Raw genomic sequence first — 72,089 nt, 5'->3', positions numbered from 1 at the left:
GAATATTTATTACGTTAAATTCAAACACCTTTACTGCATATTGTATTTCAATATTAGCACACTGTTTGAAAGTAGTACATTCTTCTGGAAAAATGTTAGAGCACTTTCAAATTCAAGATTTCTAACTAATAATTGTATTTTAAGCTTTTATGCCAAAAATGATATTATTCTTTCTATTCTTTAGATCTTACACAGATTATCCTAGAATATTTTACTCTATAATTTAGGGACTTTATAATGTAAACATATACAGAATTTAAGGTTCAGATATCTTCAAGTTACTTCATATCCAGTGACTTTGGAATCAAGAAAGATTATTCAGGTATAGTTTCATTAGATTTGGGGATGAAGAAAGCATATAGTAAATTTATTCCCTGAAATCCCATTCCCAGAGAAGAGAAAATATTACTCCATTAAGAGAGTAGGAAGGGTGGAGAATTTACACTGACACTTTGTAGTGTAATTGGTGTCAACATTTTTCTCAAAAAGGAGGATGGCATAGACTAAGTAAGTTTCCATTACTCGCTCACCCAGTGAATCTGGCTGATGAGTTTAATCAATGGATTGCAGCATCTTTTTGTCTTAGTCCATTCAGGCTACTATAATAAAATATCATAAGCTAACTAAGTTATAAATAATAGTGACATTTCTCACAATTCTGGTGGTTGGAAAGTCCAAGATTAAGGCATCAGCAGAAACAATGTCTGGTGAGAGCATGTTTCCTAGCTCAAAGATGATACCTTCTCACTGCATCCTCACATGGTGGAGGGTGAAATGCAGCTCTCTGGGGCTTCTTTTATATGAGTATCAATCCCTTTCAAGAGACTCTGCCCTTATGAACTTATTAGTTCCCAAATGCTCCATTTCCTAATACTATCACCTGTGGGGTGAGAATTTCAACATATGAATTTTGAGGAAATAAAAACATTTAATCCATTGCACTTCCTCAGTGAAAAACTACATGGCCTTTGAAATTGTATTAAATATTTTTACTCCTCTTAGCATTTCAAGCAAATAACACCAATCAATAATTTAAATTGGTTTCTATACCAGTTATACCTTATGTTAACTGAATGTAGCAGAATCATCAAATAACAGTGGTTTATTATATCATATAAATGAAATCCAGGTGTAGGCAGGCTAGGGATGTTATGTTGTGTCTACAAAGTACTTAAGACTTAGGATTTATTTAGCTTTCTGTTCTGTGAACCTGAGCACTAAATTCTATATTTAATATCACTTTATGGTTCATGTTTGATTCATCTTGTCAGCATGTAAAAGTTAGGGTTTTATTAGAGGTGCAAAACAACTATAAGGACATAAAGATATTTATTACAGGGATTAGGCCATGTACAACTGTGGGAAATTGTTAAGTCGCCCATGTTGCTGCTATGTCTGATCAGCCAGCAGGGATCACAGTCGAGGATATGGGAAAGCAAGGAAACATTTGAATACATAGGGATAAAGTTGAACCCATGAGGATGCACTGGACACTACATCAGTCTCTCACAAGCCACAAGCATCTGACTTTATTTTGCAGGTCATCTGAGAAGACCTAGAAGACTTTGATACAGATCTGCACAAGGGCCTGAATATGTGCACCAGGATTCACAGACAATAAAGAAGATTCAGCTACTGCCCCACCAGGGACCTCATGGCAGCTGCAGTTTAAACCATCATATCAACATTCTAGCTGGTAATATGGGAAGTGTACTTTTCAACTGAATCGGTTCTTTTTTCTCTCTCTCTCTTACACATTTTTCAGCATATGATACCCTATTGTTAACGATAAGCAAACTTTTACAGTATTTTTATAGAAATTTTATACCTTGCATGAAAAGTTTAATACACAAGGAAAATAAAATCCTCATTTCTCCCTACACTCAGCCTCTGGCAACTACCAATCTACTTTCTCGTTCTATGATTATTCTCTTTCTATTATTATGCCTATTTTTGATACTTCATATAGGTGGAATCATGTAGTGTTTGCTCTTTAGTGGCTGGTTTAATGGAAGTAGCATAACATCTTCAAGGTTCTTCCATGTTGTATCATATGACAGAATTTTCTTCTTTTATTGTTGACTAATATTCCATTGTGTGATGTGTGTGTGTGTGTGTGTGCGCGCGCGCGCGTGTGTGTGTATATATACATATAGCACATTTTAAAATCCATTTGCCCATTTGCCTTAATTTATTTTCTGTTGTTTATAACAGAATATTGAGACTGGGTAATTTATGAAGAAAAATAATTTATTCATTATAGTTGCAGAAGCTGAGAATTCCTAGGTCTTGATGCTGTATTTGGTGAGAGCTTTCCTGCTAGTGGGGGGGGTCTCTACAAAGTCTTGAGGTGGTGTAGGACAACACTTGGCGTAAAGGCTGAGCATGCTAACTCAGGTCTCTCTTCACCTTTGTTTAAAGCCACCAGTTCCACTCCCATCATAACCCATATGTTCATTAACCCATTGGGCCTTCATGGTCCAATCACCTCTTAAAGGGCTTATCTCTCAATGCTGCCACTCTCCAGTCAAACCACAGCACCATTAATCCATCAAAGGACATTTCGATTGTTTTTATCCTCTTGGTTGCTGTGAATAAAGCTGCAGTGGAAATAGAAGTGCAACTATTTCTTTAAAATATGATTTTTATTCTTTTGGATGAATACACAGAAGTGAAATTGCTATATCATATTATCATATGGCAATAGCAGTTTTAGGTTTTTGAGTAAACTCTATGTGTTTTCTACAGCAGCTGCACCATTTTATATTCCCATTAACAGCACACAATGGATCAAATTTCTCCAGAGCCTTGCCTTGCCAACATTTGCTATTGTGTGTGTGTGTGTGTGTGTGTGTGTGTGTGTGTGTGTGTGTGTGTATACTCATTCTAACAGACCTGAGGTGATACCTTATGACTTGCATTTTCCTAATGATTAGTGATTTTAAGGATGTCTTCTTATACTTGGGCTTTTGTATGCCTTCTTTGGAGAAATGTATAGTCAAGTCCTTTGCCTATTTTTGATCAAGTTACTTGTTTCTGTGCTATTGAATTATAGGAGTTCCTTATATATTTTGGAAATTAACTCCTTATCAGATGCATGCTGTATTAGCCTGTTTTCATGTTTCTAATAAAGGCATACCCAAGACTAGATAATTTATAAAGGAAAGAGGTTTAGTTGACTCACAGTTCCACATGGCTGGGGAGGCCTCACAATTATGGCTGAAGGCAAATGAGGAGCAAAGTCACATCTTATGTGGTGGCAAGCAAGAGAGCTTGTGTAGGGGGACTCCCCTTTATAAAGTAATCAGATCTCATGAAACTTATTCAGTATCATGAGAATGGCATGGGGAAGACCCACCCCCACAATTCAATTACCTCCCACTAGATCCCTCCCATGACATGTAGGAATTATGGGAATTATGGTAGCTACAATTCAAGATAAGATTTGGTTGGAGACACTACTAAACCATATCATTACACCCCAGCCCCTCCCAAATCTCATGTCCCAACATTTCAAAACCAATCATGCCTTCCCAACAGTCTCCCAAAGTATTAACTCATTTTAGCATTAACTCAAAAGTCCACAGTCCAAAGTCTCATTTGAGGTAAAGCAAGTCCCTTCCACTTATGAGCCTATGAAATCAAAAGCAAGTTAGTTACTTCTCATATACAATGGGGTACAGGCATTGGGTAAATACAGCAATTCCAAATGGGAGAAGTTGGCCAAAATAAAGGGGCTACAGGATCCAGGTAAGTCTGAAATCCAGAGGCACAGTCAAATTTTCAAGCTCCAAAATTATCTCCTTTGCCTCCATGTCTCACATTCAGGTGATGCTGATGCAAAAGGTGGATTCCTACAGTCTTGGGCAGATCTGCCCCTGTGGCTGTGCAGGGTACAACCCCCCTCCCAGTTGCTTTCATGGGCTGGTGTTGAGTGTCTGCAGCTTTTCTAGGCATATGTTACAAGTTGTCAATGGATCTACCATTCTGGGGTTTGGAGGACTGTGGCTCTCTTCTCACAGCTTTACTAGGCAGTGCCCCAGTGGGGACTCTATGTGGGGGCTCTGACCCCATGTTTCCCTTTTGCACTGCCCTAGCAGAGGTTCTCCATGAGGGACCTGCCCCTGCAGCAAACTTCTGCCTGGACATCTAGGCATTTCCATAACCAATTCTTGGTAACAATTTAGTGCATTTGTTCATTCTCACATTGCTATAAGAACATGCCTGAGACTGAGTAGTTCATAAGGAAAAAGGGTTTAATTGACTCACAGTTTCGCAGAACTGAGGAGGCCTCAGGAAACTTACAATCATGGAAGAAGTGTAAACAAATAGGTCCTTCTTCTCATGGAGGTAGAAAAGGGAATAGTGAGAGCCCAGCAAAGGGGGAGCCTCTTGTAAAATCATCAGATCTTGTGAGAACTTACTCATTATCATGACAATAGCATGGGGGAAACCACCCCTGTGATTCAATTACCTCCCACAGGGTCCCTCTCACAACACATGGGGATTATGGGAACTACAATTCAAGATGAGATTTCTGTGGTGACACATCCAAAACATATCACATGCTTTGCAAATATTTTCATCCATTCAATAGGTTTCCTTTTCACTCTGATTCTGTTTTTTGTTTGTTTGTTTTGTTTTGTTTAACTGATTCAATTTCTTTACTAGAAATAGATCTGTTTAGGTTTATTGATTTTTTCCTTCTGCTTCGTAGAGGCTTTATGGATTGATGTAGTCTCACTTGTCTATCTTTGTTTTCTAGTCTTTGATATATTTAAGGAACTATTGCCAAGACCAGTTTATTGAATGTTTTGTTCTCTATTTTATTCTAACAGCTTTTAACTTTTAGGTCTTAAGTCTTGAATGAATTTTGAGTTGGTTTTTGTGTGTGATGTAAGATAAAGGTCTAATTTTTTTATTTTGCATGTGGCTATCCAGTTTTCCTAGCACCATTGCTTCTTTCTTTCCAACTTGGATCTTTCTGTATCTTTTGTTGCCTAATTTATTTGACTAGTATTTTCAATACTGTGTTGAATAAAAATAGATAGAGTGGAGGCCGGGTGCAGTGGCATATGCCTGTAATCTCAGTATTCTGGGAGGCCAAGGCCGGTGGATCACCTGAAGTCAGGAGTTTCAGACCAGCCTGGCCAATATGGTGAAACCCTGTCTCCAGTATAAATATAAAAATTAGCCAGGCGTGGTGGTATATGCCTGTAATCCCAGCTACTCAGGAGACTGAGACATGAGAATTGCTTGAATCAGGGAGGTGGAGGTTGCAGTGAGCTGAGACTGTGCCACAGCATTCCAGCCTGGGTGACAAAGTGAGACTGTCTCAAAAAAAAAAAAAATAGTGAGAATATCCTTGAGTCATTCCCGATCTTTGATAAAATGTTTTCAGTTTTTCAATGTTTAGCAGGATGTTAGCTGTGAGCTTTTTATATTTGGGTTGTATTATGTTGAGATAATTTTCTATTTCCAGTTCTTGACTGTTTTTATCATGAAACACTCTTTAGTTTTGTCACAGACTTTTTCTTCATCTATTGAGATGATCATTTGATTTTCATACTTCATTCTATTAATCTAGTGTATCACAATGATTTATTTTGGTACGTTAACTCATTATTGCATTCAAGAAACGTAAATTCCATTTGGCCATGGTGTATAATCCTTTCAGATGCTGTTGAATTCTTTTTGGTAGTATTTTGTTGAATATTTTTGCATTTATATTTATCAGGAATATTTGGCTACATATATTTTTTCTTCTAGCACCTTTGTCTGACCTTCATATCAGGGTAATACTGGGATCATAAAATAAATTTAAAATTGTTCCCTCACCTATTTGAGTTTTTTGGAGAAACTTAGAAGGACTGACAGTAATCCTTCTTTAACTAATTCATAGAATTCCACACTGAAGCCATCTGGTCCTAGGCTTTTCTTTTCTGGGAGCTTTTTGATTAATGATTCAATTACTTTATTAGAAATAGATCTGTTTAGATTTTCTATTTCTTTGTTTTAGTCTTGGTAAGGTGTATGTTTCTAGAAAATTATTCATTTCTTCCAAGTTATTCAAGTTGTTGGCAAATAATCGTTCGTAGGAATCTCTTACAATCCTTTTAATTTCTGTGGCATCAGTTATAATGTCACCTCTTTCATTTCTGATTTCATTAATTTGAGTCTTCCCTTTACTATCTAGCCAAAGTTTTGTCAATTTTTTGATCTTTTCAAACCACAAAATTTTAGCTTTATTGATTTTGTATTATTTTTCTATTCTGTATTTTTAAAATTACTTCCTAATCTTTTTTTTTTCCTGCAAATTTTAGGTTTATTGTGTCCTCTTTTTTTCTATTTTTTTGTTTTGTTTTGTTTTTGTTTTTTGTTTTCTGCAAATGTAAAGTTTGGTTTTTGTTTAAGGTCTTTCTTCTTTTTAATATAGATATTATTGTTATACATTTTTGTCTATCTATGTAAGTCTTTCTTTTTCATTTTTAAATATGATTTTGCCAGATGCTGTATTCTTGCTTGGCAAGAACTTTTCTTTCAGCACTTTGAATATCACTCCATTCTCATCTGCAAGATATCTCCTGAGAAATCCACTGTCAGTCTGATGGAAGATCCTTTGAATGTGGTGAGTAACTTTTGATGCTTTCAAAATTCTCTTTATCTTTAACTTTTGACAATTTGATTGTAATGTATCTTTCTGTGGATTTCCTCAAGTTCATTTTACTTGGAGTCCATTAGGTTTCTGAGTCTCTGTCTCCTCCACTTCTTGGATTGATAATGCATATATCTGTTGGCTTAATAATATTCTATAAGTCTTTCAGGCTTTCCTTATTCTTTTTTTATTCTTTTTGTTATTGATGTTGTAACTCTGACAGAATAATTTCAAATGACTTGCTTTAGAGTTCATTGATTCTTTTTTTGTCCTTGATTATGTCTGCTGATGATCTCCTCTAGTGAAATTTTCAGTTCAGTGATTGTGTTCCTCAGCTACAAAATTTCTGTTTGGATTTTTTCTCTCTCTTTCTAACTCTATCTTTGATAGAGATTTCCTATCTTTTAGTTGACATTCTCATTTACCCTGAAGAGCATCCTTATGGAGATTAATTGCAATTCTTTGTCAGATAATTCATGTATCTCTGTTTATTCAAGACTAGTTTCTGAAGACTTATTTTGTTCCTTTATTTGGGCCATGTTTCCCTGTTTCCCCAAGTCTTATAATTTTGTACTATGATGAGCACAATTTGAAAAAAAACAGCCATTCCCAATCTTACATACTGGCTTCATACAGGAGAATACCCTCAGGCTAGTTAGAGATTCTGGGGGCCTCTGAATCCTTTCATGGGAGGTATGCATCCTCTTTGGATGTGTGTGTGCAATTTCTCAATTAGAGGGGCATGTTTTTATCAAGAGCTTGTAATCTCCCACCCCCTCTGGTGTCTTTCTGCATCATTGCATGCTTTTTGGTTCTATAGCAGCATGCCACTCCACTCCCCCTTGTTTTTAGTAGCCATAGGCATCCAAATTATAGAGACTCCTTATCAGCCCACCGAGTCAGGCAAAACAGATACCAGTCCCTTGATTATTCCTCTAAATACCCAGAACACCAGATGCACAATCCACTTCTCACTTTCTCTCAGGGGAGAAATCTCAAGTTGTGTCTTCTCCTGATTTCACTGAGCCATGCTGGCCACATTAAGCCACTCTACTCTTATATGCTCTCAGCAGCCCCCAGGCATCCAAACTATGCCAGTTAAGACAACATTACAATTGAAGTAAGACAGAAACCAGTCCCTTTGGAAGACCTTCTAAAAGCCTGAAGAATTGGACATATATTACCCTTCTCTTTTTTCCCCAGAGGAAGAAATCAGAAACCAGGTCATTCTCTCCTATCACTATGCTCTGCTGGCTTGAAGGAAGAGCTGATGTGGGTAGAGTGAAATCACTCTTCTTACCTATTTAAATAAGGATATCCTCAGCTTTGTTCTCACCCAGGGTACTATAACTTCCTAACTGGATCCAGAAATTCTTACCAAAAGTATTTGGGTCTATATATCGTTATTAAATTGGGGTTTCTGTTGAGGGGACAAGGGTTGAGGCTTTCTATTCCAATGTCTTGCTAACATCATCTCTGAGTCAACACTTTTTAAGCAACCTCTCCAGAAATTCTACCTAACACTTATTGAAAAGTAAACATTTAATGACTTCATCACATGACAAGACTGCCACAAAAGCTGGGAAGTAGTCTTTATGTTTAGCAGCTATTTGCTCAACTAAAACTGCAGTTTCTAGTTTCAAGGAAGAAGGAAATCATAGATATGTTTAACAAAAACTGGCCCCTGCCATAGCACTTCCAAATGAAAAGGGTAGCCTGTTTCCTCAGCAGAATGTATAGAAAACATTTACATATGTTACTATCATAGCACCTACACCTACCTGATGTATCTTGTTTATTGTCAGCCTCTCCTTATAGGATATGTTATTTACTGCTATAAACTCCAAAACCAACAATGGTACCTGAAAAGTATGAATTCCCAATAAAAATTATAGGATTATATTTTTGAATACACTAATAGCTTTTGCCATCCCCTTGCGCATGCCCATGTTTAATTATACCCAAGATGACAGGTCTTTGATACTGCCCAAGATATATCCACAAATCTCAACTATGTATCAGACTGCACTGTTGAAGAGTTTCTAGGAAAAGTTAATTTTAACCAAATTTAGACTGTCTTTCATAGACCTGAAAACTATTCAGTCCAGCTCCTGTGCCTGAACTGACCATATCAGCTTAGGTTCCTCTATTATATAATCTTCTATTACCTTGTCCTCCTTTATAACATATATTGCAATTGGAATCCATTAATTACCTTTATAACTCTACAGTGTTCTGCTAGATGTGAAGACAAAGAACTTGTCAGTTTCATTCATTCTCATGCCTCCATGTTCTATCAGAGCAGGTGCTGAATAAATATTAATTAAATTAACTAATTAATTAAATCTACAGCACCTGCTCTTTTTCTTTAATCTTTACCTGTAACACGTCTTACGGTTTCACAATGAAGAATTTTAGAGTCATGGCAAACCAAGTCATTTCATTACTGAAGAAACATAATTCTGGAGATTACTGGTAAACTGTCTAAGATTAAAATCAATGTGATAATGGCACTAGAACTGGGACCCATGCCTCCATTGTCTCAGCTCAATGCTACTCATTGCACTCTACTGACCTTTATGCTGAGAGTCTTTCAGCAACCCCATCTTCAAAATCATTTTAGGAATCTTGAACTATCAGAACCACATACTTTGTTTTTATGTAGGACTCCTAATTATGTAGAGCTTTGGAAAAACGTAAGAAGAAAACTCTTACTGCTGAAAGTCAGTCATCTAAGGTCACAAGAATGACGCTCCCTTCTTTCAGCTGTCTTGAACTGCAATCCTGTCTTTACTCCTTTCTTACTGGCAAGACTTCTCAATCTTTATTAACTTCACTTCATCTCTCTTTTTAAGTTCTGTTCTCCTCCTATTCTAGATATTTTAGGAGGTCTTGTCCTTTCCCATGGTTTCAGTTATGTTGCATAAGGTGCTGGTCCTAAAATATATGTCTATACAATAATGAATACTGCTAGTGACCTACCCAGATTGACTTGTATCCCTCTGTGTGCTTATCCTCTAGTTTCTGTGTGCTTTGCTGTCAACAGCTCCTACCTATAACTTGTAGAGGATTTCCCATGGCCACTAGAATTGCCTTACTCACATGGAGTGCCAGAAGTACCTTGGAATTTTATGTATTCATTTCTCTACATTCCAGAGTGTAAGACCTAGGTCCTTTGAATTCCTTGGGATGAACTCTTGGGTGTGATTTATACTGTAAAGATCTCTGCATATATGGTAGAAGCTGCATAACAGAAATAACTCTAGTGCTTGGCTTATTTCTTGTCTCTGCCCTGCTTCCTTCACTTCGTTAATAAATCATTTGCATCCAAATTCTTGGCTTACATTGTGTCCTAAAGAGAATTTCACCTATGCCACAAGGTTTATACCTACCTTCTAAACTTCAGACCTATACCTCTAATTGCCTTCTGAGCAACTTCAGTAGGGTAGCTCACAAACCAACTTTACATGCTTACGACTGAACTCATCTCCTTCCTTTCCAAACCTGCTTATCCCCCTGCATTTTTCTATCCTACTGATTACATTATCATCCCTATAGAGCTCAAGGTGTCAACCTGGGATTGCTCTGTTGTCTTGTTCTCTTTCCATCTTACCCTTCAACCCTATTCAACCAATCACTAATTCCTGTTATGCCTGTTGCTGAAGTAACAGAGCTCTTCATAGCTGAAGCCACACGTCTTTCACTTGAATTTTTTCAACAATCACCGAATAAGCCTCCTCAGCTTGAGATACACTGCTGTCCAGATATTTTCCACACTGCAACCAGAGCAATCGTTATAAAAATATAAATCTCATTATAATCCTTGTCTTCTATGTAAAGAAATTGAAACAAATTCTCTCACCCTAAGTCCAGAGGAAACAGTCTGAAAAGTTTACAAAATCTTCAATATCTGGGCCCTTGCTCACCTCCACAGTCTCTGGGCTTCAGCTGTTTGATACATTTTTAGATTATCTGATAAACTGTGCTCGCTCACATTCAGACCCTTACCCCAAAAGCTTTCTCTTTTTGCATGTCTTATTCAACTCTGAATACTGCCTCCATCAACACTACTTTCAACACCTACCTCTAGTATCTTCAAATTTATTTACTCAGTCAACAAATATCATTGAATCTGTATGATGTTCCAGGCACTATTCCAGGTACTGAAGTAGCTAGACCACTAAATTCATAATACTTCAGCATTTGGCTGGAAAGGCAGATATTAATCAGTTAACTACACAAATGTGTAAAACTGCAACTGTGCTAAGAACTACAATGAGATATACACAGAGCTATATATTCCTTTACTATACAGATATTTTTCTAGACATCAAAGTCCTCTCTGAGAAACTGATAATGCTTCAGTTGAGATCTACAAAACGTACATGAAATAAATGAATAAGAGTAAAATAAGTATTCTCAACATAAGGAATAACGTGGAAAAGACCTTGCCATGGGAGAAAACGCAGTGTAAATGAGGTTAAAAATAGGTGGTCATGGTCATAAGGAAGCTGCCTAACCACCCAAACCCCATCTAGGAGATTGGCTCAAGACCCCATCGTCATGCTACTGTGTATGTCTCCCTGTGCAGAACTATATTAGGACATTTACACCATGCAATGTAACTGTTTATTTACATACTCAACACATTGCAATTCCTTTAGGATCAACACTGTATCCCTAGAACACATTGCGAGGATGATATTTTCAAGAAGGAAGGAAGGAAGGAAAGAAGGAAGGAAGGAAGAAAGGAAGGAAGGAAGGAAGGAAGGAAGGAAGGAAGGAAGGAAGGAAGGAAGGAAGGAAGGGGGATGAGAGTTGAAGGAAGGGAGAGAGACAACAATAATTTTTTAATGGTAAATGAAGAGTAACCTAACCTCTTGGGAGGTGTGAGGCAATTCAGGATATACATAGGAAGGATTTATTTTAAAGTGTGAGAGTTGGATGCATGTGTCCATTCGTGGGAACTAATTTTTTTTTTTTATGAGACGGAGTTTCGCTCTGTCACCCAGGCTGGAGTGCAGTGGCATAATCTTGGCTCACTTTAACCTCTGCCTCCTGGGTTCAAGTGATTCTCCTGCCTCAGCCTCTTGAGTAGCTGGGATTACAGGCATGCACCACCATGCCTGGCTAATTTTTGTATTTTTAGTAGAGACAGGATTTCACCATGTTGCCCTGGCTGGCCTAGAACATTGTTTATGGAGAGTACAAAGCAGTAACCTAGGCAAGGTTGTTATGGCTGAAAATTGAACAAAACATTCAAAATGACAGAAGACTTGAGAGAAAGAGGCCATTTAAATTGGCTGGACAATATGAAATTGCCTTTATTGATCTTTTTTTGTATCTACAAAAATTGCAATTTCACATAGCCTAATTTATACTAGGAAAAATGAAAAATAAATGAGCAATAACTTCCTGAATATTTTGGCTATCTCTAACTAATATACTTTTAACATATATTATATTGTCTATGGTAAATAAGTTTCTGTATGTTCACCAAATGATGGCATATATTGATCAGGAAAGGGAGAACAAGTTTCAGAGAAGTATATTCATTTGTTTAACAACCATTTCTTGTTCTCCGACCAGGTAGTAGGCATTGTTGTAGGGCCAGGGCAATTAAAAAAAAAAACGGCTACTAATGTGACACAAAATATTTAACAAATGAGCACAAATATAAATTTTTATTTCTAAACTATAAATGGAATGAGAAGTATAGCACACTATGAGAAGGAACAAGGAGAGCATTATGAGTTGGAATGTATTACCTCAAATCTCATATGTTGTAGTTCTAACTCCCAGTATCTAATAGTCTAATTGTATTTGGGGTTGGCACTTTAAAGAGGTAGTTACGTTAAAATGAAATCATTATAGCGGACCCTAATGTAATGTGATTGATATTCCTACAAAAGGGGAAATGAGTACACAGATATGTACAGAGGGCATGACATGGTTTGGATGTTTGATGAGGTTTGGATGATTGTCCCCCTAAATCTTATGTTATAATGTAATTCCAAATGTTGGAGGTGGACCCTGGGAGGAGGGTGATTGGATCATAGGGGCAGATCCTTCATGAATGGCTTAGCACCATCCCCTTGGTGATGAATGTGTCCTCACTCTGGTAATGCATGCAAGACTTGGTTGTTTAAAAGACTGTGTGTATTAGTTCATTTTCACATTGCTGCTAAAGACATACCTGAGACTGGGCAATTTACAAAAGAAGGAGGTTTAATGGGCTTACAGTTTGACATGGCTGGGGAGGCCTCACAATCATGGTGCAAGGTGAAAGGCATATCTCACATGGTGGCAGACAGGAGAAGAGAGCTTGTGCAGGGAATCTCCCTTTTTAAAACCATCAGCTCTCATGAGACTTATTCACTATCATGAGAACAGCATAGGAAAGGCGCACCACCACGTTTCAATCATCTCCCACTGGATACCTCCCACAACATGTGGGAATTGTGGGAGCTACAAGATGAGATTTTGGTGGGGACAGAGTCAAACCATGTCATTATACTCTGGCCCCTCCCAAATCTCATATCTTCACATTTCCAAACCAATCATGCATTCCCAACAGTCCCACAAGTCTCAGCTCATTTCAGCATTAACTCAAAAGTCCACAGCTCAAAATCTTATCTGAGATGAGACAAGTCCTTTCCACCTATGAGTCAGTAAACTCAAAAGCAAGTTATTTAATTCCTAGCTACAATGGGGATACACACACTGGGTAAACACAGCCACTCCAAATGGGAGAAATTGGCCAAAACAGAGGGGTGACAGGCCCTATGTTAGTTCAAAATCCAGCTGGGAAGCAACATCTTAAAGCTTCAGAATGATCTCCTTTGACTCCATGTCTCACATCCAGGTCATGCTGATGCAAGAGATGGGCTCCCAAACCCTTGGGGAGCTCCAACTCTGTGGCTTTGCAGGGTATAACCCCACTCCTGGCTGCTTTCACAGGCTGGCATTGAGTGTCTGGTCTGTGGCTTTTCCAGGCATATAGTGCAAGCTGTCAGTGGATCTACCATTCTGGGGTCTGGAGGATGGCGACTCTCTTCTCACAACTCCACTAGGTGGAGTCCCAGTAGGGGGCTCTGACCCCAGATTTCCCTTCTGCACTGCACTAGCAGAAGTATTCCATGAGGGCCCCACCTCTAGAGCAAACTTCTGCCTGGGCATCCAGGTATTTCCATACATTTTCTGAAATCTAGCCAGAGGTTCCCAAACCTCAATTCTTGACTTCTGTGCACTTGCAGTCTCAATACCACATGGAAGCTGCCAAGGCCTGAGGCTTGCACCCTCTGAAGCCACAGCCCTAGCTCTACATTGGCCCCTTTCTACTGTGACTGGAGCAGTTGAGATGAAGGACATCAAGTCCCTAGGCTGCACACAGGATGAGGACCCTGGGCCTGGCCAACAAAACCACATTTTCCTCCTAGGACTCCAGGCCTGTGATGGGAGGGGCTGCTGTAAAGTCTCCGACATGCCCTGGAGACAATTTCCCCATTGTCTTGGTGATTAACATTTGGCTCTTTGTTACTTAGGCAAATTTCTGCAGCTGGTTGAATTTCTCCTCAGGAAATGGGATTTTCTTTTCTGTTGCATTGTCAGGCTGTGAATTTTCCTAACTTTTAAGCCCTGTTTTCCTTTTGAAACTGAATGCCTTTAACAGCACCCAAGTCATTTCTTGAATACTTTGATTCTTAGAAATTTCTTCCCGCAGATAACCTGAATCATCTTTCTCAAATTCAAAGTTTTACAAATCTCTAAGGCAGGGACAAATGCCACCAGCCTCTTTGTTAAAACATAACAAAAGTCACCTTTGTTCCAGTTCCCAACAAGTTCCTCATCTCTATCTGTGACCACCTTAGCCTGGATTTCATTGTCCATATTATTATCAGCATTTTAGTCAAAGCCATTCAACAAGTCTCTAGAGAGTTCCAGACTTTCCCATGTTTTCCTATCTTCTTCTGAGCCCTCCAAACTGTTCCACCCTCTGCTTCTTACCCAGTTCCAAAGTTGCTTCCACATTTTTCACTATCTTTTCAGCAACAACCCACTCTACTGGTACCAATGTACTGTATTAGTCCATTTTCACATTGCTGATAGAAACATACCTGAGACTAGGCAATTTACAAAAGAAAAAGGTTTAATGGACTTACAGTTCCACATGGCTAGAGATGCTCCACAATCATGGTGGAAGGGAAAAAGCACATCTCACACAGTGGCAGATGAGAGGAGAAGAGAAGAGAACCTCCTTTTTAAAAAACCATCAGCTCTCATGAGACTTATTCACTATCACAAGAACAGCATGGGAAAGACCCCCTCCCATTAATCTCCCACTGGGTCCCTCCCACAACATGTGGGAATTATGGAAGCTACAAAATGAGATTTGGGTGGGAACACAGAGCCAAACCATATCACTGTGGCACCCACCTTTCTCTTTTGTTGCCACTCTTGACATGTAATATGCCAGTTCCTCCTTTGCCTTCCTCCATGCTCATAAGTTTCCTTAGGCTTTACTGGAAGCCAAGCAGTTTCTGGTGCTATGTTTTCTAAACAGCTTGCAGAACTGTGAGTCACTTAAACCCATTTTCTGTATTAGTTATCTAGCCTCAGTTACATCTTTAGAGTCATGCAAAAAATGGCATAATATAGAAAATAGGTATTGAGGAGTGGCATATTGCTATAAAATTGCCCTCAGATGTGGAAGTGGCTTTGGAACTGGGTAACAGGCAAATGTTGTAAGAGTTTGGAGAGTTCAGAAGAGAACAGAAGAAAAAAAGAAAGTTTGGACCTTTTTAGAGACTTGTTAAACGGTTTTGACCAAAATACTAATATAAATATGAGCAGTATAGGTCAGGCTGATGAGGTCTCCAATGGAAATGAGGAAGCTGTTGGGAACTGGAGTAAAGATCACCAGTAATATACCCTAGCAAAGAACTTGGGCACATTGTGTTTATGTCTTAGAGACCTATGGAAGGTTAAACTAAAGAGTGATGATTTAGGGTATCTGGGGGAAGAAATTTCTAAGCAGCAGAATGTTCAAGAGGTGGCCTGACTGCTTCTAATAGCCTACAGTTGGATACAGAAACAAAGAAATGACTTAAATTTGGAACTTACATTTAAAAGGGAAATAGAACATAAAATTGTGGAAAATTTGCAGGGTAGCCCAGTGGTAGATGCAGAAGCTAAGCAGGCTAAGGAGCAACCATTTGTTAGAAAGATTAGCATGACTAAAAGGGAGCCAAGTGCTAGTATCCAAAACAATGGGAAAAAGACCTTGAAGGTATTTCAGAAGTCTTTGAGACAGCCTCTCTCATCATAGGCCCAGAGGTCTAGGAAGAAAGAATAGTTTTGGGGGCCTAGCCCAAGGGACAACTGCTCTGCATAGCTTTAGGACACTGCTTCCCACAATCTGGTCACTCTGGCTGTGCCGTTAACTCGAGGGAGACAAGGTAGATCTTGGGCCATCACCCCAGAGGGTGCAAGCCATAAGCCTTGGTGGTTTCCATGTGGTGATAAGACTGCAGATTATTTGAATGCATGCTTGAAGGAGGCTTGGGGGCTTCCACCTAGATTTCAGAGGATGTATAGAAAAGCCTGGGTACGATGTTCCCCTTCCTGTGTCCAAGCGTTCTCATTGTTCAGTTCCCACCTATGAGTGAGAACATGTGGTGTTTGATTTTCTGTTCTTGCTATAGTTTGCTGAGAATGATGCAGACCTATTGTGGGGTTGGGGGGAGGACAAAGGGATAGCATTTGGAGATACACCTAATGTAAATGACAAGTTAATGGGTGCAGCACATCAGCATGGCACATGTATACATATGTAATAAACCTGCACATTGTGCACATGTACTCTAGAACTTAAAGTATAATACAAAATTAAAAATTAAAAAAAAAATAAAAGCCTGGGTACCTAAGAAGAAGCCTACCACAGGGGCAGAGCCCCAACATAAAAACTCTACTGGGAGGAGAAATGTGGAGTTGGAGCACCCACACAGAGTCCCCACGACAACACTGCTTATTGGAGCTGTGACAAGGGGCCCACCACTCTCCAGACCCCAGAATGATAGATTCACCAGTAGTTTAGACCCTCTTCTTGGAAGAGCTCCAAGCACTCAACTTCAACCTATGAGAGAAGCCACGTGACCTGCATCTTGAGAGGCCACAGAAGCAGAGATGCTGAAGGTCTTGGGAGCTCATTCCTCACACCAGGATGCAGAACATGGTGTCAAAGCTTATGTTGGAGCTTTAAGATTTAATGTCTGTCCTACAGGGTTTCAAAATTGTATGACACCTATTACTGCCTTCTTGTGGTCAATGTCTTTCTTTTGGAATGGAAATGTATACCCAATGCCTATACCACCATTGTATCTTGGAAGTAAACAGCTTGTTTTTGATTGCACAACCTCACAGGTAGAAGGAATTTATCTCCAGATGAGACTTTTGACTTGGGACTTTTGAGTTAATGCTGAAACAAATTAAGACTTTGATGGTCAATTGCAAAGACATAATTTTATTTTGAAATGTGAGAAGGACATGAGAATTGGGGGGCCAGGCATGGAATGATATGGTTTCAATGTTTGTTCCCTCCAAATCTAATGTTGAAATGTAATTCCCACTGTTGCAGGTGGGGCGTGGTGGGAGGTGATTGGATCATGGGGGCAGATCTCTTATGAATGGCTTAGTTACATTCCCTTGGTGATGAATGAGTTCTCACTCTGGTACTTCATACAAGATCTGGTTGTTTAAGAGTTTGAAACCTCCCCCATCTCTCTCTTGCTCCTGCTTTTACTATGTGATACACCTGCTCCCCCTCTGCCTTCCATCATAATTATAAGATTCCTGAGGTTTCACCAGAAGCTGAGTCGATGCTGGCATCATGCTTTCTGTACAGCCTATAGAACTGTATGCCAATTAAACCTCTTTTCTTTATAAATTACTCAGCCTAAGTTATTGCTTTCTGGTAATACAAAAACTAACACACTATGTGAGGACATGGAGGTGGCCATCTATAAGCCAAAGAAAGAAGCCTCAGAAGAAACCAACCCTACAGACACCTTGATCTGGGATTCCTTCCTTCAGAACTGTGAGACAATTATTTTTGTTTTTATAAGCCAAACCATCTCTGGTATTATACTTCGTTATAGCAGCTCTAGAAAGCTAATACAGGTGAAGTTGGAGGTGGCAGAATACATTGAGCCCTCTGTGTTGAGTAGAGGATTGGTAGGAAGAGAAAAGGGTTGGTAGGAATTAGGTAGAACATGATTAAATGAAAGAACAACACAGGCAAAGGAAGTAATGTATACCATGAAGCTCGAGACCTGAAAAGCTCTGTTCCCTCTGAGTAGTATTTGATTCATCTGTCCAAGCCATCAGCAAGACCAAAGAGTGAGGTTTCTATGTGAATGGAGCTTTGATTCATAGTCTCCCATTACACATATCTTCAAGGCCAGACTTTCAAGTAAGCTGGGTCATCTTTTTTTTTTTCATATCATCAATGTTAATAGTTAAAATACTTAGCATTTACTGAGTATTTATTTATTTTAAGCACTACTGTAAGTACTTTACTGTCATCAACATGTTCAAGACTGCAAGCAATTTTCTATGGTGTGTTTTATTAATTTTGTTTTATAGATGTGTTAACTGAGACACAAGGAAACAGACAGGTGAATTCCTCAACAGCGCAGAGCAAACATAAGAGAAGGAAAATGAATTTGATGAGTTGTTCTGACTCTAGAACCCATATTATTAAAACAATTGTAGTTGTTTTGGAATCCTGCATGTAAATTTTCTTCAAAAATGTTCTAAGGTTTGTTTGTTGTTGTTTTGGCTTTTTTCTCATTTTACCGAATAGGTGCCCTGCCCTAAAATTAGACTATAATGAAAATATGGAGTCCATTTTGGCCCCTCATCGCATTTTAAAATTATGAGTGAACCCTGAGCTCCAAACTTCTAGTTAAATAAACAATGTGTTCTCACGTTTAAAACACTGTTCACCAAAGTTTTTGTTACATGAAGCCAAAACTTTCTCAAAAAAATTAACATATAAGAAAAACAAAATGAAAATTCCCAGACACGTCATATAAGGAAAATGAAAGAAAATATTGTCTGTACTTCCACTAACTATCCAGACTGTTAATGTTTTAGTGTGTATGTCATTACCTACATTTTCTACACATAAATTACCAAAAAAATGGATCATTTTGCAATATACATTTTATCCTAACATTATTTTATGAACATTTTTCTATTATACATCTTATATGTATGAAATATGCATGAAACAATGGCACTAAATGTTCTTCTTAAGCAGGAATCAGCAAACTTTTAAATATAAAAGGTCAGATAATAAATATTTTAGGCTTGGAGGCCATATGGTATCTGCTGCAGCCACTTAACTCTTCCATTGTAATATAAAAGTAGCCTTAGGCTACATATAAGCAAATGGACAAAACCATGTTCTGTTAAAACTTTATTTACAAAATCAAGTGGGGGGCCAGATTTGACAAGTAGGCCAGTTTGCCAATCAATGTTTTAAAGCATTGTTTTGAATGGCTGTTTTGAATCCCTTTACTATATGTATTATATTTTATTAAGCCTTTCTGAAGGCAGAAGAAAAATTATCCTATATAGTTGCTATAACACATAGCACTAGAAACACAGATACGTTATAAATGCCAATTTAAGTAATAAATTAACAAATCCTGATAAAGTTTAGAATCAAGATTCAAGTTTAGAAATGTACAAGAAAGATACAAATTTGAAGAAAATAGGTAATCTATTCCAGTAAATAAAGAAGGAGAATTTGGGAAGTTTTTTATTCAGTGGGCTATGAGAAAGCAGATGAAATAGGTAAACCAGAAAGCATAAGGTTGAAATAACCAATGGACAAATAGCAGAATCCAAAGAAGCATTCTCAGGAGGAAGGATATATAGCATCAAAGTAGAACAAAATCTGGATTGGGCTTTGGTGCTCAGACCAAGAGGACTTGGGCCATACTAATTTGAGGTTTGATTTGAGAGGAGCCCCTTTACTGGAGGGAAAGTATTTGGTTTTTTGCAAAATTAGAGTGTTAAGTGGATAATGACCAAGCCTCCACCCAAATCTAGACAATTTTTGTACTAATCTTTGGTTATAGATGTTCTTTCTTCTGAAAAGAACAGCTTGGTTCTCACTAGGTTAACTTAAACATGAGCATTCATCAATTGGGAATATTAAATCACAAAATAAAAATATTTTGGTGACTTGGAACTGTAGTATTCTACATTATAAAGGAAAAATTCAAACCATGAAAGCATGCATATTTGCAAGCATTGAGCTGGTGGTATTATTAAATGTTTCCCACAATTCCACAAAATCTATAAAAAAAAAAAAGCTATGAAAAAACAAAGGAATTATTTGTCATCTGGCTAAACCTAATTAAATACCCCTCTAGAAAGTTGGTACATCTTTCCCTTAAGGATATTATAGCAATTTTCCATTAGGTGTTGTGTTCCTCCTCAATAGTTCACAGAGGCGAAAAGATAATACTTCATTCAAACAGAGACTCCTATTGGATTGTACAGTGCAGGCCCGGTAACCTGTGAACCAGGAAAACAATGTGAGTAATCTCTCCAGATTTACCAGGGGATGCAGGGGTAAGTGCCTTGTGTGGAACCATGGTGATAAATGGGAACCATTCAACTGCTCAGTAGTTTGAAGCTTCCATTTAGTGAGGCCTACATAATAATTTAACACACTCCATGAGGCACTTGGAAATGTAATTTTAAAAACCCTGTTTATCCCTGGCAACACTTAGGGTCAAAACACTCACCTGTGATTCAGCGAATCATTGCTGATACAGATTGAAAAACATCTTTATCAGGAAGAATGTAGAGATTTATCATTTTAGGAGATCTTTGGAACAGAGACCTTGAATACTTTTGTAATGAAACGTTACTTTTCATTTTCCTAGAACTCTGAGATCATGAGTAGTTTGTACATAAATAGGTGGATATTAATCTTAACTGCTGAGCAGAGTAGAGAAAGGTAAAATGCTAATGCTGGCAGTTTAAAGTCTATCAACAGAAGATGATGAGAAAAATACAGGTGTGTTAACCAGCTTAGATAATGATAATGTAGTATGTTTTTGAGATCTGAGCTATTGGTTTTATTCTAGCAATGGCCGTGCTCTCCCTTAACACATTACTATTACTACTGAAATTTCTCCTACTACCGCCACTACTTATCATTTATAGAAAATGTACAATATGTTATTCTTTAGTAAATTCATTCCAATAATATGTATCCAATCTTTACAATATGCAGAACATTGTGGTAAATCCTAAGTACACACTGACGTGACATTTCCTTTTCAGTTCTAAGACCTTTCAGAAAGTTGTTTTATGTCCACATGTTAGGTCTGAAGATGTAACCAAGGGTGATTTTCCAATATTTCCATTTAACAAGTATTCTTATAGATGACAAATATTGGAATGTACAGAAAAACATTTACATGTGCTAATATATGACAAAGAAATGCCAAGTAATTGGGAAGAAAAACTGGAAAGGGCTTACAAAACTGCATGAGATGAACAGAAATATCATATTCCTTCTGTTACATCCTGAGCAGAAGCCCAGGAATAATCTTTAATAAGGTACAATGTTTATCAATTCAGTGTGTTTTGAGGACCTACTATGTGCTAAGTACCTACTATGTGCTAAGTACATACTATGTGGTGTTTTAATTATAATTCTTATTCTGAGAAAATTGTACAAAATGTATCACATGATGTTATGAAATTATATAGAGAGAATAGGTATATTTTATCCAATTTTTCTCAGTGGTAGTATCTTTCAAGCCTATAGTGTAATATCAAAACCAGATATTAACATCAACACAGTAAAGAGATAGAAAATTCCCATGACCACATGCATTCGTCCTATTGTCTTTTATAGCCATGATAAAAGGCTATATTTTTATATGTCCAACCCTTTCTTAACACCTAACAGCCACTAGTCTGTTCTTTCATTTAAAGAATGTTGTTACACAAATAGAATTGTGCACTATGTAACTCTTCAGGGATTGACTTTTCTTACTGAGCTTAATTCTCTGGAGATTCATGTAAGTTATATTGGGTATCAATTGCTCATTTCTTTGTATTAGTGAGTACCAAGTCTATGGTATAATTTTGTCCCAGTTTGTTTAATCTTTCCCCCATCGAAGAATATCTGTTTGTTTTCAGTTTATGGCTATTACAATTAAAGCAGCTATAAATGTTCATGTACAGGTTTTTTTGTGTAAACATAAGTTTTCCATTTTCTGGGATAAATACCTATGAGTACAATTGTGGAGTAGTATAATAATTGCAGATTTAGATTTTTAAGAAAGTATCAATTTGTTTTCAGTGTGGCTGCCCCAATTTACCTTCTCACCCCAGGGTATGAATCATTCAGTTTTATCCACATACTGTCCAGCATTTGGCATTGTCACTATTTTGTTTTTTGATTTTACCCATTCTAATATGAATACAGTGTTACCTCATTGGAGTTTTATTTTCCATTTCCTTAAGGGCTCATAATGAATGATATATTTTCATGTGCTTATTTATCATCTATGTATCCTCTTCAGTGTAATGTCCCTTCATGACTTTTGCATATATGCTATTTAGATTTTTTTTTAACTGAAAGTTTTGAGAGTTCTTACATATTCTAGATACTAACCCTATGTTGGATGTATGGTTCGCAAATACTTTCTCCAAGTCTGTAGCATGTTTTTTCATTCACTTAATCACTCTTTTGCAGAGCAAATGTTTTTAATTCTGATGAAGTCCAATTTATACTTTTTTCCTTTTATAGATGTTTTTGATATTAAGATTTTGCATGGCCCTAGATCAAATAAGATTTCTCCATATTTTTTCCTAAGACTTTTATAATTTTACATTTATACTTACATTTCTATTTCATTTTGACTTAATTTTTTAGTACAGTATAAGAATTTGATCAGATTTTTTTTTTTTTTCTGTTCTGTTTTGTTTTTGTTTTGCCTGTGGAAGTTCACCTGTTCTAGCATCGGTTTTCGAAAAGGCGATTTTTCATCTGTTAAACTGATCTTGTTCCTTTGGCACAAGTCGATAGGGTATATATGTTTGGACCTATTTCCAGGGTTCTCTATTGTGTTCCATCGACCTACGAGCCTAACTCTCTGCCAATACCATAGAGATCTGGTTATAGTATGTATATAAAATAGGTCTTGAAAGTGGGTAAAGCAGTTCTTTCCACTTTCTTCACATTTTTCAAACTTGTTTAGCTATTCCACTTACTTAGCCTTCCAATATAAGTTGTAGGATAATCCTGACTATATCCACAAAAAAAATGCCATGATTTTGCTAACAATTGCACTAGACATGTGTATTCCATTGAGTAGAGTTGGTATCTTTGCTATGTGAATCTCACAATCCATACATAACGTACATGTCTCTTCATTTTTCACAGATCTTTGATTTTTTTAATCAGCGTTTTATAGTTTGAAGCATACAAGACCTGCCAATGTTTTCTTATATTTAAAGATAAGTATTTAATTTTTAAAATGTTTGCAAATGGTATTACATTTTACATTTTTGTTTCTATGTGCTAATTATTTTATATATGTGTGTGTGTATGTGTATATATACACAATTGATTTTTATGTTTATTATGTTCTATCAAGTTGCTAACCTTATTTATATGTTCTAGGAGGCTTTCTTGGTAGATTTTGTAGAATTCATCCATGTAAGATGATCATGTTATCTGCAAATAAAGGTAAACATATATCTTTCATTCTGATCTGCATTCCTTTTATTTCTTTTCTGCACCTTATTGTGTCTACTAGAGTTTCCAGTACTATGTGAAATAAGAGGGTTGAGGATGAATGTCCTTGCCTTCACTCTTAATTTTATGGGGAAAGCATTTAGTCTTTCACCATTAAGAATCACATTAGCTGTAACAATTTTTTTTTAATCAAATTGAGGAAGTTCCTCTCTATTCCTGATAAGGTTTAGCTCTGTGTCCCCACCCAAATCTCATCTTGTAGCTCCCATAATTCACACTTGTTGTGGGAGGGACACAGTGGGATATGATTTAATCATGGGGGAAGATCTTTCCCGTGCTGTTCTCGTGATAATAAATGGGTCTCACGAGATCTGACAGTTTTTAAAAAGGGAGACTCCATGCAGGAGCTCTCTTTGCCTGCTGCCATCCACTAAGAGGTGACTTGCTCCTCCTTGCCTTCTGCCATGATTCTGAGGCCTCCCCAGCCACGTGGAGCTCTAAGCCCAGTTAAACCTCTTTCTTTTGTAAATTGCCCTGTCCTGGCTCTGTCTTTATCTGCAGGGTGAAAACGGACTAACACAATTCCCTTTTCCCTGAGTTTCTCCTTATGTGTGTTAAAGCTTGTCCAACATTTTTTCAGCATAAATTAATGTGGACATGCGATTTTTATTCTTTAACCTGTTAATATGATAGGTTACATTGCATTTAAAATGTTGAACCAGCCATGAATCTCTGGAATAAATCCACTTGGTTATGGTGGATACTTTTTACATATTAATGAATTCTGTTGACTAAAATTTTCTTAAGGAGTTCGTTTATGTATTCATGAATATATCCAGGTGTACTCCTATTTATATTGGTCAGTAGTTTTATTTTTTATAATTTTTCCTGGTTGATTATGCATAGCACAGAGTGTTATTAGCTTCATAAAATGAATTGAAGTGCTCTCTCATCTATTTCCTGGAGAAGATTGTGTATAATTGCTGTCATTCTTCTTTAAACATTTTCTAGAATTCAAGACTGAAGTTATCTGGGCTTACTAGATTTTTACAGTTTTCCTTCAACTACAGATTCAATTACTTTGATAGTTAAAGGCTACTATTGTATATTTGATGAGCCGAGTTTGCATTTTTCAAGTAATTGTCAATTTTTTGCGTGTAAATTTGTTCAAAATATTTCCTTATTAACTTTTTGATGTCTGCAAGGTTATAGTTATATCCCCTGCTTTACTTCTGATAGTGTTAATTTGTGTCTACTTTTTTCTTTCTCTTGCTAGAAGTTAGTCGGTTTTAATAATATTTCCACAGAACAAAGTTTTAGTTTTCTTGTCTCTATTTTTTTCTGATCTTAATTTTATTAATTTTTGCTTTCTTTAAGTATTTTTTTTCTCAATTCTTTGGGTTTATTTTGCTCTCTTTTTTTCTCACTTTTGAGGTGGGATCCTAGATTATTGATTTAACCTTTTTCCATTTTTTTCTAATGTATGCCTTTGTTGCTCTTATACATATATATATGCTCTAAATATATATATATATGCTCTAAATATATATATATACACACACACATATAAACACATGTGTATGTATCGGGGGGGTGTGTGTAGGTTTTTTTATTTTCTTTTTTTCTTTTTTGAGACAGGGTCTAACTCTTGCCCAGGCTGAGTGTAGTGATGTGATCACACTCACTGTAGCCTCGACCTCCTGAGCTCAAGCAATCCTCCCAGCTCAGCCTTCCAAATACCTGGGACTGAAGGCATGCACCACCACACCTGGCTAGTTTTTGTTTTTTGTGGAGATGGGGGTCTCACTAGATTGCTCAGGCTGGTCTCAAACTCTTGGATGCAAGCGGTCCTCCCACCTCAGCCTGCCAAAGTGCTGGGATTACAGGCATGACCCACAGTGTCTGCCTGTATTTTTTTTTCTTTTTCATTTAGTTCAATATATATTTGTATTTCCCTTTAAACATCTTTGTTGATCCATGGATTATTTAGAAATGTGCTGTTTAGTGTGTAGTATTTAGGGATTGTGCTGTTCTATGTTGTCACTGAATTTTAGTTTTACAAATCTGTAAATTGTATTTTTTCAAAATTTGGAACTACTTTTAGGCACTATTTTTTTAAATATCCTTTTAGCCCACCTTCTTTCTCCTCTCCTCCTAGGATTCAGATGACTCAGATGTTAAATATTTTCATATAATTCCACATGTCTCGGGCTCTGTTCTTTTTGTTTTTGTTTCGTTTTGTTTTCAGTCTACTCTCTGTTGTTCAGAACGGGTAATTTCCACTATTCCATCTTCAAATTCACTGATTTATTCTTCTCTTATTGCCATTTTGCTGTCTAGCCCACTTACTGATTTTTTTCTCATTTTGGCTATTATATTTTCAAGTTCTAAAATTTTATTTGATTCTCCCTTCTATCTTCTCTTTCTTTGCCGATACTTTCTATCTTTCATTTGTTTTACATATGGTCTCTCTTCTCCTTTCCACTTTTGCAAGTTATATTTTTTACAGAATTTTCATCTGTACTGTTTATGATTTTTTTGTGTGAAGGGCTTTTATCTGTATGTACAAAGAAAAATGGAGCAAAGAATGTCTATTCTACCTTTTTGGAAGTGGAAGTCTTCTACAAATGATGATTTTCTTTCTTTCATTTACTCAAGTACTTATTATCTACCTATTTCCAGTGACACAAAATGACTAAGATAGATATTGTTTCTACCCACAAGGTTGTCAGAGTCTAGTGATGAAGATGGATATTAAAAAAGTAAAAAAAAAAAGTCAGTTACAACTGAAGTAAACTGTACCACACAGAGTAGCATATTAACAAATATAGGGGGCCTAACTTAGTTTTACACAATATTTCATACAATGCCTTATACATGTGTTAGTTGTAAATAATGTTAGGTTATACCAAAAGGAACAGTTTTTTCACCCAACAGGAATAGACTAGCATGTATCGTTTGAAATAAATACAAGGTACATAAAAATAGCATTTTATGTAGTGCCTAATAAACTTATAATCTAATTATGGCCAAAAGTAATGCTCATGAATGTTGAATCAAAAATTTGGAAGCTGAGGATATTTGTGAGTGGTACATTCCTCTGCATTTTTGTTTGTTTTTGTTTTGTTTTGTTTTTGACAGTCTCTTGCTCTGTCATTCAGGCGCCCATGCTGGATACAGTGCTGCAAACACAGTCATTGAAGCCTCAAACTCCTAGGCTCAAGTAATCCTCCTACCTCAGCCCCCTAAGTAGCTGGCACCACAAGCACACACCACCATACCCAGCTAACTTTTTTTAGAGAGGCAGTCTCACTATTGTTCCCCAGGCTGGTCTCAAACTCCTGGGCTCAAGCGATCCTCCCACCTCGGCCTCCCAAAGTGCTGGGATTACAGGGATGAGAAACTGCTCCCAACATCATTTCTATGAATTTGAGGTTATTATAATGAATGATAACTCTACTCTGTTTCACACACAGCTTCTCTTATTTCTGCAAGCAAAATAGAATTCCGGGTTGAGGGAATCTTAGTTATACTCCAGTACAGTGATTCTTAGGGTATTAGAGTGCCTAAGAATCTCTTCAATGTCATAGCACTATTTCATTATGGAATGTTCAGCTACTTTATTTGTCTTCAGATTTGGCTGACTTCATTGTCTACCACCCTCCAAAGAACATGCTGACATTTTTAATTTGGTGGACTGCTGAGAAACCACAGCAGGATATAGACCAACCCATCAAAAGTGAATTTAGGATTGCATTGATGTGTAGAACTAATTAGGTGACTATGGGGAGTGGGACACTGATTGAAATCCATATGACTTTTCAATGCTCACTCTGTAGGCTAGCTAGCTTCTGAAAGGAATAGTAAATTCAGGTGACTTGTTTTCTGCTGTCACCACTGTACTGCCTAGCCCTTCTCTGCTTCAAGTCGGTAGCACAGGCCCTGATCCCTCCCCCAAAGCAAAGTATCCAAAGACAGGCAAGAATTTTATCTTTCACAGATCTTGAAGTCGTTTTCAGTTTACCCTGAAAAGATGCTGAAAACCTGCCTCCAGATCTTCTACCAAACGTGTCAACTCTGTCTCTATACTCTCTCTGAAGCCCATCTTGAGCTTTAAGTACTTTAAAAATAACACCGACCACTGTATGTATATGTAGATATGAAGTATTTATATTTGTGTAATGAAAATTACACAAATATAAATTACACAATTACACAAATATAATGAAAATTACACAAATATAAATATTTGTGTATGGTTGTTTAAATTTTGTATTTATAGTTTGTTTAAACTCCCTAGGGACAGATCAATCCCATGTAGTTATGGAAAAGATTACTAAACTTAGAAGACCTGGGTTTGTATAGCTTTCACACCATGTGAGCCACTGATATATCATCTTGTAAAGGTTTTATAGGACAGTGCCAATTGCTCTTCTTCTTAAAGAAGCATTCACTAAATGTGTAAATCTAACATTTTTCTGTCTGATAGCCATCATTTCTTTGAACTCTTTTATTTTTACCAAATCTGAGATGTCTTGTGTGCACAATCAGCTTTTATCTACGTGGTAAGTCTCTCCCTTGGCTGCCACACTACACTCAAATATTTAGTTTTGATTCATGCTCCTTAGGGTATGATATTCCTGAATCTCCACTCCAAATATTTATTTTAGATTTTTTTTTTCAGAATGTCTGGTCCTTACCTCTGCTCTTACTGCTAGCATTCTTGACTGAACCAACCCTGTTGTATCTCCAGATCAAATCCTGCCATTTGTTCACAGTTAGTTAAGATAATTTCAGGAAAGAGAAGTAACATTTTTCTTGGGTATCAGTTAAGTGCCAGAAAAAAAAACATTGAATTGTGTATTTCATAGGCATTATCTCATTGAATTTCTACAACCTAGGTATTATTATATTCACTTTTCAAAATGCTTAATAGGATCACAAATAAACGAAGTAACTCATATAAAGTCAGATAGCTGGAGAGTGATTGGATTAGGACTCAAATCTTAGATTGACCTCAAAATTTTTTGAGCTTATTCTCTATAACAGTGTTTCTTACAATCAAATGATGAATTGATCCCTTTAAATGAGGAAAATTATGGTGAGCACCGATTTGTGGTTTAAATTACGATCTTCATAGTGCTACTTATTGAATACAAAATTGTAAGTTTTAGACGTGTACATTTTGTGCAACTTCAACACTAAATACATCTCTGGGTATGGAAGAGGCTTCTTCAACTTATTATTTGCAAACTGATCTTTTGATATTCCCTTCTATTTCCACACTTGCTCCTCTGCAGCTGTATCTGTTTCAGTTAATGCCAACTGCATTCTTCCAATGTTGCAAGTCAAAAATAATAATGTCATCGTTTAATTTCCCTCTTTCTCTCACTCCCCATATCTAGCCCATCAGGAAGTTCTATAGTCTTTATTTTCAACATAGATCCAGAATGCAAGCTCCTCTCACAACTCCCACTACTCCCATCCTGGTTCAGTTCATCGTCACTTCCCTCATAGGGCAGCCTTCCAACTTGTTTCCTTGCTTCGGTTCTTGACATCATCAAGTTCATTCTAAACACAGCAGTCAGAAAAATCCTAGTTAAACATAAATCAGATCACAATGTTTCTGTGCTACAATCTGCCCAATGGTTCACACTGGACTCAGAAGAAAAGCTAAAACCCTTCCGGTGATTTACCAGACCCTACATAGTCGGGTGCATGTTTTTACCTCTATAACATTCTCATTTTATTCTCTGCCTTATTTATATCTCTCCAGCAACATAGACCTGATCACTCTTGTCAACCACACAGACATGCTCTTGCCTTAGGGCATTTCCACCTGCTAGTCGCTCTGCTAGAAATGCTGTTTCCCTGGTTATCTCCATGGAAAGTTGCATACTTCTTGAAGATCTTCAGTGTAATTCTACCTACTCAGTGAGGCCTTTCTGAACCACAAACATTGCAACCCTCCTCATCCTCCTTAGTATCCTTTACTATTTCATGTTTCTTCCTAATCATTAATCGGTATTTCACACACTATATAGTCTACTTATTTATAATGGTGAGTATCTGCCTCTTTTATTACAATAAAAAGATGCATAAGGGCAAATATGTTTATCTGTTAATTATTCTATTTCTAGTACCTAGCTGACTGGTTTGTACATAGAAGGGCTTAAATAATTATTGAATGAGAAAATAAATTTAAAATTAATAAAATAACTATAAAAGTAACAAAATTTAATCTGTAAATATTAGTTGAATGCAATAGATTAGTTTTATGACATATATAATGTAAATTTTTTGAAACAAATTTTGCTCATTTGCATCCCATAGCAGAAACATATTTGCACATTTTTTATTTTTACTTGTTTTCAGATTAATTCCCTTGAATATGACAATGCTAAGCCATCATTATCACTTCTCTTAATTTTCTTATTAACAATGAAATTATTCTTTATTTTGTTGGATCAATTAGTAGAATAGTGCCCCTCAAGCTACAATATAGAGAAAACATTTTCATTCTCTGCGTATTTACTACCGCACTTATTATCAATGAAGCATGGATAATTGGAACATAAAAGATAGAAAATGTCCTGCAAACATCGGTTCACCATGTGAATATGGCAGATAGAGCATGGACTATTCGGTGAGCCCAAATTTTATAATATGCAAAAACTTGCTTTTAACTATGACTCTTTCCTACTTGAAATATTGTTAAACTTGTGTCTTACCAAGTGAATTCTTCTGCCCTTCACCTCTTGTGAAGGAGATTGTAAAGGCACATTCTTATATGGGAAATAAAACGCATCTCAATACTCAATTACGAGATTGTTATACAGGTGACCCAGAATATGCATGTATTTTTTTTTAAGATTGTCATCAAAAGAAAAATACAAAAATTCATTAATTCTTATAGAAATTGAGACTATGTCTGCAAACTCACATGATCCACAACGCATAGTTTAAGAAATATTCCTTATACTACAAGGAGTTTGCAACGTAAAATATGATAAATGGCATATGAAAATATTACACTAGATTCAATAAGAGAAACATTCAATTTGTGAAAAAGGACAGTTTTTTTTTTTTTTGAGGAAATGACATTTGTATTAGGGCCGATTTAGGAGGGTAGAAACTGAAAGGGAAGTTAATTCAGCTGAAGAAAATAGCATGAGCAGAGAATCAGAAACCTTGATTTCTCGAGAAATTTCAAAACCATTAATTTGCTGGAAAACAGTTAAGAAGGAGATTAATGTAGATTAGCATGAAGAGATAGTCTAGATATTAGATACACTAAGAAATAATGGTAGCCAATGAGTATGCAATGCCTTCTACATCCGCAGGCACTCTCCTAAGTGCTTTACTCATAGCCCCTTGTTTCACCTGCACCATAACCCTTTGAAGTAGATATGTTTTCATATTCTTCTCTCTATTAGGCTGAGAAAGGTTCAGCAACTTTTCCAAGGTCACACTAACTTGATAGATCTCAGACTTTGATTCTGGAACCCATGTTTTACACTCTGTTCTAGACCTCTAAATATATAATTCTGGGCATATGAAGAATTAGAACCCCCTCCAGGACACAATAAATTATTGGCAGTTGATGTAGTAGAAAAAGTACAGATAGTTCTCAGGAGCAAGAAGTAACATTTTGAAACGAGAATCTCCTAAAAGTTAATAAAAATAACTTACAGATTCAGTTTTCTCATAAGGCCAGAGAAGAAGAGTTTCTAGTGATCTTTTGTGTTTTAACAAACCACATTTTAATAAGGTGTGTTTCTCATTTCCTTCTTTCTCTCACATCCCTTTCCCTCCCACAGCTTCCCAACAGTCACCTCATTGCAGCATTTCCTTTTCTTTCAAGCCCTATAACAGCTCTGACTGCTCATTTATCTTTTTTTTGGTACTAACTAAATATTTTAGTAGTTTGTGCCCCATGAATCTGATGTAAGAAATTGTTGGCCTTCAGTGATCTCATAAATGCTAAATCTGATCTGTGAAAACTTGGCAAAATTGTGTTAAGATCTTTGTTTCTCATGTTCTCCACCCTCAAGTGCAAAGGGACCACTTAGCTAAAAATGTTTAAAATTTTCAAGAAGCAAAAGTCAAGCAGAAGAAGTGAAGTGGTTTTATTTTTCTCCTTAGTAAATCATTTAAGTTTCTATATATGTTCTTTCATCTGCTGTCCAGACTGGTAAATGGAAGTCCTTGACACATAAATTAAAATTCATTTTAATCTTAATAAATATGATATGGGCATTCTTTGTTTTTCTCTACACATTCCCTTTATTAAAACATGCAGTCTGGTAACTGACTAAAACATTATTTCCAGTTGACACAAAATACAAGGACATTTCATATTACTGTGTAATAATAAACATCTGAATGAAGAGGCTTTTTCTCACTTTAAAAAGTAAAGTAGAACCTACATTTACTTCTCTTTTTATGTTGTGGGGAAAAGTTGTGGGAAATCGTAGCATGGTGTCATTTATATGTTTATGATAGTAATATTGGATTCCCAGGAAAATTATGTTAAGTATTCTGTTTTACAAAAGCATATGTTTTAGTGATTCTCATTGAAATAAACATTTTTAATTATCAAATGAGGAATGAATGTTATTCATCAATAGCATCTGCAATAGACCTAATATTGGATCAATGTTGTGTTAGGTTTTACAGGCAGAAAACCTAGGAACGGAAGAATTAGATGGATCATCAAATATAGGATTGACTCCATGCTTGGTGGGGAATCAGTACAATAAAATGTGACCACTCCAAACTAAAAAGTGGTTACGCCATCGTACTCAACACTTTATTTAAAATACTTATTGAGTCCACTATATGCCACACTATTTGGTGCTGCAATTAATTAAAAAGACATGGCAAAGCGGTAGTCCCTGGCCTCATACAACCCTTTTTTTCTCTCTTTTTTCTTTTTTGATTGGGGGGCAGAGTGGAGATCACACAGGTAATAAACAAGCATACAAATAAATTATATACATGTTCTTAGTGCACTATGGAAGAAACTCTGGGAACCCGAAAAATCTAGGTTGTATTATAAGTATAGAGGAATAAGTACATGAAAACCTGGACAACATTAAACATTTGCTTCTGATAAACCTGGGAAGACATTTAAACTCTATGCTTTTCCGTCTTCGTATCTAAGGTGAGCTATTCCACTGACAAATGTTTTAAGCCCTTCTTCATGTTGTATAATTTTTAAATCCTTGCATTGACTTCCTTGGCTAAGAAAAACAAAGGAAGACTTTCAAAAGGGCATAGATGGCCTTCGCACTCCAATGGCATCACGACCTCCATTAAGGTGCTCAAGGTATGTGTTCCATCTAAGTTGAAGAACACCCAGTTATAACAACAGAATGAATTTCGAGATTTCCAGTCAAGATGATAGATTAAAGTGTTCTCATTTACCTTTGCTCTTCTCCACCAGGCCCCATTAAAACAAAAATAGGCCAGGCACGGAGGCTCACGCCTGTAATCCCAGCACTTTCAGAGGTCGAGACGGGCGGCTCACCTGAGGTCAGGAGTTCAAGACCAGCCTAGGCAACATGGCGAAACCCCATCTCTACTAAAAAATACAAAAATTAGCTGGGCGTAGTGGCATGTGCCTGTAATCCCAGCTACTCAGGAGGCTGAGGCAGGGAGAATTGCTTGAACCCCAGAGGTGGTGGAGGTTGCAGCCTGGGCGACAGAGCGAGACTCCGTAGCAAACAAAAAACAAGCAAACAAACAAACAAACAAAAAACACCAAACACACAAAAACCCCCCACAAAAACAAAGTGATTTTTTGAAAGGAATCCATAAATTCTAAGAGAATAGAGGAGACAGCACTATCCAATTTTTCTAAGCTGCAAAATATGTGGCGTAGCCGACCGAGAAAGCTGACCTCTAAGTTAGCACTTCAAAAAGCCAATAAGCACCTTGCCTTATTGAAACATACACAGAAGACTAATAAATTGTCATCAGCAAGAACCTCTGTTCTGGGGATAAAATTGTGGCTAAAATCTGGAGTCCTGAGAAATTCCATTTCATAATCTGCAAGACATCCCCTGTTTCAGAGCTTATTCTTCACTTTCAGCAGTCAGAAGATGACATTACACATTTTGGCCAAAAATTAAAAGGTAGGAAAAAAAAGAGAGACTCTGGAATAAGATGCCAAACAAAATTGAGATCAGGTGCATGAAAGGAAAAGAAGGCAATTAATTATGAGCATAGCTACTGAATGTAGAGATTCCTAGACCCTTTCTTCCACTTTTCTAGGAAATTTTGATTTTTTTTTTTTTTTTTTTTTTTTTGAGAGGGGAAAGAAACAAGGTACCTCAATTGGGGAAGCATCAAGAAAACACCAGTCAGAGCACTGTACAAAAATGAACTTCAACAAATTATACTGCTCATATGTATAATGATTCTAATCAGATTTTTCTTACCTCTCCTCAAAGCTAAGCATCCTAAGATAAATGTACGGATATAGTCAAATAGAAAGAGACCAAGGAATCAGATTAAAAAATTAAATTATAGGAAAAATAAAATATTTCAGGAGGAGAAATTTGACAATAAAAATCTTCAGAGGAATAAAAGAAAATATTTTATTCATGAGGTAAGTGTAATAAACTGCAAAAAGAAAATACAAAGACCAACTAAGAGTTCTTGCCCTTAAAATATTATTTAAAATATTTGAATATAATACGCATTTAAAAATTAGAGATCCATTCCAGGGAGTCCAAAATTTGAATAATGGGAGTTTCAGAGACAGAGTGTATAGAGGAAAGAAAGGAGTAGCCAAGAAAGTAATTCAAGAAAACTTTCCTAATCTGAAGCTCCTGAGTTTCCAAATTAAAATACTCTCCAAAGAGACTACAAAAATCAAGAAAATGGACTCACCAAAGCACATCATCATGAAAATTTAGAGCACTGGGAACAAGGAAAATCCTACAAAAGTTAAGAGAAAATGAGTTTATGTGGTGTATCAAAAATCATATTGGCGTTAGACTTTTCTACAGCGACAAAGGAAGAATGCCTTCAAAATTCTAGGGGAAAATTGTTTGCATTTAAAATTGTCTATCTAGGAAGCCATAAAAAAGGAGAATCTCTGGATCTGCAGCTTCCTCCACTATCTACATAGAGCTATTGGCATTTGAAATGTGGCTAGTGTGAATTGAGGTGTAATATCAGTAAAAAAAAATACACACTAGATGTTGAATACCTGTTACAAAGAAAGAGTGCAAAATACTTCATTCATAATTTTTACACATAATTTTATGTTAAAATGTTGATAGTTTTGATATGTTGAAATAAATAAAACACATGATGGAAACTAATTTTATATGTATCTTCTATTTGTTTGCTGTATCTACTTGAAAAAGTATAAGTAATATATGTGGCTCACATTGTGTATCCGTTGGACAATTCTTCTAAAAAAAAAAGAGACATATTAGCTTATTTTATGATGGGAGACTTGTAAAAACTAGTACTATGTAGAGCAGCATGGTCTAGTTCCTGTGGTGTGAACTCAGCACAATTTTGTTTTTTAGTTAATGGTCTTGGAAATTAATTTTCTGTGCTGTGATTCTCTTTCTGTCGAGCAAAATTATGTAGTCTTCTACCACCTGTGAAGAGAAAGGATTTTCTGGTTTTGAAGGCATGAGATTTCAGCAGTGTATGGAGAAATCTATGACCAAAAAAAATTGCACAGAAAACAAAAATAGCAAATTCTGGCCTCCTTACTGAGTGCTCTAGATAATCACTCATTTGTGTACTTGATTTGTTTGGGCCTTGTTTCAGTGTGATAATTTGTTGTTGGAATAACATTTGTGGCAATAACAAAGATCTATTAATATCTTAATGTATATGTTAGCACAGTTTAGTTTAGAGACAAGTCCACAGAAAGAGTGACAGGAAAATCAGATTACATTTTTAGCAAATTGCAAGGGAGACAGTGTCATCTGTGTGGTGTACTCCAGCTAATCTCTCCAACAATCATCACAAAAATTGAATGCAAGTAGAAACAGACGACCCGTGTTTGCCTGGAGAGCCTGGGAAATCAGCAGAGTGGCCTGTCTTCCAGTGAAGGAAGAATGCATTTCAAGCTCTGTCTGTCTCTCACTCTCTCTCTCTCCATAAACACACATACACACACAAACACAGGGTTTACATATATATATGTATATGTATATATGAATGTCTATTACATACGTATATTTATGTACATTACATATGTATATATGAAGGCCTATTACATATGTATATTTATGTATGCATATTTCATGTGTATATATGTATGCCTATCATATGTATATGTATATATGCATGTCTATTACATATTTATAAAAAACACATTTATTTTTGAAAATAATCTTTATTTTCTTTTCCACTCTCTTTTATTTTCCTCTCTCTAAAGGATTAATGATGCAGAAGAAAGCCAGCTGACACTTTGAGGACCTGGAACTAAATCAGACAAATACCAAAAAAAAGGATCAAAGATTGCTCTGTTTGTTTTGTTTTGTACCCAAAGTAAAATATAAAATTTATAAGAATAGTTATGCAGTTCAGCTGTGCCATTGACTGCATATAAATCAGTACCACTTCATTCAGCTTTCATACATTGTACTTTTTGTTGCAGTAAAATGTTCCTGGGAAAAAGAGTAGAGATACATTTTTAGGCAAAAATGTATACAAGAGTTTTTAAGGCCTATTAGATCCTTGTAGTTTCTATCATTTAAATTTTAAGAAGATATTCTAATAATTAGAAACCTGTTTTATTTTTTTAAAGATATGTCTGGAATGAAGGTCATTGAGGCCAAATGACCAAAATGGGCACTCCTTATTGACAGACACCGCAATTTATACTAGATACTTAATAGTTGTAAACTTTCCATAATGAACACTTTCACAGTATTTACAAAGAGAGATGAAAAAGAATTAACCATAGCATGAAGCATCATCAGTAGCTTATGATTAATAAAAATTCAAGTATCTTAGTTAAATAAACTTGAAATAATAGATATGTATGAATTGAGTACTCTACAGAAAAAAACCTGCATGTTTTCTTAAGTGCTATCAGATTTTATAAACAATAATGTATTTGGCCAAAGTTGCTAAAGCTGAAAATTTACTGTCCACCTTTTTGATGACATAGTAAAACTGGAAATCACATATACAAATGTAGGGAATAATAGTACTTTGGAGTTGATCCATCAATTTCACATGATAAACAACTATTTGCTTAAAGAGGAAATACAAATATATTTAGATATGTTAAAGGTTTGACATTTGAAAATTTTATATTTTCTATTTAAACTAGAAAAATGAGACACGCTACCTTATTCATTCATACATAATCTAAACAAACTTTTAACCCAGTTCTAACTATGAGCCATGCACTATTTTAGCACTAAGGGTAAAGTGAACAAACAGACAGACCCTTTGCCCTCTAAGTTTATAGGTGTTGAAAACTGAAGTCTTGTTAAGGTATGATGAGAGCATGAGAATGCCTCTTGCTCATCATTAAGACTTTGCTAAGTAGCACACACAGAAAAAACATTTGTCTCACATGGCTGCTCATAGTATTGAAATCAACAATTTGCAACATATTAATCCGTTTTTCTACATATTCACATAACGACACATAAATACATGTATGTGGAGGAACTTTGTTCTTTCTTATCTTTTTCTAACAAAGTGAACATACTAAAGACATTGTTCTTAATATTATTTTTTCAATTAAAATCTGTAAAGGGTTATTTCTTGCTTTGATCCATATAGATTTAATAAATTCTTTAAATAAATGCTTAATATTCCATAATATAGATGCAATATACTTATTAATAAGTCTTTTCTATTATCATTTATTTTTGTGAAAACAATTCCTCAAAATGGGATTGTTGGATGAAGAACTAATTTTATTAGACAGCACAAGGTTTATTTTTCATAACCATTTCCAGCAATTCACCCTTCATTAGCAATACATATAAGAGCCTATTTATCCACACAACAATGAGTACTGGATAGTAATCTCTTTAATTTTCACAAATTTGATGGATTCAAAGTATACCATTTCAATTTCAATAAAAAAACCTCTAATTTTTTTTCAATATGTTAATTGATATTTTGACTTTCTTCTATGAATATCTTGTTATTCTCTATTTTTTGTTTTACATATTTTAAATTTTAATCTAAGTATAACTTGCACATAATTTAGACACTCAAATGGTATGTTGTAAAAAATAGTAGTTGCCTACCTGCCCTTCTCTTTTTTTTTTTTTTTTTTTTTTGAGACCGAGGCTCGCTCTGTGGCCCAGGCTGGAGTGCAGTGGCGCGATCTCCACTCACTGCAAGCTCCGCCTCGCGGGTTCATGCCATTCTCCTGCCTCAGCCTCCCGTGTATCTGGGACTACAGGCGCCCTCCACCGCGCCCGGCTAATTTTTGTATTTTTAGTAGAGACGGGGATTCACCGCCTTAGCCAGCATGGTCTCGATCTCCTGACCTCGTGATCTGCCTGTCTCGGCCTCCCAAAGTGCTGGGATTACAGACGTGAGCCACCGCGCCCCGCCCTTCCCTTCTCTTTTATTTTCTACTTCCAAGGATAAATTGCTTGTAATTCTCTTTGTTGTTGTTTTTTTTGATATCCACCTCTATCTCTATGAATAAAATTCTTATATTGTCAATTTTGATTGTCTAAATTTAGGTACTCAATTTTTTTTCTTACCGTCATGGAATCTGAGTGACTCTGTATCATAATCTGCAGCCGTTATTACACACATGAACACTTCCTATGTCTTATCCTACCAAATTAGGATGTAATTCTTTATATCTTAACTTTGCTTGGGTCAGTAATCATTGTTTTTATCACATCTGTGTAAATAATATTCACAGCTGAGCCACGTAATACTACATTGATATTTCCTTTACTACATAATATTTTATTTTCTCTTTAAATTTGTCTTATTTCTGCCTTCATTTCGTTATGTACCCAGTAGTCATTCAGGAGCAGTTGTCTAAAACACCAAAAGCAACGGCAACAAAAGCCAAAATTGACAAATGGGATCTAATTAAACTAAAGAGCTTCTGCACAGCAAAAGAAACTACCATCAGAGTGAACAGGCAACCTACAGAATGGGAGACAATTTTTGCAATCTACTCATCTGACAAAGGGCTAATATCCAGAACATACAAAGAACTCAAACAAATTTACAAGAAAAAAAAAACAAACAACCCCATCAAAAAGTAGGCAAAGGATATGAACAGACATTTCTCAAAAGAAGACATTCATACAGCCAACAGACACATGAAAAAATGTTCATTATCACTGGCCATCAGAGAAATGCAAATCAAAACCACAATGAGATACCATCTCACACCAGTTAGAATGGCAATCATTAAAAAGTCAGGAAACAACAGGTGCTGGAGAGGATGTGGAGAAATAGGAACACTTTTACACTGTTTGTGGGATTGTAAACTAGTTCAACCATTATGGAAAACAGTATGGCGATTCCTCAAGGATCTAGGACTAGAAGTAACATATGACCCAGCCATCCCATTACTGGGTATATACCCAAAGGATTATAAATCATGCTGCTATAAAGACACATGCACACGTATGTTTATTGCGGCACTATTCACAATAGCAAAGACTTGGAATCAACCCAAATATCCATCAGTGACAGACTGGATTAAGAAAATGTGGCGCATATACACCATGGAATACTATGCAGCCATAAAAAGGATGAGTTTGTGTCCTTTGTAGGGAAATGGATGCAGCTGGAAACCATCATTCTCAGGAAACTATCACAAGAACAGAAAACCAAACACCGCGTGTTCTCACTCATAGGTGGGAACTGAACAATGAGATCACCTGGACTCGGGAAGGGGAACATCACACACCGGGGCCTATCATGGGGAGGGGGGAGGGATTGCATTGGGAGTTATACCTGATGTAAATGATGAGTTGATGGGTGCTGACAAGTTGATGGGTGCAGCACACCAACATGGCACAAGTATACATATGTAACAAACCTGCACATTATGCACATGCACCCTAGAACTTAAAGTATAATAATAATAATAATAAAATTAAAAAATAGATAGATAAATAAATAAATTTGTCTTATTTCTTAATTGCTTGTTTTTTTCTAGGTGCTTATTGCTAATTCAACTGAAAATTCTTCCCAATATCCTTGGGTATGTCTTTATAAGCAGTGTGAAAACAGACTAATACAGGAGGACTATTCTTATTTTACTGTGTCAGAGACTGAATTTCTAATCCAATGCCTTCTGGCTCATAAGTACCCACTAAATTATAACTCTAATTTCAAATGAGAGAGCCCTGTAACTAGGGTGGGGTAGACTAAAAAGTCCCATGGCTTTTATGTATTAAAAGTAAAATAGATGATGGGAAATGTCTTATGGGACCCACGTTGAATACAGTATATATTTTCTCAGGCAACCAATTGCCTCTAAATTTGCTATTTATAATTTACTCAGTCTTAATTAGCAGGCTGTTCCCCAAGTCAACCCTGCTGCAGGCAGAACATGAAGTAGAATATAAAAAAACAAAGTGTTTCTTGTTGCTGAAAGCAAGCCATACATATTCATGGTGAAAACAGAAAATCATTTGCCAAACTGTGGATGGTAAATACAAATTAACCCTGCAATGAAAAGTGTAATATTTGCATTTTCAAGCCTTAGATCCCTCTGGGATTAATTAGGTGATCAATTGGAATTAAAGTTATCAGGAACAAAATCTGGCCTTAGATTATGTGTGTTAGTGTTTGGAGCGGGGAGTTGTATTATTCATTATTGTTGCTTTCATTATAATTATTTGATCCCATCCTCAAAGACTGTTGTATAAACTGATTGATGAAATCCGTCTGTGAAAATATTTTACAAACTGTTCAGGGCTATATAAATACAATGTGGTTTTATTGTTTCTATGTGTGCTCAACAGAATAACAATGAAGAGATGATATTGATAATCTGGAAGATTCTCAAATTGTCTCTCTCCTGTCCATCCCCACTGTAACCCCCATGGTTTAGCTACTCAACATTTCCTTTCTAGGGGAATGCAACAGCTTCTCCATTACTGTCTGGCTCAAGGTTTGCTTCATTCTGGTCCATTCCCACAGTGCTGCGAGAGCAAATCTTTGAGACCCAAATATGAAGTCAGATCATTTATAAAGTTTTGCTATGCCTTTGGATAAAATTCAACTTTCTTAGCTTGCCACAGATGATCCCTGTCCTGCCTACCTCTCCAGACTCATCTCCTGGCACTCAATTTGTCAACAATTCTTGACCAAGAATCAATTTTGTGCCAGGCACAATTCCAAGCCCTACACATTTCATTCTCCACATTTTAGCTTTATTAAATCATGTACATCCCTTAAAAATATTGAGATCTCAGAGCCTTCTGTGCATTTTCACATTGTTTTTTCCCTGTGAAGAATATTCCCTTTTGCCTCTACATCTTGCTAAATTCTTATGGGTTAGGACTTGGTTAGGAAATTCAATTCTATGGGAGGTCCTCTCTGACTTCACTTTGTCCACATCAGTGGTACTCCTCTCATGGCATTTACCACCCTGCATTACATTTGTCAACTCTCCGTTTGTCTTTCTCCTTTCTTAAAATTATTGCACCTTGAAAACAGAAATGGTGTCTGTTTTTTCTGACTTGATAGGGCCCAGCAGAATCTGTGGAATACTGTAAATGAAAATAAATATGCAATGAATGAATGAATGCCAGAAGGGAAACTCTCAAAGGTCCAGGACACCAAAAGTAAGTCATCAGTGATATCAAACTTCATAAAATAAATTTTTATTAATTATTAAGATATTCTGGATAAAGGAAAACATTTATGGTTTCTATTACGTATATCCTATAAAATAACCTCAGCAATTTATTTCAAATTTGATGTATCATTAGGAATCTATCCTTTTGGTTTTAATGTACTAAAAACACAATCTTTGAAATCACAAGCTTAAAAAGGAATTAGTTATCTCAGGATTTATCCATTTGGAAAGACAATTGGGATGTTTTCTGAGGGCACCCAAAAAGATAAAGTGAGGGCCTAGGTGGGTCAGCATGGTGTAAAAACAAATTATAGGAGAAATGTTTGGATAGACTCCAAATGGAAGAGCAAGTTAGGACTTGAAAACACAAGTCAAACTGTAGGCAACATTCTAAACCAACTATGGGTTATAGTCAACCATGGCCCATAGGTAAAATCTAGCCTGCTATCTAATCTAAAAATATTTTTTACAATTTTTAAATTGCATCATTTTTAATAGTTATCTAGGTATCTATATAACATCCATGTTTTTGCCTCTTTGTCTGCAAAGTGTATAATATTTACTATCTGGCTGTTTACAGAATACATTTGCAAAGCCCTAGTGTACTAACAAAGGCCAAGAATGTGAGCATGGAATAGAAATGACACAGATCAGAAGAATGCAAGCAGAAGGTGGACATTTTTCTGAAGGGGCCCAATGAATTCAGACACAGACTACACAGAAGCCCCTGGAATCACAATCCTGTGTAAACAAGTTTCTTCACTTACATTGAAGAATATAGGAGATATCCACTCTTTATACATCTAATCAGCCAACTGGTCTTAGGGAAAGTCTTACTTCAGAAGATCACCCATAGTCCTGGAGATCCTGTAAGGGAGTTGGATGGGATAATGATAACATGAAACAAAGTAGAAAGAGAAAAGATCTTTTCAGTAAAAGAAGAAAGTCAAAGAAACTTCTAGTCTTGAATACTTCTTCCTAGACATGAATAAAAGTGGATGATTTATTTGTGGCTGAGTCCTCTTCTGAAAAACACTGTGATAAAGAATGAATGTTTGGTGGCCATGTGAACTAAGAGTTCAATTCACTTTGGTCTACAAATCAAATTGTCAAAAGCTCACCCAAATCTCATCCATCCTTCTCACTTATGATGTGTGCCCACTTAACTTAGGCTTTAAATTTATCTGCAATGATAACTTCTTGTCAACTTGATAAAATGTACAAAAAGACACCAGACTGAGTCAAAAATTGCTTTCACAAATGGCTTGAAAGTCATTGAGCTCTGTAAACATGAAAAACACATCTTGACTAAAGACATGTTCAGAACTCTGGAGTGACACAGTAACAGTTTTAAATCCTACAGTGCATTCCTCTTTTGTTTGAAAACGGGAGTGTATATAATGGAGTATGTAATTGAAGCAATTATGATGTGTTAAATCTAAGTGAAATATATGGAGATAATCTCTTTCTAATAGCCCTTAATTTAGGTGCCAGCACTATAATCTGCAAGTAACCCTTGTGGCTCCTAAAAAGTCATTTTTGACCTTGCATTTTTCTTCTCCTGTTTAATTGTGTCTCCTCCACATCTTTGTTTCTCAAAACAAAGCTGCCTCTAGGAGCAGCCCTTAGAGCTGTATCTTATTCATAATATGGAATCTCTCATGCCATTACTTGAGGACTTACTACATATTAGACTGTGTATACGCATTTCTATAACAATTTGGCAAATAGGGTCTCTAGCCCTCTGATGAGGAAACTGAAGCTCAGAGAGGTTAAGAAACATAACCATGTTGGATTTGTGCTGTATCAGCATGGATAAAGCTGAAAATGGCGATCCCCATAATCTCTTTTCTTGTATGGCTCCAGATTAGCATCGGTCAAAACGGTACTTGCATGAGATCTGGAAGGTGAAAGTAAAACAATAGTAGTTTCCCTTAGAAGATGGTTGCAATTAGACACCACGATAGACAGAAGCAGCTTGTTTTTGCTCTCCTGTGCTCTAGGTATATCTCGTCTTCCAGATGGCAGACCTGCTGATCAACAGCACCCAGGTCCACCACCAGGGAGCTGGTTTCACACCACAGAGGGAGAAACTACACAAATACCACAGCTCTCCATAAACCTCTCCACTAATCCCTTTTTTTTATTGTACAATAGTTTTATTTTTCTCATTTTACTATTTTTACATTTTACGCACAAATATTTTTTATCTGTGTAAAAATAGAAAATAACAGTTTTATGTAAAATTACAAAAAAATTAAAACCTCGAAGAAATACATAATTGTTATTATGACAGGATAAGTGTCGTTGTCGTTATTTAAAGAGTAAAAATGTATGCAAAGGTCCTCCTCCCATTTACAAAAGATTGAGAATTTTTTTTTCCTGGCAGCAAGTGAAATATTGAAGTATCAATATTTTTCCACCCTTTAGATATGCTGCTGCCTTTAAGAAAGAACTAGTGTGTCCTTGAAATAGCACAAAAATGTTTTAAAATTCATAATTGCAAAATGAACCTGTCACTAATCCCTTTTCTTTGGTCCCAAATAGATACCTTGAATTGCTTGGCTTTTTATAATTCCCTGAAAACGCTGGCTTGCTCAACTATATCAGTGGTTCAGGAAGAGTGGTCAGTGTTACTTTCTCTGACCTTTTGACCTCCTCTTCTAGACCTTTACTTCCCTAATGTTTCCCACATTGGCTTGAGTTCTAATTCCTATAGTAATTCCTCACTCCCAAGTGCTCACTGTGGCTTTACTCCCTTGTCTGAACTCTTGACTGATACACACAATCGAGACCATAAAGCAGACCCTAGGACAGTCACAGCCAAAGTCCATGCCCTTCTTTTCTATGGATTATGGTTTTTGGCCATCTTTATGTTTAAGGGGTGGTTCCAGGTCTACTTCCAGCCCTTAAACAAGGATAGAATATGTAATAGTCACACATTGCCACAACACAAGGCAGCGGGAACTAAAATTCATAAGAAAAGTGCAGAGCATTAAGGGCCTTCAAAGATAAAAGAGAAGATCTACTAAATAGAAACTTTGGAGATGAATGCTCCGTCAGCATTCACAGTGAAGAGAGTAGAAGTCATCAGATGTAGAAGCACAGAGAATGAAGAAATTATGTAATAAGATAGCAATATTTTTGTTTTCTAAAAAGCCATATCTGGATTTCTATTGGGGAGAAAGCCAGATTAGTAGGAAAAAATGCATATGTTACAAACTGAGCAAATAATGGTTCCTTCCCCTCAAGGGCTAGTGTGAAAAGTCTCCATGAAAAGGGAAACTACTCTCATAATGAAGGCAGAGGAATTTGAAACGGGGTTTGGGTATGGATGTGAAGTGCAGAAGAATCAGCAAAAGGAGGAATGAGAAAACGGACAGAGGCAAGAAGAAAAGGAGAAGGAGGAAGAGGAATAGGAGGAGGAGACAAGAAAGTAAAGGACAGGAAAAAGGTGGAAGAATTTGAGCAAAATAGGAAGGAAAGGAATAAAGAAGAATAAAAAAAAACAAGCAGACGGAGAAGAGAAAATAATTCCCAGTGGCAGGAGGTTTTAATATGTAAATGCTCCCATATTAACCCCAAAGTTTACAGAATGATTTTTTAAACTAAGTACATCATATGAGCAAAGTCTTAGATATGAACACACAAGAGTTTAACATCAAGGTACAGTATTGCCAAGGAAAACTGATATGTCCCATTGGAATGCAAGAGCTTGAGGGTACAGGGAAGCTTGAAACACAACCCACAGACTTGGCTGAAATCATGGGAAAGATTTTGGAACATCACAAGTCATGGATTGGAGTTTCAGACAAGTTTAATGAGCTCTCTGGAGGGCAGGGGTACCCCATATGACATCTGTGTTATAATGAGTTACCATACCTTGAACATTCTAAGTATGTATGCCATTTAGCCATCTCCAAAACCATAAAGTGTATACTATTATTATGTTCATTTTACTAATAAGAAAACAGAGCAGTTGAATAACTTCATAAGATCACACAGCTTAAAAGGATCAAAGGTGATATTCAAACCAAGGTTTTTCTGATTCCAGAACCAGCAACTTAATCTTCATTCTCAATGACTTAGAAACAGTTGCATGCACTGTAGTCTCTTTTATTCTCTTTGACTCTGCACTATGTTGAAACCAGAACACTACACAAAATGTGGAATCTGCTATCAATTTTTCCACGGCCACTTCTTATTATTGTTTCTTCAAATGAGACAAAGCTGCAAAATCACTGTTTCTTTTCATTAGGCACTTGGTAAGGTACTGTTCAGCTATCACAATAAAGCTAACATGATCTCAACCGTTCTTATTAAGACAAGTGTTTTAAATTAAAAATTAACATCTTTGACATGTTAGAATGGTATATATTAACTCAAAGTCAGGTTTCTAAATAGGAAAAATATGAGATTAGCATGATCTAATGGACGAGGGGAAAGAACACCTTCTCTCATTCCTATCTTCTAACATGGAAGGAAATATTTCCTGAGCTTTTGTTTAAAATCAAAAAGCAGGGTTATAAGGTCAAGTAAAAACAGAGTGCAGTTGACGATAAGTTTAACCATACATTACAGGTATATATTTTTAACAGGTGACTTGATATGAGATTCTTATAAATCAGAAAGGAAATCCCCAATCATGGTTCCTATTACTCTGTCTTTTAACCACTGAAGACTCATTTCTATTGAAAGTCTCTTTTGTGTTATTTTTATATAATGTTAGTGTTTAAGGAATAGGCTGGTGCACTCTAAAATAACTGTTGAAGTACGAGACATGGAATTCCCCGGATATTGGAGGTGCCTCATTTATCCTCTGTGTTAAATCACAATCACCAAGTTGAAAATAGAAAAATGGAATTGCCCATTTGTTTGGCACACATGTCACAAAATAAACAATTGATTTTATGTTTACATGTTTGTGTTTCTGTTTTCACAATTTTAAGTACATTACTTTTTAAGGTTTCTTTGTGTGTGTATGTGTGTGTTAGTTTTTAAGTTATTGAGTACAGATTGGAATGTTTGGCTTAGATCAGGTGAGTCCCCTAAACTAGTAAATATTTACACACATTTAACCTATAAATAAAGTCAGGACAATTGTCTGAGTTTTTAATTACTCATATTTTTTTAATGTATGTATCTAAAACCAAGCACGCATATCTTCTAATTTGGTCCCCTTAGTTTCTGTTAGGATCTAAGGCAGGCTGTAGCCGACATTTTCTGTAAAGGTTTATATAGTAAGCATTGAAGGCCCAGAGTTATCAACCTCAGCACTACTGACATTTTGTGTGAGATAGTTATTTATTGGGGAGAGCTGTGTTGATCTCTCTAGGAATCTTAACAGTATCCAAATCTCTTCCCATAAGAGTCCAGTACTATTCACCTCTTATAGTTGCAGCAACCAGAAATCTCTCCAGATTTTGTCAAATGTTCCTTAAGACCTAGGAGCAAATCTAGTCCTGGTTGAGAGCGATTGCTTTGTAATATACAGGTCATACAGTCTTGGCTGCAACTGTAAAACTGTCCATAGATGATATATAAACAAAAAAGCCTGGCTGTGTACCAATAAAAGATTACTAATGGACACCAAATTGTGAACTTTATACAATTTTCCCATGTCACAGATTATTCTTCTTCTTTTGTTTTATTGTTTTTCAACCATTTCAAACTTTTAAAACTATTTTTTGCTTATAGGGTAGACAAAATGGCAGCAGACCACGGTATGCCAGTTCCTAATCTAGGGGAGTCAAATGATAACCAAGACTAGTCTCTGCTTCAAAGTGCTCCTGATCTACAAGAACAAATGTTTCCTTACTTGGTAAATCCTTTCAGAAAGATATGCAAAGGTAGTACCAAGGGATTTGGTTTACAGAGAAGGCTGCACTGAGAAGGGACTAAATTATCCCAGTAGATGACCAGAAGTCCACCAGGGAGTCCATGTCAGGAGTGGCAAGAGAGGCACATATTTTATATACCAAACTATCAATTATATGTCAATTGATATTGATACAAATGTATATATGTATGTGTATGTATTTTTATTTATTTCAAAGAAACAACATCCCAAACTTAGATAGATTAGATAGCCTTCTTTCAACCACCTTGCTCCACATTTTCGGTTGGTTGGTTGTTGGTGGTACTAGTTTTGTCTTGAATCCAGGGTTTGCACATATAACAATAGGTGGGATTTTTGTTTGTTTGTTTGTTTTGACGGAGAGTCTGACTCTGTTGCCAGGCTTGAGTGCAGTGGCACGATCTTGGGCTCACTGCAACCTCCGCCTCCCAGGTTCAAGACATTCTCAGTTTCCCAAGTAGTTAGGACTACAGGTGCGCGCCACCATGCCCAGCAAAGTTTTGTATTTTTAGTAGAAATGGCATTTCACCATGTTGGCCAGGATAGTCTCGCTCTCTTGACCTCTTGATCTGCCCACCTCAGCTTCCCAAAGTACTGGGATTACAGGCATGAGCCACCATGCACAGTCTTGAGACAAGTAGTTTTTCTGGGCTGGAGGAATGACAGCAAAAGCAATAATAAATGCAGCAAGCTTATTGACTAACAAATTGATTTGAGGGAGTTGAAATCAGCAAATATTGGGATGGATTTATGTGAAGGACAAATTTCCTTGAGCTGTTCTTCCCAAAGGTACCCAAAGAAGCTCTTTGAAATTTTAAAGGAATATGCTGCATACATTGTGATGAAGTGAACTTAAGGAAAGAAAGTGCATTCAGTTTGGGGGAAATGGGTATTTTTCTCCTTTATTTTCTTGAGTTTTACCTTCCCTATCAAGTTGCTGCCATCCTCAGGGACAGTGGTTTTTGTAACATGTACTGATATAGACAACCCAATATCAGAACTATATCTGCCATGTAACTTTAATCCTCAACTTTCACCACAACTATTCCCAGTGATTAATGCCAACTGAGCTATATAGTTGTCAGTTGTTCTCAAGAGAAGCATCAGTGTCTCTTGTGGGCATCTGTGGCAACCACTGAAATGGGTAAAATTAAGGGTTAAGCTACCCTGTACTCTAACCATTTCCTTGTAAGCATCAGTCTAAGAATCATTCATCTGACCTCTTCACTAAATGGTACCCTTACACGGTTACCCCAGGAGATAAAATATACTGTAACAGATCAGGGAATGACACATGCTGATTAGTGAAACTTTCCAAACAACTAAAAATGTATGTCCTTAAGTAGATAGATGATAAACAGATACATACACACATGCGTGTATGTAAGGTTATAGATGTAAATACATATATATGCATTAGCAGATATGTGTGTATACAATTTCTTTTATGCTATGTATTCTCCTATCATCAATTTCATCTCCTTCTCTTTTGTATTTTAGTTGGTAATTGGTGTTTCTCTTTTACTACGCCATCCCACACATTGTTTGAGGGAAGCAATTATGGCTTGTTCATATCTGGAGACACTACAATTCTTTATGCAGTGCTTAAGCATGCAGTAAGTATTTGTTGTATTTCAATTTAACTACTAAAAAACTTAATAGTATGAGTAAAAACACAATGATTGGTAAAGGGATATTTTAGAAACAATTATGGTATATGGGTCTTGTTTTAGAGAAATGCTTCACCAAATATTGCAGATAAATCCAAAAATAATTGTATTTATTTTTACTATTGTCATGCACCTAGTGAAAGATTGAGACTACTAAGTAGTGAAAACAGCCTAAAAGATTTTAGTGTATCTCAGAAAATCACGTGCAGCAATTATCAGGTATTATCCACTCTGGTTTCTCAAGCCTCTGCTCTAGGGGAGGGAGTATTTCCTTATATTACTTTAAGAATAATGAATAAATAAAAAAACGAAATTTGAACAGAGAAGACAAGTCCTCTGTGGAGTGGCACTCACAAGAAAGAAAAACCGAATAAAGTTACCTTCAAACTTCAACGTGCATCAGAATCACCTGTAGGACTTGTTGAAACAGATTGCTAAGCTCCATACTCAGTTTTCTGCTTCCATAGGTCTGAGTAGATGCCCAGAAATTTGCATTTTTACCAAGTTCCAAGGTGATGCTGAAGTTGCTGATATGGGATCCTACTTTGAAAACCATAGATCTAATGTCATATTTCATATATTTCATGTGTCCATCCTTACTATTTCTCTCATTGATTTAGGTAACTACCTTCTTTTATACATGATAAAACTGACAGTTGGAAATCCAGTTACAACTTCTCTTATCTCATTTGGATAGTGTTTCCATGGCGGACTTTCTTCTTCATATTTACTGGGAAATTTATGATTTTCTACATCCTGAATCTCATGAAAAATCTTTCAACAAATCTGAGAAAAGTGTTATAAATCCCCTGCGAGAATTGAAGCATAACAAGCACCATTGAAATGTTACTAATCTTACAGAAAACATTGACTTGAAATCCAGGGCAGGGAACATGAACACACAAGAGTCAAAGGTTGAGGTCAACATTTCTGAGAGACAGGACAGAGCATTTAGAAGAGAAGGTGTCATGATAAATTGATCAGTATGACGTGTCGCTGTTCCCTTGTTATCAGTTTGTGTACATGGCCCTGTCCATTGCTAATGGTGAGCCATTCTAACAAACAGAAATAAGCTTGTATGTATTGTATACTTTATATCCACCCTATGAGTGTTGTTCTAAGAAATGACTAGTTTGGAAAGCAAAAAACATTATTAATTGCCAATTTCAAAGCATGACTTTCTGTGGTACTCTTAACCTTGATAGAAAATCTGAATGTTACATTATTCACATAGTGCTTATTAAGGTTCACTGGCATTTTTTCAGTGTTTGAATATTATCTATAGGTTACAGTTCCTGGTAAACACTTCATCAGAATTAACGCAAGGAAAGAAAACCTGAATGTTGTTGTAGAAGACTCTGACATGAAATCAGAAACTGATTTGGAATCTGTTTTAATATTGCAAAGCAATAATAAGTGCAAGAGCAAATGAAAATTGGGGCAAGTGGACCAAAGTTTTTTTTTTTTTTTTTAATAAGGAATTAAATGTGTTCTAAAGCACTACATATCCTTACAGCCAACCTGGAGAAACTCAGGAATAAGCTTTTTAAAATATGACCAATTTCAATTCAAAAGGAAATAAATTTTTCTACATCTGAGATATTTGTCACAAAACAATGAATATGTCTATTGAATAGGGTATTTAATGTCTTGAGTGTTTTAAAATTTCATTTTAGAATGATAATTTATTAATGTTAAGTAATTTATGTTGTCCTTTAGCTTTAAATTATTTTATGTGATATTTATTTTGGGGTTCATTCTCCTTCCTTTGGTTTTTCTATTATGAAATATATATTTCAAGCTGAGAACATTTGTACATATTATTGAAATATAAATGTTGTTGCAATATATTAATACTAGTAATAATAAACCATACATTTACTGTCACATCCATTTTATTTTGCAAAAAAAGATTATGAAACAATGTAAATCTACTGCTGAGAAAAGAGTCACTGTTTATTTTTATGGTCACTTATTATTACTGAAAATGCATAAAGTGCTTTGAAAAAATGTAAAAGAACCTGATTTTGAGAATTTCTACAAATTCCCAGGAATTCTAATTTCTTTTTTTTTTTTTTTTTTGAGACAGATTCTCTGATATGGTTTTTCTCTGTTTCCCCACCCAAATCTCATCCTGAATTGTAATTCCCACATGTGAGGAAGGGAGGTGATTGGATCATGGGGGCAATTTCTTCCATGCTGTTTTCATGACAGTGAGTGAGTTCTCACGAGATCGGATGGTTTTATAAGTGTTTGGCAGTTCCTCCTGCACTCTTCTCTCTCCTGACAACTTGTGAAGAAGGTGCCTCCTTTCCCTTCCACCATGATTGTAAGTTTCTGAAGCCTCCCCAACCATGCAGAACTGTGAGTCAACTAAACCAAATTCCTTTATAAATTACCTAGTCTCGGGTATTTCTTCATAGCAGTGTGAAAACAGACTAATACAGGAACAGGCTGGAGTGCAGTGGCACCATCTCCGCTCACTGCAACCTCCCCCTCCTGGCTTTAAGCAATTATTTTGCCTCATCCTCCTGAGTAGCTGGGACTACAGGTGTGTGCCACCACTCCTGGTTATTATTATTGTTTTTTTTTTAAGGAGAGACCGGGTTTCATCATGTTGGCCCAGCTGGTCTCAAACTCCTGTCCTCAAGTGATCCACTTAACTCAGTGCCCAAAAGTGCTGCGATTACAGGCATGAGCCACTGCACTGGCCAATTCTTATTCGTTGTTTCCAAATTCAAAGATTAATATATATCAGAAATTTGGAAATGCTATGTTTGACAGAGGCAGGAATTTTCAATTTCCAAGTTTCACAAAGTAGCAAACACAAGTATTTTATTTCTATTTATTGATTTTTTTAAGCTTTTATTTTAGGTTCAAGGGTACATGTGCAGGTTTGTTGTATAGATAAATTGTGTCTTGCAGGGATTTGACATACAGATTATTTACCCAGGTAATAAGCTCAGTATCTGGTAAGTAGTTTTTCAGTCCTCACCCTCCTCTTGGCCAGATCCTGTTTATTTATGAATAAATAAACAAATGAAACTTGAAGAGAGAAGACAACTCTCTCTGCCCAAATCTGCTCCTTCTGCAAACTTCTTCATTTCAATTTGCGACAAGTCCATTCTTACCAGCATTTGGGGTGAACACTTGGAACCTTACTTGTTTCTTTTCTTTTCCTCATGCCCCACACCCAGTTTGGAAGAAAGCTGTGTTGGGTTTACCTTCCAAATACATCCAGAATCTGACCACTTCTCTACCACCTGGGGTCAAGCCACTGCACTGCACATTTGAGCCACGCAAAAGCTTCCTCATCTGCCTTCCTACAGGTTATTCTCAACACAGCTGCCAAAGCGGTCCCTTTAACATCACTCTACAATAAACATATGTCCATCAGTGACAGACTGGATTAAGAAAATGTGGCACATATACACCATGCAATACTATGCAGCCATTAAAAAAGGATGAGTTCGTGTCCTTTGTGGGGACATGGATGTAGCTGGAAACCATCATTCTCAGCAAACTATCGCAAGAACAGAAAACCAAACACTGCATGTTCTCACTCATAGGTGGGAATTGAACAATGAGATCACTTGGACACAGGAAGGGGAACATCACACACCAGGGCCTATTGTGGCGGGGGGGAAGGGATAGCATTAGGAGATATACCTAATGTAAATGACGAGCTAATGGGTGCAGCACACCAACATCACACATGTATACATATGTAACAAACTTGCACGTTGTGCACATGTACCCTAGAACTTAAAGTATAATAATTAAAAAAAAAAATCCTTCTACAGTACTTCTCCAGGTCAGAGCAAAAGACAAAATTCTTACAGAAGCCTTATGTGCCCCTCCATGGCGTATCCTTGGTTACCCTCTGTCAACTCCTACTTTCTCTTCTTTGCACACTCTGCTCCTTGAACCTGCCAGGGTGACTCTCTGTTTGAGACCACTGCTGTTTCCTCTGCCTAGAACCTTTTTCCTAGATATCTTTCTTGTTCACTCAGATAATTGGTGAGAACAAGTCTCTTTAATAGCAAATTGACTGGAAAAGACTAGGAAAGCACACGAATGTAGGGGGGGGGTGGATTTTTTTCCTGCCCTATATTTTGTCCCTTTGTTACTAGTTATTTTAATTACCTCCTAGAAATAGACCATGTTAGCCCACTCATCATTCTTTTTCCCACAATTGAAGAAATATTTGTTACATTGCCTAGAGCCCAGAATCTCGTTGCTAGGGCAGAATTTTCCAAGGGTTCTTTGGCATATGTCCCTGAACAAAAGGTTTTTTTAAAATCTTTTATATTATATTTTTACTATCCCTTTTCTATACTTAGATCTGTTTAGATATACAATACATCCCACTGTGTTACTCGTGCCTACAATATTCAGTACAGTCACATACTGTTTAGGTTTCTGGCCTAGGAGCAATAGCCCTTACCATATAGCCTAGATATGTAGTAGGCTATATCGTCTAGGTTTATGTAAGTGCACTATGGTGTTTGCACGACAATGAAATCGCCTAACTGCACGTTTATCAGAACTTATGTCTGTGCTTAAGCAACAATGCATGACTGTAATTAAATTGGATACCATGGTATAAAAAGTAAAGGTTTCCAGTAGCATCCTAAAAGACTCTTTTCCAGAAACCAGAATGTTTTTATATTTTCAGTAAGCAAGATCTGTTTTGCTTAAAAGGGTGGTTGTTAGTGCTCTTCCATAAAAAGGTCCAGTTCTCCTTATGGAAATCTGAGAGTGATGTATTTTTCTGCCTTACTTGAAGTCAAAAACAGACATGTGTCTCGTATTGGCAATAGAATGTGAGAGGAAGTGACGTTTGTCATTTCTAAGCTAATGTTTCCAAAGTCAGGCGGTAGTTTGCCATGTTTACTTTTGTCTGCTTTGGTGACTGTGCAGCATAAAGGTGACGACTCCTGCATGCCGAGGTCCTGAGTGAAGGTGATCTAAACTGCAGCTACCCAGCTGGCCTGCAGTGCTCAGACAGAATGAATGAGAAATAAACTTAGGTTGTTTTAAGGCATTGAGATTAGGTGCTTTTTTGGTTTGGATTTTTTTTTTTCACTTTTGATATGGCAGAACAACTTAACCTATCCTGACTTATACACCTAATCTAAGGTATTTCTGTTTATTTTCCAATTTTGAGTCATTTATGCAATTACTGTCATTTTTTTTTTGGAGGATTAAAACCAGTTTTTGAGTAAGAATTTCAAAAGTAATGAGTGGACTGCCTCCTGAACAAAACATTGAGCACATTGCTTACAGGCCTCTTGCAATCATTTTGATGATTCTGAATACTCACTAGACACACAGATGCATGGAGGAATATTTGTGTAGAGTGATAGGAATTTCTGTGATGCTGCCAAAATGTTCATTTCTGCACATATAAATCCAACTCCCTTGCATTTATCATAACTGAAAAATTCTTTGAGGTTTCTGAAACTGGCTTTTAACTGTCTCAGTGCCCATTTTTTAGAGGGTTAGCATCCACTAGGAAACCTTTCCCTGTCCCATTTCCTCAAAGCAAGGTGCTTCGAAAGTCAGAACAGCCAGAAATACTCCAGGGTATATTCATGATCCAAGCACCCATCCTGAGAGTAGAGACAAACAGAATTTAGAGGTATCCCACCCAATTTTGTGGACTTTTATGCAATTTGACTCAAAAAATCCACACCAATCTGGAGGCATATGGATTTATTTACTCATTTCCTTTGCAGAAGAGTACTTTAGGAATCACTTCTGCCTTTCCCCACCCCCTGCCTTTCTCTGTCTCATCATTTGGAGGCTACAGGGGAAATAAATTCATCTTGAAGGAGTGTTATGAATATGATCGTGGCCATTATTTGATTAAATACTCAAACAGTATAATCCTACCCAGCGACCATGTCACATGAGGGAACCATGGTTATCATCAATTACTGTTCATTTTCTGTAAACATGGACCTGAGCCAACTTTAGGGGGAAAATAAAAAGTTGGCAAATGATGTATTTGGCATCCTCCATCTGTTTTTTTTTTTTTTTTTTTTTCCTCTACCCCTTCAGTTTTTGCTCTGGGTTTATTATTTTTTCTTGGGGCACCAAAACTATTAGATCAGGGATTTTGTTTCCCGCCTAGACTTCTTTAAATCTCTCCTGCTGTGGAAATACTGTCCTCTGGCTCTTATTGTTATATTAGGGCATCATTTTAGAGCTACTGCCAGAGTACTATGGAATCCCTATCTCTGAAATGGATTTCCAGGGGAAGTCTAGGGTAGGCGTTTGAGATGTTAAACAAATTCGTTAAGTTCATATAGCTGCCTGAAGGCAAACAAAGCATTGCATTTTAACAGGTTATCAATTATAAATGGATTTCAGGTATTAAAGGATGGTCAATTATTGTTAAACGTTTGGGCTTAGGACTTTGACTAGAGCCGGTTTCCAGCTGACACTGTGACTGACGCTACCACATGGGCTCCACTTTGCTCACCTTGTGCTGCATTCAGGCATCTTGGAGAATTAACCTCAGTTCCAGAGGCAGGACCTGCAGAATCTAAGCCAATCACAGTCATCCTGACTCTCATACCATGTTAATGTCTTAGGGATGGGCCAATCAGCATAAAGACTTATTCAGGCGCATGGAAGTGATGTAATTCAGGGCAACCAACAGATGGGAGAAAACATTTCCTTAGGTCCTTTGGAGAAGAGATTTCTTCAGTTTTATGAAAAATATTTTAAGAAGTGACCCTTTTTCTATTCTCCAGGGAAGATGAGGAAGGAAGTAGGATGAGAACATGACACTTCTACCAAGGTTCAGAAGGGGATGCCAGCCTTACAAATACTTTGGCATCTGAAAGCGGAAAATGATGTGAGGGAATTGGTCCTTGTTAACTTCGTCATGCAACTGAAACAAACCTGCCCTGGGGTCTATTTCCTCTGCATTTCCTTTGAATTAAATGAGATCTGCAAATCTCCTTTTTTTTTTTCTTTTTTTAACAATTTCAAGAGTTTTAAAATTTGCAACCAAAATATTCCTTTACTATTATACCCTCTAAGAATAGTCTCCAATAAACATATGTGTGCATGTGTCTTTATATTTATTGCAACACTATTCACAATAGCAAAGACTTGGAACCAACCCAAATGCACATCAATGATAGACTGGGTAAAGAAAATGTGGCACATATACACCATGGAATACTATGCAGCCATAAAAAAGGATGAGTTCATGTCCTTTGCAGGGACATGAATGAAGCTGGAAAACATCATTCTCAGCAAACTAACACAGGAACAGAAAACCAAACACTGCATGTTCTCACTCGTAAGTGGGAGTTGAACAATGAGAACACATGGACACAGGGAGGGGAACATCACTCACTGTGGAGAGCTAGGGAAGGGACAGCATTAGGAGAAATACCTGATGTCGATGATGGGTTGATGGGTGTAGCAAACCACCATGGCACTTGTATAGCTATGTAACAAACCTGCACGTTCTGCACATGTATCCCAGAACTTAAAGTATAATAATAAAAAAAAAAGGTATAATAGTCTCTAACTTTCTAAAACATCCACATAAGCCCAGGGCCCAGGTGATTCATTATGCAGTCATGTATTTTTAGTGATGTGGATATCTTGTGAGAAATGCGTTGTTAGATTTCCTCTTCCTGCAAACATCATAGAGTGTGCTTATTACACAAACCTAGATGGTATAGTCTGCTACACACTTAAGTTATATGTTATAGTCTATTGCTTCTAGGCTACAAATCTGTACAGCTTGTTACTATACTGAATACTATAGGCAGTTGTAAAACAATATTATATAATTCTGTATCTAAACAGATCTAAACATAGAAAAGTTACAGTAAAAATAAGGTATAAAAGATTGTCTAAACTTGTACACCTTTTAGGGCACTTACCATGAATGGACCTTGCAGGACTGGAGTTGGTCTGGGTGAGTCAGTGAGTGAGTGGTGAGTGAGTGTGAAGGCCCATATTACTGTACACTACTTCAGATTATATAAACACTTAAACTTAGGCTACACTAAATTTATAAAAACAATAATATTTCTCCAATAATAAATTAACTTTAACATACTGGAATATTTTTCTTTATATGCTTTTAATTTTTTTAACTTTTTGACTATTTTGTAATAACCTTTAGCTTAAAACACACATTGTACAGCTGTCCAAAAATATTTTGTTTAATTCCTCCTCTATAAGCTTTCCCTATGGTTTAAAATTTTTTTTTTTTTTTTTTTTTTTACTTTTTAAATGACTGGCGGAGCAGCAGGTTTGTTTACACCAGCATCACCACAAACACATCAGCAACGTGTTGCCTTAGGGAGTTACAATGACTGTGATGTCACTAGGTGATAGGAATTTTTCAACTTCATTATAATCTATGGGAGTACTGTCGTATAGGCAACTCATTATTGACTAATGCTTCGTGCTACAGTGCATGACTATGTAACGTGTCTATAAAAATCCGATCTTTCGTCAGATACATTTGTGTTAAAAACACCTTTGGGCTGGACACGGTGGATCACACTTGTAATCCCAGCTCTTTGGGAGGCTGAGGCAGGCAGATCACTTAAGCTAAGGAGTCTGATACCAGCCCGGGCAACATGACAAAACTCTGTTTCTATAAAAATACAAAAATTTGCCAGGTGTGGTGGCGCACGCCTATAGTCCCAGCTACTTGAAGGGCTTATGTGGGAGGATCTTCTTGAGATTGTGTGGTTGAAGCTGCAGTGAGCTGAGATTGAGCCACTGCACTCCATTTTGGGAGAAACAGCAAGGTCCTGTCTCAAAATACACACACACACACACACACACACACACACACACACACCCCTTTGAAGGGTCTCTCTCCATTTGAATAATAGTAATGCTAATAACCATGATTAGACCTACATATTCCTCAATAAAAGTATTTTTGAATACCCCTATTATTTTTGCCCACAGGGAATGTACTATATTTTGCTGGTAATGACAGACACTGCAGTTGTGTTTGGTTAATAATGCACAAATATGTTGATAAAATATGAATTTTTAAATTCTTCTTTGTCTCAGACATTTGTTTATGCCTAATAACGTAATACAAATATTAATAGTTTTTATTTTCAAAGAATTAATCCATTAATTTGAAATAAAATAACTTCTCCAGTTTTTATGAAGAGAAAAAAAATATGAGAGAGAAAAGGCAAACCTGAAGGCAACTATTGGTAAAGGAAATTACCTATGAAATTCATGTACATAACTCCAGAATCTCTGTAACTGATACTTCCCTTCAATTTTAGTGACTCTATATCCTAGTCCCCTACGTGCATATAGGTGGCTGTTCTTTTCCTCCTCACCTTCGTTATATCTTTATTCATTTCTATTCTTAGCAGTTTTTTGCTTTGTGGGCTCTCCCTTTCTCAGTTCCCTCCTGCATAAAATGAGATTTTTGTTTTTAAATGCTTAAATGAGCCAATAATGTAAAGTTCTTAGAACACTGCCTGGAACACAGTGAGCACTCATTGATTACTTTGCCTTATTTATTAATGTTACTAATCACCAACAGTGTTATATAACATACATGTAGCAAACACTTTTCAGTTGTTTTTGTAAATGTAATTTTATTGGATACACAGTGCTCTGTGAAGACTTACTCATAATATAGTTTATTTTTTTATTTTGTGGTTGCTTAATAGTTACATTGTTTGCAGCTTTGTGAGTTTTAATTTTTTTATATTATTATTATAAGTAACCATGCAATGTATCCATATTTATGTATCTTTGATTAAAACTCTCTTATTTTCCTGGGATCTAGTCTCAGAATTGAAATCACTGGGTGAAGGAGTATACTGATGTGACATACGTCTTCCAAATAATTCATGGGGTTCCCTACATTTAGCATCCTTACTACTGGCTGGGGCCTATTTCTGGCCAATGGGCACTGGCCAATGGGGTGTAGACCTGAGTAAGTTGTATCACTTCCAGGATGAGCATTTAATTTCCAGAGAAAAAACTTTGGATGTTTTCTCTGTGCATTCATGGGGGTCTTGTATTGAAAAGTGGAGGCACCAAAAAGAAGCAGTTTATATCACTAAGTTGCTACATGAAGGACAACGTACCAGAGAGTTATGATATGAAGCCACCCTACATGAGCAAGAAGCAAACAGTTTTGGTGTTAAGTACTGAGACTTGAGGTGTCTTTTTATGGCACAAATAGGATGCTGCTATGGTACAGTGGCTTGCCTTTATCCACCCATGGTTTCACTTTCAGAGGTTTTAGTTACCTGTGGTCAACTGTGGTGTGAAAATAGGTTAAGTACAGTACAATAAGATACTGAGAGAGAAAGATACCACATACACACATATTTGTTGTGGTACATTGTTATAATTTCTGTATTTTATTATTAGTTATTCTTGTTAATCTCTTACTATGCCTAAGTGATAAATTAAACTTTATCATAAGTATGTATGTATAGGAAAAAACATAGTATATACAGGTTTTGGTACCATCTACATTATCAGGCATCCAATGGGGGTCTTGAAACATATATCCCATGGCTAAGAGGTGATATTGTTTGGCTGTGTCCCCACCCAAATCTCATTTTGAATTCCCATGTGTAGTGGGAGGGACCCAGTGGGAGGTAATTAAATCATGGGGGCAGCTCTTTCCCATGCTGTTCTTGTGATAGTGAATAAGTCTCGTGAGATCTGATGGTTTTATAAAGAAGAGTTTCCCTGCACAAGCTCTCTCTTTGCCTGCTGCCATCCACATAAGATGTGACTTGCTCCAACTTGCCTTCCATGATGATTGTGAGGCCTCCCTAGCCATGTGGAACTGTAAATCATTAAACCTCTTTCTGTCGTAAATTGCCCAGTCTCAGGTAGGCCTTTATCAGTGGCATGAAAACAAGCTAATACAAGGGGGAACTCCTATACTGACTTAGCAGTTGGATGTGAGGAGTTGAGGAAACTGAAATCAGAGTTTGGCAGGATATGGATTCATTTTATAGCACTGCCAAAGTAATTGACAAAATAGTGTCTTAGTCTATTCTTGCTGTTCATATAACAACTGTAACTAGGTAATTTATAAATAATATACATTTATTTCTTCACAATTCTTGAGGCTGAGAAGTCCAAAATCAAGGCACCAGCAGTTTGGTGTCTGGTGAGGGCCATGGTTTCTGCCCCCAGGATGAGGCAGATTATTCTGAAGGAAAGCTATGGTCTAAAACTGTCCCCCAAAATTTGTAAGTTGAAACTTAATCAGCAATGTAATAGTATTAAAAAGTGGGGCCTCAGAACATAATTAAGTGTTATGAACATAGAGACCTCATGGATGGGATTAGGACCCTTATAAAAAGTTTAGGTGTCCCCAGATGGCAGAAGTATAGAATGCAGCAAACCTATCCCCTCAAAAATTAGGGATAAGGACCCTAATCCCATCCATGAGGTCTATACCCTCACGACACTTAATTATGTCCTAAGGCCCCACTTTTTAATACTGTTGAATTGTTGATTAAGTTTCAACTCATAAAATTTAGGGGACAGTTTCAGACCATAGCTTTCCACCCCGGTCCACAAAATGTTCTTCACACATACAACATACATTTATTTTATTTCAGTAACCTCAAAGTCTCAATTAATTCTAGCATAACCCAAAAGTCTAAAGTTCAGAGTCTCATTCAAAGCAAATATGGATGAGACTTGGTTGAGACGTGAACCTGTGAGATCAAACAAGTTATACACTTCCAAATCACAATGGTAGGACAGGCATTGAATAGACATTCCTATGCCGAAAAGGAGCTATAGGAAGGAAGAAAGGAGTTAACAGTTCTCAAGTCCAAAACCCAACACAGCAAACAATATTAAATCTTGAGGCTTCAGAATAACGTTTCAACTCCATATCCTGTCTTATAGACACACTGAGGCAGGGCTCAGGACCCCAAAGCCCTTGGAGTCCCCATACCCACAGGTTTTCTGAACACAGTCCACACAGTAACTCACACAAGTTGAAACTGGGTTCCTTCTGCTTTCTCAGGCTGGTGTTGCACACTGGTGGTTCTACAATTATGAGGTCTTGGGTATGACACTGACGAGGTTCTCAGAGGCATCCTTAGAAATCCAGGTAGGGGTCCAGTGCCTCCATAGTTCTTGCTGTCTTCATGGCTGCAGAAGTAGTACCACATGGATATCACCATTATTTATTGCCTGTACCTTTCAGAGGGGCAGCCTGAGCCACACCTGGGCCCACTTGAGCCACAGCTTGATGGTCAAGGAGCATTGCACTCCAATGTAAGGAGCAGAGATGTGAGGCAGCAAATGCTGAGGTCCTGTGGATGATTGGGTCTTTTTTTTTTTTTTTTTTTTTGAGATGGAGTCTCGCTCTGTCACCCAGGTTGGAGTGCAGTGGCGCAATCTCAGCTCACTGTCACCTTTGCCTCCCGGGTTCAAGTGATTCTCCTGCCTCAGCCTCCTGAGTAGCTGGGATTTCACCAATCCCCAGAGACCCCAGAGACGAGGTTTCACCATGTTGGTCAGGCTGGTCTCAAACTCCTGACCTCGTGATTTGCCCGCCTTGTGATTCGCCCGCCTCAGCCTCCCAAAATGCTGGGATTAGTCCATGCCCACTTCTATGATAAAATACTTGAGACTTGGTGATTTATAAAGGACAGAAATTTATTCTGGAGCCTCATATCTGGGGATCTATGTGAAGGATTAGAAATTAGACACCTATTGATTGAATGTCGTTGATTGTCATTTACAATTTATTAAAAGAAAAATAAATTCAGCAAAGAATTGGTAACTTTCAAACATAATTGAAGGAAAAAGGTAAAGTTCATTAATTCTGTAACTTGCCTCATTGGAGAAAGTACCTGTTTATCAACTCCAAACAGTAAAAGTAAAGGTTATTAAGTAAAAAATGTCCAGTAAAACTTTCATCTGATTAAATGCTTTCAGGACAAAGATTAGACTAAGAGTGTAATGCCTTTAAATATCATCAATAAAATTTATTAATAAGGTATTTTATATTTTTGTGCAAATATTAAAATTCACATCTCAGACTGGCCGCATTTCAATTGGCCAGTAACTGCATGTCACTAGTGGCTACTGTCTTAGACAGTACAAACCTAGCTACTTTAATGAATATAGCTCTATATTATAAACTGGTACTTTGAACAACAAGAAGGACCACCACCTTCCTGATGCCTAAGTTAAAAAGTGTGATGGTTAATTGTATATGTCAACTTGAAGGGTGTTTTTGAATGAGATTAAGATATAAATTGGTGAACTTTGAGTAAGCACATTGCCATCCGTAATGTGTGTGAGCATCATCCAATTAGACGAAGACCTGATTATAACAAATAGACCAGCCTCCTTGAGCAAAGGATAATATATCAGCAGACTGCCTTCAGACTTAATCTGCATGTTTGTTTCTCCCAGGTCTCCAGCCTGTTGTCATTTGGACTAGAACAGAACCATGAGTCCTCCTGGGTCTTTAGGCTGTTGGCCAACACAACGGATTTTGGACTTGCCAGCCTCCATTATCATGTGAGTTGATTTACATATAAAGATTTAGATATAAATATAGATACACATATATATATATATATATATATTGATTTATATGCAATTGTTTCTGGTTCTCTGGAGAACCTAATAGAGGGCAATTACTTAAATGAAAGTCACTAATTTCAACCTTTTGTTCTATGGTCCACATCTATCATAAAGGCTGGAAGTTAAAAACTACATTTTTCAGAATGATTATAGCTAAGATCTTAGATGCAATTGAGATTCCACTAATGAGTTGCAGTTGCAGGATTTTTGGAAGATACAAGCGAGGAAAAATCTTTTGTCAATGAAATGCCAACAGACATAGGATTTCTTCCATTACTAAATTCTACATTCCTTTGTCTAGTAACTGAAGCAGTTTTAATCACAACATACTTCTAGCAGCAGCCACAAATATTTTTCTGTTCTCTACAGTGCTATGACCCTGAAACCAGAAATCCAGTGCAGCTCTCTGACGTTTATTCCTCTGTCCTTTCAGCAATTTTCTAAGTACCTAATTACTTTTGGATTGATAAACCTAGAGAGGTTTCTGTTTCCCACATTAAAATTCACTGGTAAAATAATGTGTTATATTTAATTATTTGCTAGATTTTTAGAATCAGGTTTAGTTACGGTAAATGCTAAGGTTCTGTAAGAGCTTAAAATTTAGTTAGTTAAATAAAAGTATATTTATCCTTTATATAATAGTCCAGAGATGCATACATTTTATTACTTTGCATACATATTGTAAAAAAAAAAAGAGCATTCTAATTATAAAAAGATATTGATTTTTCTGTTATATTAATTGTTCTCAAATCTCAGGCATTAGGAAGATGGTGGTTCTTATTAGAGAACCTATGCCAACAAGTTTGGGAGTGAGAACAAGTTTAGGAGTTTAGGTGGAAGCTGCCCACAAGAATATTGTACAGCTCCTGTACATTTGGAAAGAGCTTTCAATGACCTATGCATATACTAAACTAAATCATAAAAGTGAAAATAAGGAGAGATTATTTTGGAGAGGGATTTCTGTCAAACAGAATGTGACACATGCTCTCTTGCTAGTCTATTTTATTAGCCAGAACTATTTCAGTTGCAAATTTTGGAAATTTACCTTAAACTAACTTCAAGGAGTAAGTTGGTTCGCAAACCTAAAAATCCCAGGGGTTGATTATGCTTCAAGCAAACGTGGGTCCAAGATTTCAAATATTGTCAACAGGACTATTTCATTATTTCCATTTCCATTTTATTATTTTCTTTTCAGTCAATACAAAGTCAATTTCATTATCTGAGCTACCCAGGAAGGAACAAACTTCTTTTTCAATAAACGTCCGATAACAATTTCTAAGCCTCACTGGAAATGATTTAAATAAGATCATGTACTCATCCCTGAATCAAACTTTTGACAGGGCATTCAATACTCTGAATAGGTGATATTTCCACTTTGAAGAGGAGGGTAGAATCAGCTCTAATACAACACATGTAATGACACTGGGCAATGGAGTTATTTTCCCATGAGAATTAGTTTGTTCTTATTAGAATAAGAAGGTAATGCTATTAAGCAGGTAAATATTTGTAGGTCAACCTCCAGCTAGATAGTCAGTACTCTAAAAATATGTAAACCATTTAATTAAAGTTATATCTTATATATTTATGTGTTAATGTTTTATATTTTAGCATCAAATTTAATAATCTTATTTGATAAAAACTTTGCTATGTCAAATGTAAAAAACACTGCATAATGGGTGCAAAATAAATATTTGTTGAGCTAGTTAATGTGTTTACATTGGTAATGTATTCACTATCTATTGCCATATTTTAAAAAGAATTAAAAAGATTATTGTTTAAAAACAATAGATATTTATTTGTTCATAATTCTGTGGGTCAGCAATTTGGTCAGGTCTCAGATGGTATATCTCTTCGCTATTGTCAGTTGGGCTCACTCATGCATTTGGAGTCAGTTTTCAACTGGCAAGTTTTCAGCAGATATAAAATGTTTCTGACTTGTCCAAGAACACCACGCTCAGATGCTTGGAGGTTGTCTAGAGAAATAGAGATGGTCGGACTATATGTCTGCCGTCTGCCTACAAACTGATTACAGGCTTTCTTTTAAAATAGCTGTATTCACAAAACATGAAGACAATGAAAGACTCAGTATACAAATACTTTTAGGATTCTGTTTGGATAATGTTTGCTGATACACCATTGGCTACAGTAAATCACCAGAAATGGAGAAATAGATTCCAGCTTTTCATAAGGAGGCTTACAAATTGTATGGCTTTTTTCATGTTTAAATTTACGATAGTCCAATTTATTTACATTCCTCTTAGTTGCAAAATAATTCATCCTCCCCAAAGACTTCCCAAAAAATCTCATCAAATGTCAGTATCAGGCTCAATTTTCAGTATCTGGTCTAAGATAGATGTGTCTCTTATGATTTAGTGACATGTAAACTAAAAGGATAAGTTACCTGACCTGAACATGGATACTCCCATTCCAAAAGAGAAGGAATAGAAGGTCACATTACTCTGCAAACACAAAGTTTTTCTTGATTAAAGATGAATTTTGCCTCTGGTGAGTAATTCCTGAGTCTATTTTACTCCATGGTACTTGGTTCTGCCCTCTGAGTCATTCTTCCTTTTAGAAAGCAAGTACCTAAGAACATGCTCCACCTGATTTCTACTTCTAGAAAGTTAAAGGCACAAAAACATTTTCCAATTTGAACTAACTCACTTTTAGTAAAAGTGGTAGTGCTTTGATTATTACTACTTCCTTCAAAATTCTATGTGTTTCCTGTGAATTCACAAAACTCTAACCACATTTGCTTGTGTTGCACTTGTTAAAGCAACTCACGTGGTCAAATCCATTTTCAAAGGGTGGAAAAGTGTTTTCCATCTCTTAATGGAAGAAGTTGCATATTCTTTTAACACTACCACAAAGTTAAGGTTTAAGCATTCAATAGGCAATATTTATTTTTATTTACCAAAAGTAATAAAAAATATGAAAACTTTTTTTGTGAGATAAGCTCTTGATTCTTTGTAAATTGACTTTTCCCCAAAGAAACTTACTGTCAATTAGCATCTGGCATTACATTCAGACTAATAAAGAAAAAATATATGTGGATTGTGTAAAATATTTAGTAGACATGAGACTCATAAAAGAAGAAACAATATTCAAAGTCTTATTCACTACAGGTAGTCTCTAAGTAGTCTCCGAATAAGATGATGAAGCCCAGAATTATAAATTGAGCATTAATACTAACCTCAAATTGTGGAGTCTAAAATAAGGATGTTGTATACAATTGCAAACTAATCCAGATATCCTTACAGATTTTACCTCTAACATAATAAATGACAGTTATTTATTGGGTGAATGAGAAATTTTGTCCCTAAAACCTACCTCCCAGTGTTAGTATTATATTAGATTTAATTTAGAATACTGAAATTTACTGCCATGACATAGTGAGAAAGGACAGTGGAAATCTTTGTGAGCCAATAAATGCTTTCAAGTCCATTGTTCAGGGTCAGCATACTTTGTACAGTTTCTATAGAAACCATATTTCAGTAACAAATATCTAAAATAAAATCACCTTGAAGCAAACTAAAAATACTCTACTTATTTCATTACAGGATATAAGTTTTAGAACAATAATTCACTGAAACAAGCCCTGTAGAATGCCTCTTTTTTTATAAGCTGCTAGTGAATCAGAATATAAAAGTCAAATAGAAGATCTTAATAAATATTACAATTGCTCGTTTCTTCTATTTCCTGAAAGCTTTTTGTATTTTCCATATTTAGGCATGAGATGAGAGAGGAGATGTGGTAGTTTATGGGAAAGGAGAAGCAGTTGGATAGAAAGATAAATTTACCTTTGGAAACTCATATGCAAGGGAAGAAATCTACATAATCATTCCAATGCAAATTATGATAGCAATATACCAAATGTTACTGAGAACTTCATCAAAGCAAAGAAAACATGAACTTAACATCTACTTTCTTATTGCTAGACTCTGTTCTAGGTTCTAGGAAAAATGTTATCACAATAGTATTATAAAAGTAAATGAGTAACCTATAAAAAATAAAAATAGGTGTATTTGTGCTTTACCTTGAAAATGTTCTTTAAAAATAACCTGATGTAAAACTGGGATTTTATTGGGGAAGGGTGAATTTTAATATTGGTGATGATAGAAGTTTAAACATATTGGCTTGTTTTTGAAAATATAAATTATTTAAAATCTTCTGTTAAAATACATGTCTATTATAATGGAAACTTAAAAACTATTGAGATCATGAGGAATGGAAAGCTCTGTTTCAACTTAAGGAATCTGTGAAGATAATTTTGAGGAGAAACCATTTGTGTAAGACTTTTGGGTATGCAAAGAAAAAGAATGTGATAATTCACTAAGGGGATGGATTTCTTATGATTTTTATTTTCTATCTCCAGTATAGCTTTATGTTTTCAACTAACTTGAAATTGGGTTCATATATATCCACATAGCTTAGCTAACAGTATAGAGAACTGAGACTATCTTTATCAATGTGATAATTATTTCTTTCATGAAATTATTCCTCAAGAAGATAAAACTATAAACCAATTAATTGCTTCACCATTTGTTTCAGGAAATTCTTTTAAGTAAATCATCTGGACAAAGAGTTCCCTTATGTTGGCTATTAGTTGTTCTGTCCATATAGAATACTCATTTGGGCAAAGTTCTTGCTTATGAAACAAAAGAAACTCAGCTGATTTTTTTTTCAACAATCTTATGAGTTATCTCATGAAATTTCCTCAAATACAATCAGTCCCCACCTTGAAAAATCCACTTTAAACTACTTGATTCCAGATCCCAACCGCTATAAATATCCTTCTTTGAACTCCTTATTTTGTGACATAACTAAGAGTCTATTAAGTTCATGATTTTTCTCATTAGACTATGTTAATATATCTAGCTTTGCTTAACCAACAGTTTATTCTGGTGGTGTTGAAATGGAGTCAACTGCTGACAATTTTAGAGTGCTGACGCCAGTTGTGACACCTGTGCTACCACGGCTCAAGACCCTTGACTCAGAGAGTCAACTACTCTGAAGCCCTGGAGCTTTTACTAAGGACTCTTCATGACCATGTGATGCTCTCCCTTACAGGAGGACATCTAATAAATATTTGCTTGATCATTGTTTTTCTGTTGTGTTGGTTTGTTTTGACAGCCAACTACCTGAGTAATTTGCTTATAGAGAAGCTTACCATTCCATATCCCTAATGAGAGTTTCATTTTTGACAGATATGAGTCCCAATTTTTTTTTCCATTTAGAAAAGTAAATATCACAATGAATAAATGTCTGTTCAAAGGTCACCCAATTATTAATGAACACAGATAAAGTTTGTATCAAGCTCCAGCTGAAGTTATCGAGACTAGTGGTATATACTGCTGGTTAAAATTTATACAGGACAATTGTGCCTCCAGAAAAATGGAATAGTTGCACTCTTCTCTTCTCTTGCTAAGTGCACTAAAACCCTGAAAATTATATATAAAACAAATCTATGGAGACGCTAAAGGGTGGAGAGAAGAAAACAGAAAAGTTAAGGACTTTGGGACCCGAGAAACCACAAAGCAATGAGTACCATGGGTTTGTGGTTTTCATTTTAATTTTTAATTTCTTTTTAGTTTTTGTCTTCTTTATGTCAGAGAGGGCGCTGAAGAAGCCAGACACCTGGAAATGTCAAGAAGTGTGAACAAAAATACCTCAGAATAAATATGCTCTCTTTATCCATAGAACCAAGAAAGGAAAAGCCTAGCAAGATAGAAGTATTTTTAAATAACTGCTGTATTCTAACTAAATGCCACAGGATAAAACTACACCTTCAACTCTAACTCTGCTAACATAGGTCAAGTGGGGAACTTTCACCGCACCCACACCAGGTTGTAACAAAGTACTGCAAACCCTCCATGTGGTGCCAAAGAAGGTTGAAGAGACAGCCATGACTTTCATCTCTACCAGGCACCTGTGAGCCCTCTCCCTTTATGTTAGTGGAGGCTACATGAAGAGAATAGACTTCTACACACACGTAGCGATAACAAGGCACCTCACCCACTCTCTACTGGGAGTCAGATGAGGTCTAGTGTAGAGACAGCACTTTTGTCATTGCCCAGTGTTAAAGATGTTGGTATCTTTTGACTGTGACCCCACCTAAATCTCACCTTGAATTGTAATAACCTCCATGTGTCGAGGGCAGGGTCAGGTGGAGATAATTGAATCATGGGGGACAGTTTCCCCTATACTGTTCTCCAGGTAGTGAATAAATCTATGAGATTTGTCAGTTTTATAAAGGAAGTTCCCCTACACAAACTCTTGCCTACTGCCAGTAAGATGTGACTTTGCTCTTCATTCATCTTCTGCCATGATTATGAGGCCTCACCAGCCATGTGGAACTGAGTCAATTAAACCTCTCTCCTTTATACATTCCAGTCTCAGGTATATCTTTATTAGCAGCATGGGAACGGACTAATACAGATGTCATCCCCAACAGTAACAATATAGGCCATATCAAGATCAGGAACAAAATACTACTGTTCCTCCCATACAGGATAGTATAAGCAGGAGCCTCCTGGGGATTCTACACTCCCACCTAGGTTTAGCACTATTGAAGAGCCTCCAAATCTCTGATGTTAACAGAGGCCAAGTAAGGAATTTGACTGTCACACTCACCTGACAGTAACTTGGCAACACCTTTCTTCCCCCAGGGCAGTTGTATTGGAGGAGATCTGCTAAACAACAAGATTTAAATAATATCCAGTGTCTCATAACATTACATCCAAAATGCCCACATTTCAACTGAAAATAACCCATCATACCAAAGACAGAGAAATATCAAACTGAAAGAGGGAAGATAATTATCATACCAAAAGCAAAATAACAAGTTGTTAGAATTTTCTGACAAGGAGTTAAACCAGCCACTGAAAATGCTTCAAAGAGCAATTACAAACACTCTTGAAACTAATATAAATTGAAAAATTTCAGTGAAGAAAAAATGGAAAGTTTAGACTGAAAAATACAATAATAAAATTTCATTTCTTATACTCAAGAGCAGAATGGAGAAATCAGAGAAAAATGTTGGTGAACATAAATAAAGGACACTAGATACTAAGTAATTTGAATATCAGAGATAAAATATACCGAAAACAAAGACTTGTGGAACAATGATAAAAGATCTAACATTCATGTCATAAAAGTCCCATGAGGAGAGAATAAAAGGTAAGGCCGAAAAATATTGGAAGAAATAATGTCTGAAAAATTCCCAAATTTATTAAAACAAAAAAATTACAGATTTACAAAGCTGAGTGAACACAAAAATGTTTAAATACAAAAAAAAAAATTATGCAAGGGCATCTCGTAGTCAAACTTCTAAAGACAAAAGTATATATATATGTGTGTGTGTGTGTGTGTGTGTGTGTATATATATTCCAAAAGAGACAAGAGAAGAAAAAAAACACTTTGTTGAGTAAAATATTTTAACGACAGAGTTTTTTTTAAACTCAGAAACTATGGAGGTCAAAAGGAAATAACATGACATTTTTAAATACTAAGAAAACTGTCAATACAGAATTCTATGTCCAGCAAAAATATCTTTCAGCAACAAAATGGAAATCAAGATACTCTTAGATGAAGGAAAGCTAAGAGAATAAATATACAATATATACATTATATAAAATTTACCTAAAAAGTTATTATACATTTTAATATAAAACTTATATGTTTTAATATAATAACTATAAAAAGTTATATATTTTAATATATTTTAATATAAAACTTTTAGAAAACAACATAGAAGGAAATCTTTTCAGGACCTACGGCTTGTAAGAGTGTTCCTAAACTCGACACTAACAGCATTGTTTATTAGAGAAAACATAGATAAATTGACTTGATCAAAATTTTTAAAATTTTTTGTGCAAAAGACCCCATTAAAGGTATGAAAAGAAAAGCAACAAACTAAGAGAAAACATTTTCAAACCACACATCTGACAATGGACTTATAGCTAGAATATATAAATAATTCTCAAAACTCAAAGGTTAGAAAACAAAAATCCAATTCGAGAATGAATGAAAGTCTTGAGGGGACACATCACCAAAAAATACCTATGGATGGTAAATAAGCATATGAGAAGATGTTCCACATCGCTGGTCATCCGGAAATGTAAATTAAGACTATGATTATTGGAAACAATTGTCAATTTCCTAAAAAAATCTTGACATTACCTTAGCGAATGACTCAGCAATTGAGCTCATAGACATTTATCTCAGATAAATAAAAACATGTGCACACAAAAGACTGAATATAGTTGTTCATAGCAGATTTACTTGTTATAGTCAAAACAAGAATCAACCAAAATGTTCCACAATTGGTAGATGGTTACACAAACTGGTGCAGACATACCATGGAATACAATTTTAGCAACTTAAAAGGGAAAGAATTCTTGATATGCTGACAGGATGTGTCTCAAGGCTGTCACGCTGAGTGAAAAAAATCCAATCTAAAAAGGTCACAGACTGTAAGATTCCATTTCTATGATGTTCAGGAAATGAAAAACAATATAGAGATACACAGCAAATTAGTAGTTGTCAGCAATTAGTAGTATTTTGGGGGAGAGTTCGGGAGATGAGTGTAACTATTAAGAGGTAGTCCACTAAAAATACAAAAATTAGCAAGGCGTGGTGGCAGGCGCCTGTAATCCCAGCTCCTTGGAAGGCTAAGGTAGGAAAATCACTTGAACCCTGGAGGCAGAGGTTGCAGTAAGCCGAGATCGCACCACTGCACTCCAGCCTGGGCGACAACAGTGAAACTCCATCTCAACACCACCACCACCAACAACAACAACAACAAACACAAGAAGTAGTATGTGATGGAACAGTTTCATATTTCAATCATGGTGGTGGTTACATGAATCTACACATGTAATAAATTGGCATGGAACTACACAGACAAACACCAATGTCAATTTTCTGGTTCCAATATTGTATTATATTATAGTTACGTAACATGTAACCTTGGGGGAAAATGGGTGAAGCGAACGTGGTATCACTTTCTACTTTTTTCACAACTTCCTATAAACGTATACTTCTGAGAAACATGAAGCAGAAAAAATAATACACTTCACCCAGATAGAAGTGAACATAACTTAGGCAGTCATCGATTTAAGTCAACTGCCTTGGACTTACACTTCCACTACCAGAAGAACTTTAGGCCTCGCCAAAGAGTTAGCAAATTCTCAAAGCTATCATTTCTTCATGCTTCTCTATGCTTTCACGTTCTTGTGTATTTCGGGATTGATTGTTTGTCCTGCCACACCCTGGATGCGAACCTTAGTCACAACAAACATACACACATGTACACACACACATGAGGGCAGGAGAAGGAAGAGATAAAGAGAAGAATCATAATAAGTACCTGCAGAATTTATTTGGAATTTACTCAAGATTTGGGGAGGCAGAGAAGGAGCATACAATGTTTACAGCTAATGCTTTTTTCATCTTGCTTGCTCTATTTCTTCATTGGTTCCCCTGAACCTCTCCTTCCCACATTTCCCCAAAGATTCTGAATGATTTCCCTCTCCTTCGCTATGTTGATTTGTATCCTCTCAAGTCCAGCCAGGTAAGTGACGCACAATAAGATTAAGTAAATTTTCCATTGTTACACAAAAAGCAAGGAGCAGACCAGGGTTTGAACCAACGTTTGTATGGTTCTCAAATCAAAGCTTTCAACTCCGTTCTAT

At 36.3% G+C, this 72,089-nt stretch overlaps 2 long non-coding RNA genes across 3 annotated transcripts; one reads left to right on the top strand and one right to left on the bottom strand.

Moving 5' to 3' along the window:
- Nucleotides 1-23,067: 23,067 nt before the first annotated feature.
- LOC105487867 (uncharacterized) lies at nucleotides 23,068-41,233 on the top strand. Of its 2 annotated transcripts, none has more exons than XR_011620656.1 (3): nucleotides 23,068-23,444; nucleotides 29,932-30,099; nucleotides 41,142-41,233. It is a non-coding gene; the product is annotated as an uncharacterized lncRNA (long non-coding RNA). The 2 variants fall into 2 exon arrangements; XR_011620655.1 differs by having other exon boundaries at nucleotides 29,929-30,099.
- LOC139362229 (uncharacterized) lies at nucleotides 35,865-60,932 on the bottom strand. Its single transcript, XR_011620657.1, has 3 exons — nucleotides 60,784-60,932; nucleotides 42,021-42,120; nucleotides 35,865-35,915 (listed from the first exon to the last, which is right to left on the bottom strand). It is a non-coding gene; the product is annotated as an uncharacterized lncRNA (long non-coding RNA).
- Nucleotides 60,933-72,089: the final 11,157 nt, after the last annotated feature.

The sequence above is a fragment of the Macaca nemestrina genome, chromosome 3, assembly GCF_043159975.1.
Source record: "Macaca nemestrina isolate mMacNem1 chromosome 3, mMacNem.hap1, whole genome shotgun sequence".
Classification (NCBI taxonomy): domain Eukaryota; kingdom Metazoa; phylum Chordata; class Mammalia; order Primates; family Cercopithecidae; genus Macaca; species Macaca nemestrina.
This window is presented reverse-complemented; position numbering and strand designations above follow the sequence as displayed.